Source organism: Prinia subflava, chromosome 6 (genome assembly GCF_021018805.1).
Source record: "Prinia subflava isolate CZ2003 ecotype Zambia chromosome 6, Cam_Psub_1.2, whole genome shotgun sequence".
NCBI classification, from domain to species: domain Eukaryota; kingdom Metazoa; phylum Chordata; class Aves; order Passeriformes; family Cisticolidae; genus Prinia; species Prinia subflava.
In genome coordinates this window covers 24,541,638-24,612,750 of record NC_086252.1, presented here as the reverse complement: position 1 = coordinate 24,612,750, position 71,113 = coordinate 24,541,638, and the positions used below count along the sequence as shown (strand labels likewise).

The 71,113-nt window shown below is 43.0% G+C and overlaps 1 long non-coding RNA gene across 1 annotated transcript; it reads left to right on the top strand.

The window, feature by feature from the left end:
• The first annotated feature begins 12,487 nt into the window (after positions 1-12,487).
• On the top strand, positions 12,488-66,896 carry LOC134551848 (uncharacterized). The gene is made up of 3 exons (XR_010080707.1): positions 12,488-12,551; positions 66,034-66,154; positions 66,726-66,896. It is a non-coding gene; the product is annotated as an uncharacterized LOC134551848 (long non-coding RNA).
• Positions 66,897-71,113: the final 4,217 nt, after the last annotated feature.

Below are 71,113 nucleotides of genomic sequence, written 5' to 3'. Positions count from 1 at the left end.
CACACCTTTCCCCAGCCACCCAAGTTAGGCTCGTGACTGCACACAGGGTATTTTGTGGTCTTCTCCTACATGTTTCCATAGGTGTGAAGCAAACACCTTCTGAAGGGAACTCCTTAGGTCTCCCTTGGGTCACTCTCTGAGATGCAGGTAATCTCAGAACAGTGTTTTTGGAAGGAAAGGCACAAAAGTCTGAAACTCTGCAGGCTCTCTGGTGTCTTACAATAAAGTGAATCTAATTCACCCAGCAATGGACAATGAGCGTAAGTGCTTGATTTGCAAGTATCTCCTCACATTAGTGAAGGGACAAGGGAAAGAAAAGGGAGGAAAGGGTAATCTTAAGGGTGATCTTAACCCAAGATTTGCCTGCAAATGCAGCAACCTTTTAAAATTCAGAGCCAAAGCTTTACTTTCCAATCCCTGAGCATCCTGAGGGCTCACTGAGACTGCTGACAATCTCTCCCCTCCTTGCTGTGTCTTTACAGCCAGCAGCTCTGCTTCTGCCCAAGGCATGAGGTGTATCAGCGAGCTTAATGGGCTAGATGGAAAATTCAGCAATCTGGGCAGAGGGGCAGGTGGTGTGGAGGGTCACAGTATGCTTTGAAAGCCAGGCTGCTCGCCTTTGTGGAAGGGATGGGTGCTCAGGATTTATGCTGCTGTACATGAAAAATAAACACTTGGTCTCCACATGCTTTGCTAGTCAGCGTGTGCTACCCAGCTGATTCAAACACCCATCCATCAACCCTCCCTTGACTCATCACCACAACACTGAAGTACACGGGGGAGTGAGTACTCCCACATGTGGATGAGAGAAGGCTCCGTTTGCCATGAGATGTTGAAATGCCCCTTTGAGCCAGCTCCTAATGGAGCCAGTTGGATACAGCATTGCCTTGCTGCTGTAAACCATCATTTCCAGCTCTGACTAAATGTCCGTTTTTTATCTTTGCCTGTGACACAAAGTCTATTGCTTTGGTAGGCTCAGGGCCCTATGGGCCAGTGCAGGAATTTGCTCTTGTGGGGCAGATGAGATACTCTCTGTGGCTGGATTTCAGAGCTGCTGGCCATCATGGGTGACAGAGGAGAAGCCCCTTTTGGCAAAGTAGGGGTGAGGCTGTCTCACCCATCACCCTTTGCTTGGGTTTCCACTAGAGCATTCTATTAAATAGCCTTGTTTCCAGTCAACACTGTCACTAATCATAATTTATTGGGACTTCAATGACACATTTGACAAGGACACTGACTGCTGGTGTTTGAGCACCAAACAGGAATTTTAATGAGAACAGAATTAAAATGAATAATGCGTTAAAAGAGATGGGTTTTACCAAGCTTGTGTTTAAACAAGATGATGAAGAGTGTGATGAAAGTTTATCTGCATGGTAAGATAGATGAATGAGTTTATTCTGTTGAAGGCCAGGTGGCCCAAAGTATTCATTCTTCTTTCCTGTGACTGGACAGCTCTGAACCCGTGCCTTTAGGAGAGGAGTGAAACATGAAACACAGACAGTGGGACTGAGTGCTGACTCAGCAGGTTTCCTGATGACACCAAGCTGTGTGATGGGGTTGGCACATTGGAGGGAGGGAATGCTATCCATATGGACCTTGACAGGCTTCTGAACCTTGTGGAGCTCAGCAAGGCCAAGGGCAAAGTCCTGGACCTGGGTCTGGGCAGTCCCCAGTACAAAAGCAGTCTGGACAGAGAACGGGTTGAGAGCAGTCCCAAGGAGAAGGTGTTGGGGTTGTTGGTTGACAAGTGCAACATGACCTGGCAATGTGCACTGACACTGCAGAGAGCCAGCTGTAACGTGGGCTGTAAAAAAGCAGTGTGACCAGCACGTAGAGGGAGGGGGTTCTGCTTCTCTACTCCACTGTAGTGAGACCCCACATGGAGCCCACCACTCGTATGGCTCTGGAGCCCCAGCAGTAGAAGGACATGGACCTGTTGGAGTGAGTCCAGAGGAGGCCATGGAGATGCTCTGAGGGCTGGAGCAACTCTCAACACAGGCTTAGAGAACTGGGATTGCTCAGCCTGGAGAAGAGAAGGACCTTACAGAACCTTTCAATATCTAGAGGGGGCCTGTGAGAGGGCTGGAAAGAGATGTTTTACAAGGGCATGTAGTGACAGGACAAGGGGGAATGGCTTTGAACTGAAAGGGGATAGATGTAGATTGGATGTTAAGAAGAGATTTTTACTGTCAATGTAGTGGGCACTGAAACATGTTGCCCAGAGAAGCTGTGGCTGCCTCATTCCTGAAAGTGTGCAAGGCCAGGCTGGATGGGGCTCTGAGCAACCTGGTCAAGTGAAAAATATCCCTGCCCATGGCAGGGGGGTTGGAACAAGATGAGCTTCCAGGTCCTTTCCAAACCAACCTGTCTATGATTCTGTTCTATGAAATGGGAAGGTGGTCTCCAACAAACTTCCCCTGTCTTTGGATGGGTGTTATTTCTCTGACACAGTGACAACATTTGTGCACGAGTGCACAGCCTTGTTTTCCATGAAGCTGTGTCTCTATCAGTGACAATACAGCATGAACATGCGTGGGACTAGGCTGCCTAAACAAGAGAAGCATTGTTATTTTAGGAGCAGTGGAATGTCCACCTGGCCTCTGTTGGATAAGCGGAATGAGGAGAGTGGAGTATAGGTCCTGCCCTGTATCTGGCAGGCCCATGAGGATGCTGAGGACACCCTAGAGGGTCTAAAATGGCCCAGGAAAATTGCTCCTGCCTAGGTTTCAAGTCAGTGTCTCTCTGCTGACTATCTTATTTCAGGTCCTGCTGGATAACAGAGAGAGGGCAAAAGTTAGAGAAGATATCTCTGTCCAGAAACTTAAAATACTCTTGTGACAGGAGTATTAGAGTTCAGACAAGAACTTGCCAAGTTTTATCTTCCAGTATCTTGTCTCCAGTGATAATGGATGTTTCAGGAAAGTGTGACCCTTCCTTTGCCCCTAATCTTCTGTTGGCACTATTTCCAAAAGTTTTTTCATCCCACAAAGGCTGTGCTGTATAAATACATTGAAGCAGATCCCCGAGAAATAGAGTTTAGAATTTCTCTTCCCTCGATAACTGTTTCCATCCAAACAAACATATTCAGAAAAAAAAATTAAATGGTTACCCAGACTTAACAAATAAATCAATCGAAACACATGACTCCAGAACTGATCATACAGCAACTTCTTTGCTATTTTGTGGTGCAGTTTTAGAAATAAATTTCTTCTCCCCTCAGAATGACAACATGTAGATCCCCTAAGAAGCACGGAGCATCACCTTCAAAACTGCCTCTGGTAAAATTTTTCTGGAAACATTCCAGGGGCGAAGTGCTTGCCATGTGTTTCATGTCCCATGCAGCATGCGAGATGCAGTTATTTGTTTGTTTCTGCTTTGTCTTTGTTTGTGCAAACTGACGCCGCAGGGACTTTTTTTGAGGGCATTTTTCAGCCAAGAAGATTATTCTATATAAATACAGTTAAATAAATAGATTTGTCATTAGAATAGCCTCAGTCTGTTCTATCTATCTATCTATCTATCTATCTATCTATCTATCTATCTATCTATCTATCTATCTATCTATCTATCTATCTAATACGTGTCTGCCTTTGTAGGTAACAATTAAATTCCTATCACTGACTGAAACAGACATGTTGAATTTATCTGGTTTTGTGTCTACATTGAAACTGTGAGCAAGAACTGAGGTAATTAAATCAGGCAGATTTATCAGCCTCAGGTACATCTTGGAGTTATTGCTCACAGTGGATCATTCTGTTCCTTTGCCAAAGGACATTGCTTTTTTAGCTAAGGGACAGAGGGGTATCTGGGACCCATAAGCCTTTCAGTAAGTAACCTTGATTTGAAGAGGAAAGTGGTCCAGAGTCATGAGCTGCTAGCCCAGAGAAGAAACTCCCATTAGCTCTGAGGCACTCTTGGCTACTGTCACCTTTCCCAAGGTTTTTGCAACAGTGAATTCCCTTTATTTGTATGTTTTCACCAGTTATCACAAATTATTTTGGAAGTGTGACTTAGTTTTTGAGCTGTAGGGAAGCCAGCATCAAAGTCATCAGAAAAAGGAAAGATCTTTCAGTCCTGCTGTTGGAATAACCTCTATCAGAATCTGATGTAGATGAGAGTCCTGCTGGTATGTGACCCTGAATAAGTCACTTAGAAGAATGTTTGAAAACTGATCCATTAAAAGACAGTCCCAAAAGGACTGAGAATTAAACTCAAAATAAATACCCTTCTCCCAAGTTTGCATGTGCAGTCCCCTACATGCAAGCCAACAACCAAAATAGGAGAAAAAAAGTTCTGAACATGAAATCTTGCCTGACTTCTAATGAGCTGTGATGAAAAACAAAATAGTAAAACTACACAAGCAGACCTATAAATTAGTTTTTTCTTCTGAATGATTACATGTCCCTCGCATTAAAAACATTTTTAAACTTTCATATGTCCTTAGGGAATGGAGTCATTGCCTGTCAATTGATGCACCTGAAGGTGCTTGACCTGCTCTTCACCATGAGGTCAAAAGGGTTACCTTAAACCTCAGAGGAAGAGGGAGTAACTTGCTAAGCTGCCATAATTATGTGTGGGTATCTGTGGGCCCCCAGTGTACTTAACAGCTTTGCCTTCATGGGGATCAGTGGGATTTTTACACTTGAGTAAATGTCAGGTACCTAATAAAGATCTGGACGCAGGGAAAGCCTTAATCTAGTTTCTAGCAAACAAGTGTTTTCCCAGCCATACTCGGAAAATAAATAGATGGAGAAATGTGGAACACTCAGAAAATTTGGCAATAAGTCTATATGAGAATCTCAGACGAAAGACAGTCGTTCTGTTTGGAAACAAGGGCTATAGGAAGTTTCATGAGCATTTTGGGACCAATCAAGGCTGAGGCTGTCATCTCCTAGCTTGAGAGCTAGGAGAAACACAGGACAACTCAGGTCTCTGGCTCCAAAACAATTAAATCACTTTCATGCCCTTTACTTTGCAGCAAGAATTGCAAGTGTAGAAAGAATTATAAGAATGAGTGGCTGAAATCCAGCTCATAAGAGGTGAAATGTGCAAAGGAGGGAAAGGATAGTGGCTGGTACACATCTCATGGCTTTCCCCACTACACCATGCATGCACATGGAGCTGTTTTAAGTCAGATGAATCACAGAAATTTGGAAAGTCTCAATTTTTGTTTGTACATGTGCATGAATGAAATGAAAGATTAGGTTATTACAGACATCAGTCATGCTTTAAAAACCCACGAAATTGGCTGAAAATGAGACAGAGACAATATGAATAGATACAGTGTTACTATAGTCTATTTCCCATCACTGTTATTGCACTTATCAGAGTCAAAACTGTTCCTTTGCTTTTGTTATACAAATACATGACTGTAAAAAAACTCTTTTCTTAAGGAAATTTTGAGATTTTTTTCATTTTTTCATCTATTGAATTGTCAAAATTAATATGAAATAAATAATTCCTTTAGATGGAAAAAAACCCCACCAAAAATCCCCATCAATATAGGTTTTTGAAAAGCTTTATTTACACTTTAAATGAAATTGATCTACAATTTACAGTTCACTGTGGAAATGCATCTTAAATGAAAAGAAAAAACCCTAGTGCATATACTTTCGGCAATTATGACTTTCAAAGCAAAATTTGGTAGCATTAACTTTTTATTTTCAACAGGCGAATTTGAGATGCTTTTTTCTCTTAAAAAAATGTAATACAACCCACTTTGCTATATTCTTATTGCACAAAATCTTCAGTGATCTGTATACCAACCCCTTTGAAAATTATGATGTGAGGGGAAAGGAGACCAGAAGATCCTTAGTTTCTTGAGCTGACTAGCAGGTGTGTTGCTCAGGTCAACTCCTCAGAGGGTGCCTTAGTCCTGTTTTTCTTAGACAGGACTGTGTCCTGCCCCCACCCCCTTCCAGGAGTTTCAGAAGAAGATATCTGGACACAAAGAGATGACAGCTCTTGTTATAATATCCACCCCCATGGATCCCCTGCAGGTAGAGCTGGGTTGGTGATGCCAGAGGAGATTAACTATTGCTGATGGTGCTGAAGTACAGGAGATGCACATGGCTTATCTCGGTCATTTGGTTCGTGTCTGAGATGAGGCACCAGATAAGGATGCAGAATTTGTGCAGACAAAGCTGAGCAACTGAATCATTAATAACTGAAGAGGAGGAGCTGACATTTATTTGCTCAAATATCCATAAACAAAGACTTTCAGAAAATGGTTGTTTTCAAATGAGTCATTGAACGGGCATGGTGGTTGGGTCTGCAGCAAATCCTCTGCAAGACTCCCGAGTTCTTAGTTGAGAACCTCTTTTTCAAGGGAGAAAGAGAAGTTTCAGATTCAACACAGTACTCCCCCATATTGGCAGGGATTTTATTTCTTCCTCCTGTGACCAGTGACACAGTGTGGGTTGGGGCTAGAACTGTCTCTCTTCCCAAGATTCATGGTCTCTGCAATCTTTTTCAAATTAAAAATGGAAATGTTTAAAAATTGAAATGTTGGGCAGTGCTATCTCCTGACACATTTCCTGTGGTGTTTACATGGCTGCATCAGTGGACATTTGTCATTTAGACTCTTCCAGGATTCCATGTAGACTTTGTCATCCCGCTTGCAAGATGGGCACACTCTGGTCTTTAAGCCATTTCCCCTCGATTTGTTCTTGATATAATTTCTTTCCAGCTGAACAGCAGCCTGCAGGGAGAAACAGCAGGTAGCTCTGTTAGAAGGGACTCTCTCTTGCTCTCTGCATGATCCTTCCTCACACTGCCATTGCATTTGTAGCTCAACCATCAAAACCAGCCGAACCATGAATAATGCACATGCAACCCTATGGCTTTTCATGGCTGTCCAGAGAGCACAGACACAGATACTCAAGAGCCTGGGTCAGACCCAAGAGTGCTGGCCAAAAAAAAAAAAAAAAAAAAAAAAAGAAAGAAAAAAAAGGGCTTTGATTTACTCCTACTTTCTTTGTTCCAAGTTTCCCTCTGAAAACAAAGAGAGGTATATATGGTCTCCTGGCTTTGTGCAAAATATAAAAGCATTTTCATTTCTGTAAAGCCTCTGTTGTAGAACTAAAGAAAGGAAGCATTGTGAGCAATTGGTTGGTGCATGTTCTTTAAAAAAAACTCAACAAAAACTTGGCTTCCGTGAAATATAGGAGGACCAAGAGAGCTGATCTGTTCAGCACAGGTGAGAGGGAGTGATCTAATCAGAAGGGCTTTTTTTATTCCTTTTGAGACCTCAGTCTGGCTCTGAAATGTCCTCTGGCTGGCAAGCTGCAGCAGGATATGAAGTGCCTGGGTTTTTGAGAAGAAGGCCAGCTCAGGGGCCAGCTGTGATGCCTCAAGGGCTCGTGCTGGCATCTCTGATGAAGACAATCTACCCTTTGTGGAGCAGGGCCACCATCAAAATCTGTGATTCTGCAGGGTCTGCTGGCTGGTAGAGCAAATACCTAGCCATGTTTGGCAGCTCATGACTATAACCTGCAGTGCTGGCCATCTTGCTGGCTTACTAGGTTGATCCTTCTCCTTAAGGTCCTTTCTCTGCTGCAACTCCTGCTGTCTCAGGAAGTTAGGCTCAATTCAGAAGTGAATCCCTTGGGAGTGAAGTCCATACTACAGTCAGAGGTGTGACTCACCTTGTGAAAATACACTGCCTGGGCTTTGTACAACCTTGCTGAGAGCTTGTGGCATTATCTGGAGCAACTTAAACTCAGAAGTGGCTGTAGAGCTAAAAATATTTGGGAGGAAACCTCAGGTAGTAAAAGAAATGGAATATCTTCCTTGCATGTTTATAATCTCCACAGTGCCCAGGTGAGCTACTGTGAGACTTGCTGAGTCTGCCCAAGGACTTTATTGCCTCTCCTTTGCCTGCCCTGTAACCCAGCATAAGCTCATGTTTTTAAATACAGAGGACTTGAGTAAATCAAATCACAGTTAGAGGGTGGGATGCTTTTGTAGGCATGAAATACACAATAGTTTGTTGTTCTTTTTTTGTGAACCTGTCTCTAGATTTTAGGAGACTGGTGCTCAGATGCTACCCAAACAGACAGCATCATGAATAAAAGTGTTTTGGAAATTTCCCAAGGACACATATTTTCTCTCATAAAGTAGAAATGTATGGAAAGAGATAAACTCCAGAAACACACATGGATTTTGCTCAATATCTATTTCAAGATAAGTTTTTGGTAAAGCTAACATTTTCTGGTTAGAAAAAAAAAAAATAGATGTCCAATTTTTTAAAAAGATAGCTTTTATTTTTATAATAAATAAGATGAATATTGAAAGTACAGAAAATAAGACCTAATTTTCCCTAGAAATGGAATATTTTAACTGCTCTGAAAAGATACTTGAGACTCTTGCCTCAGAATTTGATTGATAGGAAACCATCTTTTGCTGATGCTGTCCTGATCTAAAACAAGGAAAAAAATATGGGGTTTCAAGAATCCTTCTACAGAAGAAACTTTCTGATGCCGCTTCTTCCTTTAAAACACCAAAGATAAAAATGCCCTTTCTCAGTAGCCATGGAAACATCATTATTTAGTACTTAAATAACAAGCACCGATTCTCCCCTTACAGCAGGATGTTCACGGTTCTAGGACCTTATAGCTCCGTGGAACTCAAACTGGTTTATGAAATTTGTGACTCTCGTCATTTAAGAAAAGCCCCAACTGCAGGAAGAGGTGTTGGTGGTGACAACCAAGGCATCTCTGTACAGACCAGCTGTTTACAGGGTATGCAGCGTTTCTTTAAGAAAATACAGAGCGAGGCAATGGATGCAAACTCTGCAAGAGAGGAAAGAGTTACTCGATGACACAGAATTGGACTGGGTCCAAGAGGATTATCAGCAAGAAAAAGGGGCTTTGGTTTAGTTCTATCTTTGTTCCAACTTCTGCTCTGTAAAAAAAAAAAAGGAAAATACACAGGCTCACGTCTATGTGCAACATATAAAAGCATTTTCACGTCTGCAAAGTCCTCACTGCAGAATTAAATAATGAAGGCTTTGTGAGCAATTGGTTGGTACTTGTTCTTAAAAATAGCTGCATCACAGACAAATCAGCTTTTGTTCAGAAACTGGGTAGGCCACGTGAGCAATTCAGCCAGGACAGGTGATGACAAAGTCTGTGGCTCATTATTGTGTTGTGAAATGTCATGTAATATTGCCATGCCCTGCTCCAGGACCTCAGCAAGTTTCCCGCTAAGGAGAACCAGGTTTGGTCAGGTGCACTGGATATTTTTATATGCAGGACAGAAAGAGAGAGGACCAAGTCACTGCTGGATTTGGGACCCATCCTTCTACAAAAAGCTAGTTCAAGGAGTAAAGGGGTCTTCACTCCTTATGCATCAGCATTGTACCTTCCCTCTAGTTTATACCACAATATATTTCAACAACCTTTTTGTCTTGTTTATAAGACATAGTAAAAAGTATCTCATATACCCTGTTTTGCCCATGTAGTTAAAACATTAACAGTAATCTTAAATTCTACAAAACTACAATTTAGCTCAGAGAGGAAAGGAGAGTGTTAACTCATGCTCATAGGAAGCAGGATTTAGGAGGCTCCTCTTCCCATTTTAACACTACACAGGTGGGCTGGAGATTAATGAGCATCTGTCTTGTGACCACGTGAATCTGTTCACTGTTTGATGGGTGAGGTGTGTTCTGGCATCTGTCCTCATAGTTACTGAGCAGAAAAGATGATGCCTAGACAAATGACTGTTTTCCAGAAGTGTCCAGGAGTGGTTTAATAAGAATGACTACAATCAGCAGGGTGTACATGGGGTGTTTCTCTTTCAATTCCTTCTACTGAGCTTGTAGCTTCTGCTCTCACCTGATTCCTGGTGTTTGGCAGCAATGAAGTCTGTGGCCACTAACCAGCCTTCTGCACAACCCAAAGCAGGATTTATGTTTCCCCCTGATGTTTCTTCCTCCGTGGACACATGATTTATTTTGAAGAACTAACTGGATCCTGACTGGGGATAGTGCAGTAGTCCAAGGCTGAGGTTTTGATTCTTAGAGACTCCTTTTTTACACCATTTTTCCAGGCTCTAACAGTGGTTGGATTAGTAGCACGGATGGGTATAGGTGTATCCAAAAGGGTACATTAAGATTAGTGGCTATGTAGACTATCAAGACCACAAGTAATTTAAGAATGACTGACCTAACACTTTTGTTGGATTTTGCCTGTTTCTGTGAGAGTTTGTTAACAAATTTAAAATTGAATTTAGTAGAATTTAATTTATTAAAATTAGGAGATTCACCTTGTGCCTGACAGTTTCATTATTCTAGTGGAACATGACCCAGAAGCCGTTCCTAGATAAAGCATGAAGGTAGAGCATGTGAAATGTGCTTTCATTGTCCACTGAAGTTCTTCTTTCATTGCTTTGTCTTGGGTTTGTCTGGCTCTGTGAGAGGGCCAGGCAGTTCCATCAGTCCTGAATCCTGGCTCCTACTCTTGAGAAGCTCCATAAGATGACATGCCAGCCTTCACCTCCTCTGGGTGTCAGACTACGCAGGGTGTCAGGTCAGCCTGCCTGCAGAGCTCTTCTCTGGCAGCTGGGCCTTTGCTCTGGGTGCCCACTCAGCTTAAGAGGAAGGTGAATGAGAACATTGGCAAATTTTTGTCTTGTACAATGCACAATCTCGTACAACCCAGCTTACTTCCAGCCCTGATTTTGAAACTGGCATGTGACTGGCTCAGCTGAGTCTTCCCATGTCTTTCTAACACTCCTTCTCAATTTGGGCATATTGTTCTGCTTGGTGACAGTGGCTCTGATAATTGCATGAGTGAGCCATTTTGCGCAGTTTGGCAATATACTGGCCTATAGTTTTTTCAGCTCTTTGGACAATGTTCCTGTTTCTGTGGGTGTAAAAGCACTTCTAGGATTTTACAGAGTCTTTCCTGCTCTGGTCTTGTCCCCACCAAACACTGCAGGTGCATATGGTGGGCATTATCTCAGAGAACTGAAAACTTGCCTGCTTGCACTTAATTTTCTTTTGCTTTCACTATCAGCTATTTTAGTTCTACCTTGCAGGCAAAAGGGCACCCAGCTACTGACTACAGACTCTTTCATATTTCTATGAGATATGACCTTGCCCCTTCTCCTTCTCTTTCTTTCTATGACAAGGTTAGTTTCTTGTGTTTGCAAGTCCTTTTTCCTCCCTCCACCACCCTCCATGATGCAGCAGAAAAGGTGGCTGCCCACAGAGAGGTGAAAGTGTTGCTCATGAGTGTTGGTGTCCTTAATTATCACAGAAGTGCTCCCTTGAACTAAATGCTTTGTGTTTATTAATTCATGCCATTAAACTGGCTGTGAAGAAAGGGTGGCTCACTGTTATTTTGCATTTCTTTGATTGGCACCTTGTTTGAAAGTAGGTTTTATCAGGTTTTATCTTGAGCTGAGTGACACAGCTAATTATACTTGTTTTCACAAGCGCCAAGCTCCAGTCTGAAGTAGAGTGAGCGTATAAAGCGCCGGTGTCATAATTCTTACAGATAATGTTTGGTTTCACAAAATGTTTGTGCACATGGTTATGAAATGTGACTTCTGCTAGTAAAAATCACATCACAGGAAGACTCTGTGAGCAGTCAACAATTTTTTTGTGCTTTTTACCCTTAATAATCCAGGGAAGAAGTGGAAGGGGCAGATCCACTGTGTGTCCCAACACAAAGGGAAGAGCTGAGCGATCACGGAATATTTTGCAGGAGATGCCATGTTCTTTTTCTTACTCCATGACGCCTGGAGGATTTATGAGTCCAGGGTTATGTTGGCTGTAGGAAGTGAAATCTAAGGGGTCCAGATCAAACATGTCCACAGAAACTATAATAGTAATGATATAGATGACCCTATGTAGGAAGTTAAATTCTTTTTACACAGCCTGGTCAGGGGTCACTAAATAATTTGGGCTAGGAACCGCTGCTTTTGAAGATGACCTAGGTAAATATACCTGTTCCATTAGACCACATCTACTGCTAAAAATATATGTAGATCTACAGAAATAGCTCAACATCATAAAAGGCTACAATTTTCCTATGCCTGCATGCCAGGTCATCTAGTGGCAGGTGCTAACTGGTAAGAAAGATAATTTCCAGTCAATGCATGCATGACTCATCAGCACAGCAGGTCAGAGAGCTAAGGGCTGTAGATGGGCTTCAAGAAGAACTGAAATAATTTTATGACCTGTGAAAGCATTTGCCTAGCCGCTCCTGTATAATCAGTAAGAGAAGGGTAATCAAAGCTTGTTCCTTGGGGCACCAGATAATGATACTAATTAGCACATAGACAAGGCTTTGCTGAAAGCATTGCACCCAGGCATGTGATAATTAATTAGCTGATTGTTTGGGGAAAGGTGTGCCCCTTGCCTTTTCCTTCTCCTCCGAGATTGTGCAATGGGAAGAAAGGAGGATTTTATGCTTGCTCATAAAATAGATGCCACATCTAAAATAGATGTGGATTTAGTCCAGCATGGCGATTTTGGGCAGCTTCCCCAGGAATGTGAATTTGTGCTGAGGTTTAAAGAGATCCCTTGAACTACTGCTACAAAGGTAGGGAGGGCTGTTAGACTTTTTTGGTCTGTTTGTCCTCTTAAAAAAGGACTGGTGCCAAAACCAGAAGTGTCCACCCCCTGTGTACTGAGGCTGTAGCCAGCGATACTCAGGCACAGCTGTGAGCTTCTGGGGCAGGGGTTTGCATGGGAAACAGCTACTGCTAGTTTCTGTGGCACAAGAGTATTGCCACTCTTGGGGAAAGAGGTGGTGGTACAGGCTCTTGGCACCACCTCAGGAAACTTTGCAGATCAAAGATCACTCCCTCAGATGGGCTGTGGGGCTGGCTGCCTTTCCCAGGGAGAGCTCTTTGCAAGGAACCCAGATTTGACCAAATCCAATGCCCTGACATTACAGTGACCGCTTTGGCTCCATGGAGCTCAGCTCAGACAGAGGTACTGGAGTCTGGCAGTGACCAAGTGTTTTCTCTTGTTGGCTTTCTATTTCTAGGATACTGTTGGATAGGATCCCAAGTGATATATCTGGCTTCTTGTCCAGGCTGGTCTGTGTGTGTGCATGTGAATGTGACTAGGCAGAAATTACCCCTCCATTGTTATGTGGGAGAGAAGCAAAGGAACACCAGTTTAAAAGAGCAATGTGAGGCAGAGCATAATATTCTTTTAGCTCTGTACAAAACCCTACCTGGCTAGACCTTCATAGTACTCAATGTTCTGCCCAACCAAGTCACAGCCAAGTTTTGCAGCTGCATTCAGGGTTTCCCACTTCCTTCTCTCCCATTAGCTAGCAGAGAAAAGAGAACCTCTGTTTTGTCTGGAAGCGTGTGACATACAGGTTGACTGGCTCTACAGGGGGCAGAGGACAGAGAACAGAGAACAAGCTGTTCCTTGTAACTTCAGAGGTCCTGTATACAAGCTACTGTGTGGGAAGAGTTTTTGATGATCAGAATGACCTGTGGTCAGGTCTTGAGGAGCTGTTGGGTGGTCAACATTTCTGGAGAGGCTGCGCGGTGGGAAGTCCCCGTCTCTACTCCCTCAAGAAGTCACGGAAATTTTCACCTCTGGGCCAGATTTTTTCAAATTAGACAAAGCCAGTGTTTTGTGAGCTGAGTTGGAAGCAAGAAGGAAATAATCTTGTGCCATCAGTTCCTTTTAGAGGATGATTTTTCAGTCTTGTGAGATATAAACGTGCCATGAAGCCACACTTCCTTTGATATGCTTTAGACTTCTGTCCAACCCACTTCCAGTGGGGCTTGCCTGCTTTTGGGTTTGACTTGGTACCCAAACCTGCCATTTCTGCTCCTTGCAGCAAGATTTAGCCCATGGATCTCTGAGCAGAACTGTGGTCATCTGCTCCAACATTTTCTCACTAAAACAAAGCAAAGCTCCCTGATGCCCAGTACTGGTTCCACAAACGTGAACTGCTCGTGCAGTCACCTGAGTCTGTATAACCATATCCATCACAAGCAGTCATAAACAGTGTCCACAAGGATATGTGACTCAGTCAGTGCCTGTAGGGCTGACTTTTACAGAGCTCAGATTATCACACGAGAGGATAATTGTTCTCAAGGCCTGAGTAATTTGCTTAATGGGCCCTATTTTTAAATGAAGGAGGCAGAAGCGGCAGTGTTACTGGGAAAGAAGGTAACTACCATCTTTGCTGTGACACTGGGGATATTAAGCAAAGCCTCTTCTTCCTAAGGTGGTACTCCATCCTCAAGCAGAGGAGGGTCCACTTTGTTTCTGCCAGTGTAAGGACAGAGAAAAATACAAGCACAGTGGAAGACTAAATATAAACCATTGGTTTTTTGATTTGCAGAACTTGTAAAAAAGCTGGTAATATGTCAAAAGCTGGAAGCTGAAATCTTCTCAGGTGTCTTCCCAAAGTGCTGAGTAACATATTTTACAGTTGTGCATTTGGGCACGTGCACGTTATCCTATGTGGCAGAAATAAACCACCTTACTGCCTCTAATTCATGTTACATACAGACACAAATGTGTTATTCACATAAATCAGGCACAACCAGCCAAAGGGCTCAAATTTACAGAGTTCTGATAAACCAGGCACCTAAGAAATTCTGCGATGGGAAAAGGCTGCACTCTGCAAAAACACACCAGGTAATAGTAGCCTTGTGAACGATAGCCCAAAGCCTCAGCTTTTGCCCCGGTACCTGAACATCTCACTGTCCTGAGGGAAACATCTGTGGAGCAATTATTATCTTGGAAAGAGCCATGGGAAAATAAAGCAGTCGGTAACACTTGAAAAGCGTCCCAGATTCCCACTGAAAGGCTTTGTCAGAGCTGTGAACCTTCACTTTATTTAGCTGTATGCTTTTTTTTCTTTTTTTTTTTTTTTTTTTTTTTTTTTTTTTTTTTTTTCCCTGGAGTGGGTAGTAAACCAAAAAAGTATCCTGTATGTTGCTGCAGTGGGAAATCTCAGTCATAATAACAGTCAACTCAAGGTTGTTATCTAGTGGATTGTAACCTGTAGAATATGGGAATATTTCCCAAAGGAAAAGCAGGGCTTGTCACTTGGTGCTCTTTAGGAGCTTAACTGTGTCACAGCAGGCCCCAGCTGAACGAGCCATGTAACACTCAGAGGAATAATGACTGTGTCATACTGACCTGCAAAGGGGTTGGGTGTGTTCATCCCTTCTCTGCAGGACACAATCTTCTTGTCACCAGACTCTTCTTTTTACCCGAGTTTTTTATGCAAGAGAAGAGGGAATATGGGACTTTCAGCCTTCACAAACCTCTCTGCTTCTGTCTCTGCTGACGTATGTAAATTACCATGGCAGGTCATTAAATACGTGCCTATCACAGCAGGAGAAATGACAGGGCTGCCACTGAACATGGTGTTTCCTAGCAGGATAAGCCGAATGGCACAGTCCCAAGTGCTCTGGCAAGTGTCCTGCTCAGGGGTCTCGTGCAGCAGGAACAGGGTCACATCTCCGGCTGTGCTGGCCACGGCCAGTGGCAGTGGTGACACAGAGATGCCTCGTGGGGTCTGCAGAGCTGCACTGGTCTGATTTCCTGCACTGGGCAGGAAAGGCGTGGGGCACACCTGCATCACATCCCACATGGAAATGCCACATCAGTGCTTGGCTCTTGCCTTCTGAGGCTACCAAAGGGCTTTGGGCAGGAGGCAGCATCACCCCACCCATTTTCACAGATAGCAAAATCGAAAAGCAGGGCAGTGAAATAACTCAGTTAAGGTCACCCAAGGAGGCAGTGGAGGAGCTGGGAATAAAATGCAGGTCTCATGAATCACCAAACCACACAGCTTCCCCTTAGGGCTAGGGATGTATTATAATAGAGCAAGATCCAGATGTGGTTTTTAACTGTTGTTCAGTACTCTGTGTGATATTACTCTGCCTAAGAAAATATACAAATTTGGACTCCCTGGAGATCTGACTCGTTTGGGGAGCTTGATTATGCCTGTTTGGCATGACATTTTTAGGCAGAATAGCACATAAAGGGACGGGAGGCAATTCTCAAATACACTGGCAGGGCCTGTGGACTGCTGAGTTCTTTGTGTAACCTGGAGGATGCATAAGAATTTGAGAAACACAATCTCAGAAGATGAAGGAGGGAGCAAAGTCAAAGCAAAGAAGCTGGACCACATCAGGAGGTAGGAAGAAAACAGATGCTTGGCAATAAATCTGTGATCAGATGTGTTGTTCAAGTGGCAGCCAATCCCCTTAGAAAGTTATTGTTCTCCAGCTGTTCATCCTTGTTCCCTCCAATCCCTTCCCAACCCAGCAACTCAACTGCTTGTTAACTGTGCCAGGTATCAGCCTGGGCTATTCTGAGGGAGCTCTGCTTGGAGGCAACTGCAGAGCTGCCTATGCTGGCTTTTTGGCAGAGATATTCAGCAGTGGTGGTGAGGAGGAGACACGACAAACGGCCAGGGATGGTCAACTCTCCACCCAGCTCTGTCATATCTCAGCAGCTCTTCTAGCTGCAATCAGGAAAAGGGCGTTAGCTGGGTAAAAAACCATTGCTCTGCATGTAAAACTTAATGCTTTGATATTAACAGTAGGAAGTGAGTGGGCCAAAATCCCAGAGCCTGAAGCCATGATTTAAATTGATCTCTGCTCACATTTCTGTCTCCAGGTTTGGTCTGGGGGGATGGGGAGAATGGAAAAATTGCATCCTTGCATCAAATTTCTACATTAAAATTGCCACTCACCATAGCCTCACATACTGCCTGTTTTTTTCCAAAAAGGTCTGTTCTTGGAGTCAGATGATCACATATCCTCTCTGGCTTAGCTAAATTATGAGCTCCTTAACTTTTGAAATTTGCCTGTATTGTTAGAAAGTTATATTCATTATACTGAAAAACTTGAAGTCAAACACTATTACTTTCATACTTTTTCACATTAAATGATAGTTTGTGATTTAAATTTTAATTACTGATTTCTGCATCAGAACTCATGCTTTAGAACATTTGATCTTAGAAATGCAGATTTCATGCTGGCTTAAACTGGAAGCAGCACTCTTGCTTTCCTTCCTGATAGGATTATGTGATACTCCTGAGTGATGTTAAAAAAACTCCCCATTATCCAATCTTTAAAGGAGACACATTTGGGCCCAAATGAACAGAACATCTTCATGCAATCCAGACACCATGCAGAAATTGTGTCAGAAACAAGAGTTTCATCTTGCTGTGGGGTATTTTTATTGAGGTCCCAGAAGAAGTGATTCCTGTGGCTACTGCATTTTAAAAGCCTTCAAGGGCCTTTGACAATGAGGTGTGCAAGTCTCACTTTCTGATGAGACCTTGTGCAACACTCCTGGCTGTGTTGAGGGTCCAAAGCAGTGGAGAGAGGCTGATTTCGGGGGGAAGCAGGGAAGAAAATTTTCAGCTTTTAGTCTGCAAGACTGGTCCAACTCCTGTAAACAAAGCGAGAGAGCAGCTGCCATGTGTACTGATGGCAGTTCATACTCATTAGATATAGATTAACTGAACAATAGTTTGATGGGAATCATAGGTCAAGAACACTACTTTGATATTGGCATTAAACCTTCCTAACAACCCAGTCATATCAGCCTCTTGTTTTCAAAAATTAGAAGTGTTTATGCTTATTTGAAAAGCTCACCAGGAAGCTATGGGAGAAAATTCACCTTTGGCTTCTCTGAAGACAAGGGCAGGAGTCATCTCACCATGCTCTCATGACCTAAAAAGTGGGTGGTTTATATAAATTAAACTGGCTCTATAGCTGCTGGAGAGATGCTGACAACTCTGGGAGAGGATTTCTGCCAGTTTAACAAAGAAATAAAAATGAAGGGGAAGACATGCTTTCAGAGGGTCTCTTTTTCCATTAGCCATAGGAGTTTACATCATCAGTTTAGTGCAGGTGCCTACAATTTAGTTTCAGTGAGCTGAAGCCACGAGCTGATAGTCATGTCACAAAGAAGGAGTCTGCCTGACCAGGAGAAGAAAAACGAGGGCTGAAAGAGGGAGGCAGAGAGTGGCCCCAGAGAAGGTAAAAAGAGACGGGAAGTTGAAGAGTTACAGACAAAAGACAGAACCTTTAAAACAAAGCCATTTCAGAGGTTGTAAGGCAGCGTGTCCTTCAATATCAGGTTAGCTGTTCAGTGGCTGGCACTTTGCACCGTGTGAAAAGATCTCAGCCGAAGATCTTTGCTAATCTGGCCAGCTGCGGTGTACTCGGGGGCACTACTCCCACATGCCCAGCAGGCAACTGCGGGGAGAGGGAGGCAGAACTTTCCCACCGCTGACAGACACCCGTGCTGCTCCCGCTCCCACCTGCAGTGAGTCACGGCTCCAGAGACACCGCCCTGGGCGCGCGAGAAATCCACAAACCGCTACAGCGTGACAAAATGGATAGGATGGAAGTGATGCCCTTCTTCTTGAGGCTCACGGGGTTATACATCAGGAGGCACTGCGAGTGTGAGGTCAGGAGGACAGGCTGAGGGTGGGATACAGAAAAGACACACTGGATCTGGATAACAAGAGGTGGCACGCTGCAGGAGGCAGGTCTTGATGGAGAGACCAAACTTGACAGCTTTCTGCATCTACCTGCAATAGCCAGCGTTTGGCTGCACATCTCTTTACAATCAAAGCAAATTGTTACATTACAATAAATGAAATCCAGCCAGCCAGGTGTCTGCTTGCTCCTTAGCCAGTGATAACTGGGGCACCTAGTACAATATTATAATGCCTTATGCTTCTGCTCACTGCCACGTTTGTCTGCAGTGCTCTGTACAATCAGTCTGGGCCCAGCTCCTCAGCCTGTGCCAATTAGCCTGATTCCAGGAGACAGGTGGGGGGATGCCACGTGAGTGTATTTACAGAGGGACCATATATTAAACCTTCACCCTGCTTGTAAATTAAATGCATGGTTAAAGCTCTGGTCAGATGCTCACCCGACCACCCTGCCACCTCCTTTGATTTATCTCTGCAGCACATGCAGACCCACACTTCAGTGGTGAGCCCTGCAAGTAGCAAATCTATCATTCACACTCCTCTTTGCCCAGGAAAATAAAAAAGTCAAGTATATGGACTCCTTTGGAAGGGAAGAGGGAGTGACATGGTTTCATGGAGTGGTGGAAAGGCTTATTTTGCTGAGCTCATACCTGACCTGCCAACATGAGGTTGAACAGGTTGTGAGGGAAGACAGGCAGCCAGTGAGCAGCAAAGCCTCAAAAAAACCCACAGCCTGCTAAACAGGGAACCTTGTATGGCTTCAGGCCTCTTGTTCCCCTGGTGTTGCCAGGTTGTAGGCTGTAATGTGGCAAGAAATCTGTTCCTCCAACCGCCCTCCTTCATGTCTTGTCTATGTGAATATCTGTGCACCCCCCTTGCCAATGGGATGTGTCTGCACTGTGCTCATGATGATGGGTCAGACAGAGCCTTCGGGAAAGCCCTTGTTCTTTTTAAAAACTGAAAATGGGACCTCTAGCTCTGCAAATGGGCTTCAGCTTTGTCTGTTGTTCACGTCCTGGCCATGCTGTAAGATGGCATTTTATTGCCAAAGACCTTGTTCTGATCTTCAACATCCTCGCGAGGGGAAGTGGAGGGGCAGGTACTGATCTCCTCACTCGCATGACCAATGACAGGACCCAAAGGAATGGCTTGAAGACAAGTTGAGGGAGCCTTAGGCTTCATATCAGGAAAAAATTCACCCAGAGAGTGACTGAGCACTGGAACAGGCTCCCCAGGGAAGTGGTCACAGCCTGACAGCCTGACAGAGTTCAGGAGGCATTTGGACAATGCTCTTGGGTACATGGTGTGACTCATTGGGTGTCCTGTGCAGGGCAGGGAGTTGGACTTAATGATCCTCATGGGTTCCTTCCAACTCAGCGTATTCTATGATTTTATGTCACTTGCTTTACTATGTTTTTTCTCTTCTGTCTTCCTTTCTTTTGTCTGAATTCCCTATTCTTTCTGCTTTTGCTTTTTATGATGCAGAAATGAGTAAGGAAGCAGATTTGCATGGTGTGAGACATTAAGAGGAACCTTATGCCACACTAGCATGGGTACTGTGACAGGGAGAAATGTGTATTGTCTGCGTGTTTGAGACCACTTGCACAGGACAGCAACCACAGGATCGCAGGGATAGAAAAGCCTGATGTCTTGAACACTGTAGGAATATTTAAATACAGACAGCCTTGATCCTCATTCTGGGAAACAACAGCTGCTGCCAGGATAATTTTATCCTCTTGCTTACACAAGAGAGAAGATCTATTTTACAAACATCCCGTGATCTCCTGGACCCATATATGCGGTTATTTCAGGTCAGAGTTGCATCACTGGAGTGGCAGATCCATATTCTGACCTGTTTTTTTTTTTTTTCTCTTGTCCAGCAGGCTCTTCCTGCCTTGAATGCTCTGAGCCTGGGGACCGTATTTTTTCCTCTCATAGCTGAATTGGTTATCACTGCATCCTCTTCCCAGATTGTCTCTGTGACTTAGGAGGACATAGGGAAGGGTTTGCTCCATCATATGCAATGTAGTAACTCACTTAACATCAAAAACAAACAGTTTTGGAGGAGAAGAGCTGGTTTCCCTGTTTGCAGGATGCAAGGCCCTGAAGATAAGAAGGTATACTCATGCCCTTATCAGTTCTCATGTTGAAGTATTTGGCTTTTCCTGGCATTACACTTCCACTGTCTGCCTGAGTGCAAAGGAAAAGACACTAATTAATTAAGGAAAGAAATTTCCCAGCTCGCTGTCTTTCAGTTGTGACTTGTGCCCTGCTGCACCTGTAATCTTAACAGGACCTCTGATTACCTCCCAGAAACTTGCCACATGGAAATTTCTCTAATGAAAAAATAAGGAGAGAGAGAAATCTCAAATTTTGTAAAAAATAATTTTTGGGGGGGTGGCAGGAGAAGAATACCTGAAGTTTTTCCTTTTATAATCAGGCACTAAGATATTTTCTTATTTCTTTGTTTGTTTTGAAATAACTTTCTGGCTGCATATTTCATTTTGCAGACATTTAGAGGATTAAAAAATGCCCAAGCCTTTCATAGGAGCTAAAAATGCAAACTGTTGGCTTTTTCTGGAGAAGCAAATTCCCTTCGGAAGGGACAGAAAATGGCATAAAGTTGAACAAAACTTTGTATTTCAAGAAACTAGATTTCCTTGGAAATGACATTTCCTTCAGATTTGTTCAGCACCAAAGTTTCTTTTATTTTTTTATTTTAACTCTTTCTTGAAATTGCTGATGAGTCCAATCACTCATTTTTTCTCTGAACTGTAGTTACCACATTGGAAGTGTTGTGTAGCACAGCAAAATGCAAGAGCCCTCCTGCTCATCCTCTGAGGCTGCCCAGGAACATGAAGGGTGCCCTGGAGGGTGGCTCTGCAGACACATTTTTATTTGATTAGCAATGGTCACTTGGCATATGTGCAATCCAAGTATTCCCATATTTAACACCAATATGCTAATGCTGACAGGCAGTGGGTTAATCATTACGGAAATACTGACCAATTCTTGAGTCAAATATCAGGGGGTGCCAAAAACCAGAGCCCTGGGACCAAGGGCAGAGAAGTTTATCTCTGACTAATACTGCAGATAAAACGGCTGTTATGCAAAAACGTGTCTTCCAACACAACACTTGGGTCACAGCAACATCTGAACCACAAAAATTCATTCTTCTTTCCCATGAAAAGCAGCAAATGCCATGCATTGCTGATGTTTGGGATTCTGAAAGCCTTTAGTAGGGGACAACTTACAGCTCTGATAACAAACTGTCCAGGCCGCTGGAGGTTATTTATATATATAGAAAGAAAGAAAGAAAGAAAGAAAGAAAGAAAGAAAGAAAGAAAGAAAGAAAGAAAGAAAGAAAGAAAGAAAGAAAGAAAGAAAGAAAGAAAGAAAGAAAGAAAGAAAGAAAGAAAGAAAGAAAGAAAGAAAGAAAGAAAGAAAGAAAGAAAGAAAGAAAGAAAGAAAGAAAGAAAGAAAGAAAGAAAGAAAGAAAGAAAGAAAGAAAGAAAGAAAGAAAAAAGCGCCTTTAGATATGAATTATACCCCTCTTAGAAAAGGGTTTCTAAGCAGCAGAGGAGAGGAGGTCTGGAGCATGTCAACTATGGGTAGAGCACTTGTCAAAACTGGTATCAAGTTTTAAGATGATCTGCATTGGTCAATGAACGACACAAATGGCTGTAAAGGCAGGCCAGGCCTCTTGATTTAGCTCTGCCTTTCTATAGTCCTGTTTATTGAGGGCTGAAGAACCAAAAATAGAGGCAATAGTCATAGCAGTCAATGCTTTCAGTCCCTCCCCAAAGTATTTAAAATAACAACTTCCATCTTCAACAATCACTCAGGATTTGGAAGGTTTCCAGTTTTGACAACCCAATGTAACAGAGAATAAAAAGTGTGTGATTTCACATAAGATGGTCCTCTCTCAGCAGCACTGAGCTGGGTACATCAGCAGGCCCTTTAGAAAATCTTGGTTCTCCCATCAGCTTATGCCCACAGACATTTGCCCTCCTTCAGCCCTTTCTGGCTCACAGCAGCAGCAGAGGGTGGAACGCAGCAACGCTTCTTGGAGAATGGCAATTTACTGGGCAAAAAAGTTCCAAATCTTTCTCTAAGCTTAATGTTGGTTGCAGATATATGAATGTTACAGGCTAGGGAGAACAATATGTGACATGTATTGTGGGCTGTGCTTCTGAGCCCCTGAGTCTGTGCGTATCTATTGTTCACCAGTGTTAACAATGGGATTCATGTCATCTAATTTTGACTCTGCTTCTGGAGAAACTCAAGTTATTTGCTCAAATCCCTGCCGGTGGCAGGAGACAGTGGCTGTTGTTTAAGGGACGATGTGTGAGGCACAGCTGGGATGGAGCATGGATGGGCTGCTACAGCATGTGGAAAGAAGCTGTCAGCTCTGCATGGCAACGCATCCTCTCTGTCACAGAGAGTGTTCTTGGAGAGAGACAGATCTTCTGCCTTCAGCTGAGGGGGATCCTGAATAGCCAGCTAGGAGTAGATGCTGAATTTTTAAGCAGAGAAAGGACAGTGTGATGAATCCCATCTGAATAGAATATAGTCATTAACACATCATTAAAAATGCCTTGTGTCTTACAAATGCAAACAATAAAATCCTTCCGGGAGTGTCAGACTCCCCTTTCTCTTAAAAAGCAGCTGTACTTTTTTAGTACATGGTGACCTTTCAAGACCTGCTACCTTACTCTTCTTCACAGCTCTGCTGTTCCCCAGATGGGTAGGAGCAAGGTGTTTGCTTTCTGTGCCCTACAAGCAGTGTTGCACTTTTACCTCGCCTTCCACAAGGCTTTACTACTCTGGACCCAGTGCAAAGCAAATCCTTCTTCGTGTTCTGACTCCCCTCTGGCATCTCAGAGAGGATTACATCTTGTGGCCTCACAAGGGATAATGCCATCTGAGAGAAAGGTGGGTGCCTCACCAGATAGTGCCACAAGCCAGGAGACACCTAAAGAGGAAGATGGAAACTGTGGCCAAACTATGATTTGGCCTTGGAACAGATCTCTGGAGAGCCCCAGGGTAGCAGGGTCATACTGTCTGCAGTGTGTGTAGAGCAGTTGGTAGAGTGCATGATGGTAGATGGTAGATGGTAGATGGTAGAGTGCAAAGTGGATGACAGCATCCTTTGTCATCCACTTTGAAGTCAGGAGTCCAGGCCAACTATGGTGAGAAGTACCAGCCCAGGAATAAAGAAATGAATTGGTTTGTAACCTTGATTATCTATCTAAATTATTGAATCACAATGCAAAATTAAGAAGGATATCAATAATATCCCTTTTATATATGGCCAGTTCTTCTACTAGAAAATACTGTTAAAGTGATGTTCTACTTCCCACCAATTCTCACATCCCCTTGCATCCAAATTCAACTGGATAACATTCCCTTAGACAGTAATTTCTGGACAGCTAATTCTGGTATAATAACTCCAATGTTAAAGAAAGAGGAGTGTAGAGGAAGGGTCCTGCAACAGCCCACAGAACAGCACATTCATATTGCAGATGACAGGAGGACCCCAGCTTGAGCTTGTTGAGTTTAATGAAACAAAAGCTGAAAAGGGTAGGATTGGCTGCCACAGATACATCGGGGGCCTAAATACTGGGGAGGAAATAGAGCTGTTTAACTCAAGTACAATGTTGGCACAAGAACAGCTGGGTACAGGCTGCCCGTGAATGCATTTAGACAATGGGAATGAACAAAATAGAGCAATACAAAAGTGAAAAAAAGAAAAATAAAAAGCAAGTCATTTTCAGATTATAGAGTAATAGAAATGGCACTGAGGAAGGCCTCTGGAGAGCTGCTAAATTTGGGGGTTTTAACCTTTGGTAATATGACAATCATTCCTAAAAGAGAAAAGCCAAAGATCATTTTATCAGTGTGGCCACAACACTTTTAATTCACAGGTTACTGAAGCAAAGTCTGCCCCTAGCATGTTCCTCTTAATATTTTCCCAATTTTGGCTGTATATTTGCAAATGAGAACATGAAATATTACAATTAATAATTTGCAGTCATTTCACAGCCCTTCAATCTGACAGTGCTTAATTGGGTGAGAAATATTGCTCTGATGCAAACCTCTTCCCCAAAGCCCTGTCATAAGCAGCTAAAGCATCCCTCACTCTTGGTACACTAATGAGAGGTTGTGGAGGTCTGGTTGTTGCTGACAGTAGGACTCAGACTTTGTGATTTCTTCTAACACCAGGCAAGGAGGGAGGCTTGAAGAAAGGTGGGAGAAATGCAGCCTCCACCTCCTCTCAACCCCAGGCAACACAAGGAGTGCTAAGCTTGCCCCTGGCTCCCAGTCCCAGCTCTGCTGCTCTGTATCCCCGTGCTGCTGCCTCAGGACTGTGGCAACAACAGCCAATTTTCCCATGCTGCTGAGAAGCCTTGAGCCCTTGCTGGAAACTATGTGACCTTCCTTATGCCACTGTCCTCCTTCCATCTGCTTGTCTTATTATCTGTTTAGCAGTCATCCTCTTCCCAAGCTGGGAAAAAGCAGTGGGTAAAAAAGAGTGCCCAATAACAACCAAGTCCTTCATCCGCTTGGAGACTAGAGGTGCTACTTTCTACAAATAAATATCAGTAGGAGCTTATTTTGGCTTCGTCTGTGCCTCTGCATAGGAACCTGTGTCACCAGTGGCTCTCCAGACTGGGGTGAGATAAAGTGTCAAATCCTGCTATTTCAAATACCCATGTATGCATTCTTTCCACAGGCTGTGAAAATACCCCCAAAAAGCTCTTCTGGGGTTTAGAGCATTACTGTTCCAGTCTACACTGTCATTTACTTCCCTGGGTATTAGAGAAATCAGGAGGGGAGAATGCCAGATCTGGCTTTATTTTGGCCATGCAAATGTATTACTGAGTAGTGAAAAGTCAGGGAAAAGCATAAATCTCATTGCTGCACTCCAGTGCTCTGGGAGTTTTTCAAGTCCCTCTGGAATCCAGAGGCAGTTTTCAGTTTGTAAGTCTAAATGCACTTTACTGACAGGGCCAAATCCAGCCTTAACACAAGGCCATGGAAGTCAGGGGAGTTTCATCAGGAATGTGTCAGGAATTGCACCGCTGCTTTAGGGACTATATTTTAGGGGAGTTGCTGAGCCAGTCTGCCTTTACAAAATGTCAGGAGTAATAAAGCACAAGCCTTGTACCAGTGTATTTTCACTCCTCACCCTGAGATTATCAGATCACCACAGGCACCAAATCACTCTTGCAAGACAACAGTAAAAGTGCTTTGCTCTGCTCTACTACATTGTGCCTTAAAACTCCTGCAGATGTTCCTGTAACTTTATCACTTTCACCTCCCAATTAACAAAGTGATATTCTCTCCATTTCAGTAGACAGGGAACAGGGCAAATAACTGAACTATGTGCAGTCCCAATGGTGCACCCCTAGAATCTTCTCACTTGTGCAGAGTGTGAGGGTACAAATACCCCGCAGAGAACAGAGCTGCATTGCTGGCGAGCAGGGAGCAGCTGTCCTCACTGCAGTCCTCTTCCTTGTGCCAGTTGTGGCAAGATGCTGCCCCTGCAGAGGTTGGGACCCTGGAGAACTGCAGCAGAGACATCAAATACTATTCAAGGCTCCTGCAAAGTTGTTGCATCTCAGACATCCCAACTATTTTAAATTTTAAACACAGCTTTGGAAGGCATGTCTCTCCTGCAACATTCTTCCCATTGCACTCATGTGCACAGGCTTGGCTTTCCAAACAACGGCTCTACTGAGGAGCTTGCTTTGTTATTAATAAGATGGCTGTGTTTATGTAGTTTAAGTGATGTTAAAATTAAAGTGAAGTTATGATTCAGCTGACTTCAAGTTTTCTCAGCGCCCTTCCTTTGCACACACAGTTTGCCCTGCACTTGTTTGCCTTGGCAGGGCCTGGACTTTATAGTAACAATTTCATCTTCCATTTATAGGCATCTGCACGCCATGTTATTCTTGTAAAGCAGAGTTCTTCTCAGAGCTGAGCAAGGGGGACATGTAAAGCCATGCATGTGAAGGCAAAAAACTTCTTGGGATCTCAGCTTCTTCATGTAAGGAGTAGCTTTGTCCCTGCCCTTTGGGAAAAATTAGTATGAAGGGAAAAAAGTTCTGACTCTTACTCTGGATCTTGAAAAAGAAAGAAAAACAGTCACAAACCTGCAGTGTATAAAATTCAGTGTACACTGCTGGGCAAACTTCCAGGGCAAATGCAGGAAAGCTGTAAACTGGTGGAGTTAGATATATCAGGTGAGATGTTTTCTGCATGGAGAGAAGAATTAATTTCTTTTTTCCTCAGATATTTAGACTTCATGTGACTACTGTACCTGCAACTATCTCCTCTAAAAGACCGGGCTTGGGTTCCCATCCAGGCTCGGCTTGGGTTCCCATTCAGACTTCCTAGTACCTGAGCAGTGTGCAGCCATGGAGGATTGTCTTGCTCCTGTTCCTCATTAGCCAGAGCTTCTTGCAACACTATCCTTTAAATCAGTGCTCATGCTGGAGCTTCTGGATGATTTATTTTTAATGTAATTAATTTTTAAAAAAACATTAACATTAAAGTGGTCTTTTAAGCAGTGATTTGACATTTTGAAAACCAAGACTCCAGGGGGATCTTTCAGTTTTGCCTTACATATCCACAGTAAAGGAAAGAAACATGAAGGAGACCCTGGCTGCAACAAGGGCAAGGGGAATGGCAGGTATGTCATGACCTGATTGAGACCAACCTGACACTCATGAAAATGAGATTTGTCCTCCCTCAGTGCTACCGCATTCCTTCTGAGGGAAATACTTTTGCTTCAGCTAAAACCTGATTGCCTTTGCACTGTAAGCATCCATCATTTTTGGCAGGCAGCCTTCCTCACCAGCCTGTCCCCTACCTGCAGGGCCCAAAACACTGCCAGCTCCTTGGCTTAGTGTTGGTTGAGATGGGGCTCCTGACTCCCCAGCATGGCTTTGCTGAGAGTCCTGTGTCTTCAGGAGCCCCTAAGCAAGGCCTGCTGAGGCAGGACCTCTCTTGCCTGCACTGGGGTCATGGGTGATGCTCTGCAAGGATCAGCACAGGCAGTTTTCACCATGAGGGTCAATCAGGGCAGCCATCACCTGACTGATGCAGCAGGACCTCCAATTCTGGACCCCAAGCTCATCCTACAGCCTGTCTGACTAGCTGAGACTGCAGATGTTCAGCAAAATGAGTGTGAGTTTATTATTTCTCTTTTCGTTGAAGAACATGGGCCAGTGCTGCTTCTCTCAGCTCCTGTGGTAGACACTGATGCCACAAATTTCCAGCAAACTGGGAGAAATTACCAGATTTTGTAACCATGGGGAGGAGAGAGAAAGTGAAATACTTTGGGTGTAACTGGATGTGGTCCAGATGTGCAGGCAGAGCTCATGGCAGAGAGCTTCCTCCTTTCACTATCCTCTCTCGGTTGTGTGTCCTGCCTTGGTGTGTCTTTCTGGATGTGCCATTTGACTCCTGTGCCTGTATGTGCATCTGTAGGGTGACTCCTTGTATGTGTCACATCCCTGTCCCAAATCTGCTTCCCGTTTGCCTGGAATCAGATTCCCTGCTGTTTCTGGGGGACTTTCTCTGAGCTGCTCAGCCGTGACCAGAGCCTGAGGCGCATTGGATGGCAGCTCGTGAGCCTCACACTGCAACAGCTGACCACAAACTGCAAACTTCCCAGTGGAAGACTGCTCTTTGGGAGTGTGTAATGCTCCTTTCCCCAAATTACTGGTTACTCAGTCACTTGTGCATAAACAGGAACTTTGTCCCCTGCTCCTTTCCAAGTTCTGGAAGGCCAGCAGCTGGCATGCAATCCTATCATCTTTGAAACAGCATCATCCCCCAAAACATCAGAAATGTATGGATGGTGTCCTGGCTTTCCAGTAACCAAATTCACTTGCACTTACTTTCACTGATGTTAGAGTCCATGGAGTCAAACCATCTACATTTTGCACAAAATTGGCAAGCTGGGGCTGCAGCTCTCCTTTTCTCACCCCCAGCAGATGATCTGTCTGGCTCCAACTATAATCTCTGTGGGGCAGAGGCAATAAGAATTTTGCAGTGATGAAGTCACATAGGGCCTGTTTTAATTAAAAATATTTATTTTCCTTACAGATCTTGCCTCCTTACTGCTGATGGACTGGCTGGGGAACAGTTTGTGTCACTGTTTCAGGGACCTGTTTCTAGGGTCTAGAGCAGAAGTACTCCCAGTGTCCTATTCATTTAGTCTGAGGCAGGGGCATGGGGGAAGTAGGTAGACGAGTTTATAATTCCTAATCCAGGTGCAGCTAGTGGGAAGTAATCCTTTTACCCTCCTGTGCCCTCTCTGCCTTCTTTCCTTCTCTTCAGCCAGTGCTTTCCACCTCGACATTTCCCCTGCTTCCATCATCTCTCACCTCGTCTGCCCTCACCCTCTCTTTTAAATATCCTGCTTCTCTCTTCTTCCACCCCCCATGCCTTTCTGCCTTCTAGCTTTGCCTCTGGTGAGCTCTCTGGGTGTGCCAAGCCACTGTCTCCTTGTTCAGCAGCAGCCTCTGCAGCTGCTCTGGCTTTCTTGGCTCTCTTGGCTTTCATTTCTTTTGGCGTCCCCCCGAATACCCGGAGGTGGCAAACCTCAGAAAGACCCTCCAGCAGAGAGGTTTCTGACCCAGTGTTCCCTCAAAGGGAGAATTTCAGTTTCTCTTAGGGAAGTCTGGGGATGCTTTGTCAGCAGAGGGGATGGGGAGACCCACGGCACTGCCCTGGGAAATCATTAACTCCCCGTCTGAAAGGAGCAAGGTGCTGTGAATAAAGTGTGTGGACACAATGCTTTTCATGAAACACCTTGCAGGGGATCACAGAACCTGTAGGGAGAAGAGAAACGGACTAAAAAGGAGAGACAAACTCTGGAAGAGCTGAATATTTAGGAGAGGAATAAATAAACTCAAGCAAAGAGGGGCAGAATCCTGATGAGACCTGTCATGGAAAGGTTTGGGAGTCAAAATGAACAGCAAAGAAGCTCTGCTCCTCTGGTTACAATAGGTCTGTGGTGAGTGGTAGTGAAGAACTTGAGGGGGCAGAAGAACAGGTGGACAGGACCTCTTCATCTCCAAATTGTGACAGGCTGCTCTATTTAGAAAGTATTAATAGAATGCAAACAAAAGGATGGCTTTTTTGGTTGTTTGGTTGGTGTTTTTGGTTTGTTTTGAATTTTTTTGTGTGGAGCTCAGTTTGGTGTGAATTAAATATTTTATCTGCCCTACTAATTAGAAAAAAGGAGTGCTCTTGTCCTTTGACAGTTGGACCCAAGGCATCAGAGATGGATTTTGATTTTAAAAGCCAGACAGTGAATCTGTTGGAGAGCAGGTAACCAAACAATATGGAACTCAGAAATCCTCAACAGCCTCACAGGCCTCTGTGACTGGGAGAGGCCTCTTTCAGCTGTTTTGTTGTGAAAAAGTGCTAAGAAGTCAGCTTGGTTTCAGGTCACTGCCAGGAAAAGGGACACAAAGTGAAGGCAGTTCAGAGTAAGAATGACCCAAATGATGAGAAGTGGCTGAGCTAGCTTGGTTTCTGAACTGCAGTTGAGAAAGGGAAGCCTGCCTGGCTTGGCCAAGGGACAGTGAAGAGCCCAGAGTGACAATCAAGTTGCCACAGCTTCATGAATAGCTGGTAAGTTGGTTGAGGCAGTGGCAAAGTCTTGATAAACCTCCAGATTGTTGAAGGGCGTAAATACCAAGGCTGCAGAGAAAATAGTTTTGGCCCTGGATCAGGTGCTGGCTCAGGCTATGGTTCTCTTTTGACTTTACCACTGCAGATGACCATCCTGAAAATGAGTCCACTGCATGCCTGTAGCTGTAGCACAGGCTGAGCTCCACCATTGGAGCCACAGGAAATATGAGAGCTCTTGTTTGGTGTCATTTCCTCTTCTTCGGATTCTGAGCTGTAATCAATATGTGCTGGCATTGCCTGTGAACTAGAAGCTTGAATGCAAAGCCTTGAAGGGAACAGCAAAAGGCTCTTTTTTCAGAATGCTATAGCAGCACTGGGATTGAATGTTGAGCAGTGAATGGATGATCTTGGTACCCCACAGGACAGAGGAACAAGCTTACTCAGTGGAATTGTTTTTTTTCCTGATGTACCCTAGTGGATCAGCTGAGGGGATAGGCTAAATCATTCTGAATAAAAGCATCCAGTCCTGTGCAAGCTCTCTGTGAGTGATGCTGGCGTAGCCTCGTGAGTGAGCCTTGGAGTTAAGTTGTCTTGATAAACTTGGAACAGATCGCTCTACATTAAACTTTTGTTTCCGGATGTGTGGAGTCTCAGGCAGATGTCACACTGTTCATTATGCTTAAAACACACTTTCAAAATCCCGTTCCAAATCACAAGGGCAAGAGATGTCAAAAGCAATCAAACCAAACTTCCAACATAATCACCTGACTCCAGGAGATGGGGCTCTAAACCTCAGCTGATAACAAAAGGATTTTTAAATAGAAAATTGTTCGTTTTACAGCTGACCTAAATAACAGGGAAGATAATTGTTTCTGTTCTACAGAGACTATTTTATTCCTCCAACCTGAAATGAAACAAGCCATTTTGATTTGGGATTTATTTGTTTTGATTTTTTTTGTAAAAATGCTAATTAACAAAAAGACAGGGGAATTTGAAAATGAAAGAAATTGTTTGGGAATACAAAGCCAAAGTTATATGGGAGCACATTTTGTGCACATTTTGTACACATTTTGTTTCCAAAATGTAAAAACAGAACTTTAGATGGGGCTGGCTAGGTGGAGGGGTGCAGAGCTGGTGAGGCATATTTTTTCCTCTGCTTCTCAAGTTGGACTTAATTACTTCAGTGATTTCTGCTCTTGAATCTCCAGCAAATTCCTTTCTGCAGGCTCATTGTATGATATTCCCGAAGGGAAGTCTAGATCCTTTTTGCTAAAATGTGCCTGAGCTGGGAGAGATGATGCACATTATCTGTCACTACCTCGTCTCCCACTCAGAAACTTACAGGGCTGTCTTTTCTCCCACCGGAAGATCTGTCCTTCCTCCTGGAATCTGGCCCTGCTGTCTCATCCCAGCTGCCTTTCATCCAAGCAGGAGTGTGGGGCAGAACAAGCCTTGTAAACAAGGTGGTGATGCACTACTGGAGGACAAGGCTGACCTTAAAATATTTGGATTTCCAAAGTGTCTGGTGTAATGAGCCAAGCTGGCTGAAGCCATGGGACAGAGAGCAGTGTCACCATATTCAGCTGTCTTGCAAACAGCCTGCAGCCAGCAAACCTCCTCAGGGGGGAGAGAAATCAGAAAACAGCCCCCACCACCACCACAAAGAGAAAAAACTAAATGTCCTGTCTTGTGTGAGTGAAATTTATGGGAATAATAGAATGATGCTGCTCCGCAGATGGTAGGTCAATAAAGTGGGCTTTACCCAGCCTCAAATCTTTGGTATTTTAATGTATTTCCTGATTCTGTGAGTTACAGCTGCCCTGTTGCATTTACATGCATACAGCCCTTAATGCTGTAGAGGAGAGCTGGAGCAGTATTTATCTCCTCATTCCCAGTGTCCCCTTTATCTTTGTTTTAAAGGTTTGATTCAGCTTTGAGAAATCTGCCTTCCTGCAAGTCAGTGTAAAAGCATGCCCTGAAAGAGGAAGGCATTAGTATTTATTTTAGTTAATTGCTTGTTTGCATAATTACTCCTTCCAAAATCTAACTTACAATAAAATCTTCCCTCCCATCAATACAGCCATTGTTAAAGCTTCCAGCATGTCTGCTGCAGCAGTCATTTGCTGGAGCTGGGAAGGCTGCTTTGTAAAGGTGAGCTTTACAGTCTACCTCCGAGGGTCACTACGTCTGACCCACGGAAACCAGGTCAGAGAGCTTCCCAACCAGCTCCAGACCCACTTGTCTTCCAAGTCCCTCACCATAATTCACTGTAATAAAGAAAGAGTAAGGGGATGAGGAGGAGGATTTGAGGTTGGCGAGTGTAAAACAAGGATGGCTTTTAGAGTTAAGCATCTGTTTTTTGAGTTTGCCATCTCTAGGTGTGTGGGAACGTGTCTCCCTACATGTTAGAAACTAACCAAATCAGAACACTGCTTGAATGGAGAAGAATAGTGACTTGAAAGATATTCTTTATATTCTTTCTTTTTGTTTGTGTGTGTGGCTTTTTTGGTTGTTTGTGAGTTTGTTGTTCTTGTTTGGGCTTTTTAGTGTGGTTTTTTTTTTTTGTTTTTTTTTTTTTTTTGGTGTGTGTGTTTTTTTTGGTTTTTTTTTTTGTTTTTGTTTTTTTTTTTAACTATGCCTAAACAGAGGAAGAATATTATAAAAATCTGCTTGGACCTGTGGGACTTTGGGAGCCTTTGGCAGCACGTACAGTGCACTACAGTGCTTCAAGACAGGTTTTTCCCTACTGAAGAAACACATAGCCTCTGTTTTGAATGTCCAGTCCAAGTCAATGATGAAATGGTGTGTCCTGTCAGGCTAAGATGACAGCAGAGGGCAGAGAGTGCAGCCTACAAAATTAAAATGAAAGCAAACAAAAGTTTTCTAAGCTTCTTTGAACATCATGTTAGCCTTTCACCCATTCCCAGCTATGAGGTGTGACCCTGCCTGAACTGGCAGGGTCTGCCAAGGGATCAGGTTCTGACCGTGTTTATTTTGGCCGTGGCTATCGTAAACCCAGGGACAGAGCTGCAAGTCTTCCTTCAGCCCAAGCACCCTTTGGGACACACCCTTCCTGGGCCAAGCTGGCAGGAGGCAGCATTTATGGATGTACATCTGAGACCCAGGGACAGCCCAAGTTCTGCTTGTTTTCTAAACATGGCCAGAGGGTGTCTTAGAAAGCCAGCAAGGTTCCCAGACTTGATGAGATGAAGGCTGTGGCAAAAAAGACAGTCAGGTCACTGGATCTGGCCTTCAGATGAGGAGATGGATCATACTGAGGGATCTGAGATATTACATTGGTGATGGCTGTAGCTGCTCTCATTGTGTGATCTATTCTTTTTTGCCCTGGGGCCCGTACCTTTTCTTGCTGGCAGTATGGAACACCCTCATGGCCTCCAATTTCACTTCTGCCAAAGGTACCTGTCTGAGAGGAAAGCTGGATGAGATGACAGAATAGTTTGTTTTGTGATGAGTTCCAATGTGCCTGGATTGAGAACTGGATATGGCAAATGCATTGTCCAAGCAGAAAAGGCAAGGACACTGTCTAGGTGTCTGGTTGGATGTCTCTCAGGATGTGCCTGGAGTTTTACAGGATAAGCCCAGTGGTTGTCCCCCAGCTGGCAGAAGTGGCTGGTATCTCCTAGAGAGTTTCTGCCCCCATATTTCCCAACAGCTCTTCCAAATGTGTGGGTATCCCAAGGAGGAGCCAGCGCCTGCAGCAGTGTGGGAGGGGGAGGAGGGAGAGGAAAAGGAGCCCTGTGTCCTTGTAAGCGTAACAGTTTAGTCTTTGCTCTCAGGGACACAAGCTGGCAGTTGGCTTTGTAGTAACCCACATGACAACAGGAATAACATCAGGCGTAATTAGACAAAATGATGGTATAAGTTCAACTCTTTCCCCCCAGAGTACCCAGCCCCCTCAACCCATTTTGAAACAATGCACCTTTTGTGGACTCCAAGTAGCTTTTAAAAACACAATTGATTTCTTTCTTTCCCATCACAGAAAAGAGTTTGCTGCTAGGAGAATGAAAATTGAAATGTCTCAAGCAGGATGGAGACTGAAGAAGGGAGGGGATGGGATACCTCATTCCTCCCAGTTTCTTCTGATGTCCTCTTCCAGACCCCCTTTACCTACCACCACCCACGAGATAATCATTGTTCTTTGTTACTACTGCTTTAAATGCTCTCCTTTTCCACCCCTGCAACCCAAAACAGTATCCCCTATTGTTTTGGTGTTAGAAGTATACATGACGTAGTCATGATTCTGCCTTTTCTGAGGCCTTGTCAGGTTATGGATGATTGATCATGCTTCATCCACCCAATGAAGTCCATCAAAGAATAGTACAACATTTTCCTCTCTGTCTCCTTCCCCTAAGTGTGACTTGGCTGAGAGGACTACTGTGCTGGATTTGAATGGAAATTGTCTAAGTGTGTGGCTCCAGCTCCCCCTGCTAGCTCCCCTCTCTTTAAAAAATGAGACTGAAATGTAATCAGATTTACTTTAATGAGGGAGGACTGAGAAAATGCAGCCCATGAAAAAGAACTTTGTGGGCAATCCAGGTCCCACACCATAAACAAAATCAAGTCACTCTATATTAGTGTAGAGAGAGCCTCAACACAGGAGATCCCCTGTTTATACCCCCTCCTTATCACAGCTTTCTAGCTAGCCCATTAAACTGCTTTATACCCACTCCTGAGCCACCTCCCCATGTAGATGCACGTGTACCTGACTTCTGGGTAACAGAGCTGGACGTGTAAAGGCAGCACCAGGGCTAAAATTGACTCAAGAGTGCTTTGATTTCAGTTTTAGATGGCTTTGAGTCCTTTGCTGAAATATGAGTCATTTGAAAACTACTAAGCTAGGAACTGTGGGGGTTTTATTGGTTTGGCTGTCTGGTTTTTGAGCATCTTTAAGGCATTTAGACATGAAGTGTGATGCCAACCACTGCAGCATTATTAACATTTTAATGTTTGAAGACTGCATGTGACTGTGTAGTGCCATATCTATATATGTGGGTGCATGTAACGTTGATAGCTGAAATTGGTTTATAGCTCTATCTCTGCTATATCTATATTCTATATCCATATATTCTTTTTAAGGTCCCAGTGAGATACCCAGGCAATCAATTTTGAAGACTTGCAGTGCAGCCATGCAAATAAAACTTGGGAATAGTGGAATCTGACAAAGCAGTCCTGAGAATTATGGACATAAAATTTCTTCCAGAAGTGATGCAACAGTTGTACATGTACAAAAAAGAGAATCAAAAATTATATCCTCAAAATGGATCTTTTTTTCAGTGCTCCTAAGTTTGGTATATCCATCCATGCTCTTTCCTCAAGCAGGACAGTTATTACTTGTGCAAAAAATACTGCTCTGGCAAACTTTAATTCCAAACTTATGCATATGAATTTTAGTACTGACTCAAAAATATTGAAGCAGAATTTTTGGAAAGCTGTATTCTTCCTTTTGCTCATGTAGGATTTGATTTTGCCACCCTAAAATTTCTGGCAAGTTTCAGGCTAACAAGTGATTGTTCCAGAAGTTTAAATGTTGTGGCAACAGGGGATTGTTCATAAACTCTTTTCCAAACATAACTGCTAGGTTAACTGTTGACCAAATAGTACCCAGAAAGTATATTTTATTGACTGTGAATTCATTAATAGTTAACTGGTGTGCAGACATTGAAACAATGTGCTGATTCTTCATATTGAATCCTATCTCAGACAAATACAATAAGATGCCATGGTCTGTTGCTTTCTCAGCTCAGCATTGCTGAGGGTTGATGTCAGAGAAAAGTCTTACTCAGTTAACAGCATTCCTAGAGCACTCTGTGGAACTGAGGGAGCTACAGAAAGCTCAGAGGCTTCATTGAGATACACAAGCTGAATCTGCAAATCATCAATACAGAAAAACCTCAACCAAACAAACTCCCCAAAACAAACAAAAATCCCAAACAAAAACCCCCAAACAAACAAACAAACAAAAAGAAAAAGAAAAAAGAAAGAAACCAAAAGGAAAAAGGTGATTGGGCCCCAGAGCTAAAAAATGCCAGAGGGGTTCCCAGGGCAGTAACATGCACCTTGAAGAAAGACATGCAGACAAAAGATCAAACCTTCCTGCTCCAGTGCAAAGCAAGGGTTTCCTGCTACAAAATGTTACCTTTGCCAGAAAGATTCCTTGGGTGCCTTTTAGGTGGGTCCCTGTTTATATGTTTGGTTATCTATTTATATGATCAGTTTTTGCTCCTGCAACCCATAGCTCTTAGTTTTTTACCTTTCTTTCCCAGAAGTGTGGAGAGTAATTTTTAAGCTTTGTTGCTTTGCAAAGCAGAGAGAGAATGAATTCGGGTCTCTGAAAATTCAGGTCTCTGAAGAGATTTGGAAATGCTTGGTGTTGGATGTGACTGGTACTCATAAAGGAGTTTGGCTTCTAAATGCTGGCATATCCAGAAACACAGGCAAACATGATTGGTTTTGAGTCCTATTGAATTTCAGGAGGACAAACACTCTGTATCTGTTGAAGGCCATGATCATTGCCATAAGATTAACTAGAAAGGAAAACCACATGGCAGCCAGCCAGGAAATACAACTATCAGAAAGTAAACAGGCATAATCAACCAGGGACTCGAGAAAGCTGCATTATTAGAAGAATAAAATATGTGACCCCATCTGATGGCCCTCTTTCCTAGAAGGTTGTATCTGAACAGAAAACAATTATTTAGGGCTAAGAAGTAGTGTTAAGGCCATGGATAAAGCCAAGAAATAGGGCCAGCCCTGCTTGTGGTGGTACACTGAGAAGGGTGCTTTTGAAGGACCAGAGAGTGCATTTCTGCTCATGCCAGCCCCTAAGGAGAGACATCCTGACCATCCCTGTCCTTTTCTGGAAGAACTAATTGCTGGGCTTTTTGTTTTGTTTGTTTGTTTGTTTTGTTTTGGGGTTGTGGTTTTTTTGTTGTTGTGTTGGTTTGTTTTTTCTTCTGGCAAGGAATATATGATAGTGAGGACAGTAGGATTTTCCATCACTGTTCCTGAGATTGTCCATGTTGGTCTTGCTCTGTTTCTTTGCCAGTCATACCCCACTGGTCAGACCCCTTCGGCAGAAATGTTTGTATTTGTTTTTGATAGATTTTTGTCCTACTGTTTATCAAATTGATTTATATATGTATGTACCTGTTGGCACCCCCAATGTCTGCAACTGAAAACACTGTACTCCATTTTCTTGCTCTGTGTGTAATTATCTCTTATCCATTTTAAGCCTGTGTCACGAGCCAAAGGATGGTCGTGATGGTTCGTTTTGATTTCAGAGTGCAAAAAGAGGCAGTGATAACTTAATTCAAGTGAAATCAATTGTATCTTTATTGATACACACAGTTATGCGATAGAAAAGAAGGGGAAAGAAGAGAGGGAGAGAGAGAGGGAGAGAAAGGGGGGTAAAGAAAGGGTATAGCTACCAACTGACAGACGGGGGTCCTCGTGACGCCGTTGCCAACAGACCACCTTCGCAGTCTCCGTGGCACGTAGGTCAATAGAGCCGTCGTCCGCTGGGGAGGCCTCAAAATGTGAGTCGCAGGGGGAAGCTTTTATAGTCATTGCAGAAGCAGGGGGCACCCGGCCAATGCACAATGCAGGCAGAAGTGGGGGGCACCTGGCCAACGTGGGGGCAGCACCCAAGAGTCATTGTGAGGAGCCCCGTTGCTCTGGGAATCAGGTGCAACCATTCAGATCAGGCAGGTTTGGGGCAAGCAGGTCTGGGCTCTGCAGCAGGTACAGCACAGTCAGTCAAAGCAAACACGGCCTCTGCAAACACGGCCCAGGAACCGTGACAGTGTCCATTGTTCCTGCACGGGTCCCTGAGGAGGGCGTCTTGGTCCAGTGGGTGCAGCTGCAGGGAGAAGCTTGGATCTCTCCTGTGCTGTGGCCCAGGGTCCAGGGGGGGTCTCAGCCTCTGACAGTCGTGAGGCAGAAATGAGGGATTTTCGGACGGACTCTTACACCACCCCGTGACTCACGACTGGTCGGCAGGAGAGCTCCATCAGTTGAGTTCGTTGCGTTGTTCTGAAGTCTTCAGGACTCATTGTCAGTGTCAGTGGTATACCCCGGAAAATAGAGTCGAGAGAAAGAGAGAGGGGAAAAAGGAAATATAGAAGGAAAAAGGAAAAACAAGAGACATCATAATGATTAATATTGATTGTTAATATCTCAAAACAAATCATTATGACAAAACAAATCCAATGACATTAAAATTTCAAAACAAATAATTGTTGTTGATTAATAAAACTCTTAAACAAATCATGATGATAAATGATTCATAAAATCAAATAATCAAGACAAAATCTTAACAATATTAAGTAAAATATTAGTTAAAACAATTTTCAATCAAGGCAAAAAATTATTGTAAAACAATTTTCAAGTAGCATGAACAAATTTAAAAATGATTAACACAAATCACAAAAATCAAAATACATAATTTTCTTAAAATATATGTATTACTTAGGCAAAATCCATTTCACAGTCCGCGGCTATGGCCTACTTGTAAAGTTTGTCTTGTGTCAACATCTCTAAGTATATCTATTGTTTCTAAGTAAAGAATGAGATTGCTGCAAAACAAAAGCCAATCAAAATAAAGTTAAAAGAACAACGATGGGATGACATAATTTGTTATCAAGGTCTTGGTTTTATCTAAAATTTCACTTAGATCCTGATGGAGCAACAATTACTTTACCAAAGTGAGGTTCATCCCAATCAGAGTAGGCCGTAGCTTGTGGATCAGTGTGTAATTAGATTGTAAAAGCTGGTAAGAAGTAACTGGAGCTGAAAAAGAAAAATCAAAAGCTGTAATTTTAGTAAAGTTACAAGCACAAAAGTTCGAATGATTTTTGGTTTCTAGTATAACATTTTCTACAGTTACAACATCACAAGCAGTCCTAAAGCATACACATCCATTGCCTACATATAAAAGCACTGTTTCAGGAGTCTCGTTAGGATAAACTTTAAAATGACAAATATTTTGTTCTATGTCTAAACAAATGTAATTTTATTACTTTCACAAATAAAGCCTTGTTGTTCTCAGACTATGCAGGATTCTAAGTTAACAGTTTGCCATTTTTTATCGACTTGACGGGCCCACTCCCTATACTGGCAAAGATAGAGAATAGCTCCATCATGTTTTAATCTTAACACAATAATAGGGAATATCAAATGTATCAAAGCATTACATATGGTCAATACAAAAGCTGTGGCTGTGTTTATAAAAGAGTCATAAATAAAATTCACTAAGTTCAACTAGAATTGAAAATCTCTTTTGAAATCATTGGCATTGTTCCAAATTACTTTCCAAATTTCAGTAGAAAAAGCTGCCATCTTTTATAATTGAGGCAGCCACTAACTGCATCCACTACTGAGACTGGAGGCAGCTAAGAGCTAAAAGATTTAGTTTTGCGATCAATTATCAATTTATAATCATTCACATTTACCAGTTCTCAGTTTGATAATATGTTTGATAATAGCCACTGAGTCGTTCCCAAAGCCAATAAGGACGACTGTAAAAGGTGTTGTCAAATTCTTAATTGTAACAACCAATTTATTAACGAATATTTCTAAATCAATACTGTTTAAAATTCTTAATTTTGTTCCTATAACACAAATAATGTTTAAGATATCACCAGTTTTATCATGGTTTTATGTGGTCTTTATGTCCATCGGAGTTCTCCTGTGAAAAGTAAACACAACAGAATCTGCCTTCAAAGGCAGAAAAGTTAGTATGAAGGAATTATCCAGGGTGTGTTTATGCTTGGAACTGCCAGGCAAAAAGCAGTGATTTTGGAACATTTGTTAGCCTCCCATCCATAACAGGTATGAGAAGCCCATTTGATCTTTTCACGTTTTGCCCAATCTGGGACAATTTCTGCAGAAAAGTGAGACTGCTTGGGGCAAAAGGGAGGGGCTGTTCCAGTGACTGAGGCAGGTTTGTCTGGGTTACCATCCAAGTTCATTGTCAGATTTTTTACAGCTCCAAATGAGGCTCCTTCGGCCACCCCGTCAGGTGGGGGGGTTGAATATGGAGAAGGGCCTCTCAGGACAACAGGTTGTTGTACTGACAATCCTGAAAAAGCAAAACACCATTCCATGTGGAAAGGATCTGTAGGATAAGTAAGACCAAGTGTTTGGTGGGCGGTTGCCTCAAAAATTAACAATTTTAAAGCCTCATGATGAGAATCACCCCATTCCCAAATTTTTCCTTTTCTCAGCAGGCTGTAAAGGGTTCTGGCAATTATAGAAAAATCAGGGATGTGTTTTCTGCAAAGCACTAGTAATTCTGAAACTTGTTGCAGTTCCTTCGTAGATTCTGGCATTTTAATTTGATTGAAGGAGGTTATCAAATGCGTATCATGCTTCTTTTCCATCAAATTCCCAGAAATTTTACTTTCAGGGGAAATTTGTAGATCAAAGCTTTCAAAGTTGGAGATTATTTTCTGTTGAGGATCTTCCACTTCTTCTATTTCATCCCTACCCACAAAAATATCATCGATGCATTGGTAAACAGCTACATTGTCAGCTATGGGTATTTTTTCTAACTCTTGGGCCAAAGCAGGGTGGGCACGGGTGGGTGAATGTCGGTTCCCTTGAGAAGGAAGGCTTTGCTTTGGCTCGTTGCCTGGGTGCTGAGAGGGGGAGGGTGGGGGGGTTGGACTGTTAGACTGTTTCTGGGCTCACTGCCCAGATTCTCAGAAGAAAGGTGTGTAATTTGCTGTGACTTTTTAGGGAGGGGTTGCCCTGGCAAATTTGGGTTTTGTTTGGGGACCCCTTTTTTAATATCTAATAGCAACAAGTGTTGGCGGCTAGTGATTTGTTTACTTTTCTCTGGTTTTTCACTACTAGGAGTTTTAACATAGTTGGTCACTTCTACTGCAATTTCACTTAATACATAGACATTACGATCATCAGCACGTGAAATAGATTGAGGGGCTGGGGGCTGGGAGGGGGTAGGATAAGGACTGAAACCACGATCTGTAGATCCGGTTGGTTCACTTGGGTTTCCGAGGGATCTGTCTAGCTTTTCTACAGAACTTAAAACAATTGCTATAGGTTTAAGTAATTCCAAAGGCTTTTGAATTAAAGGAATCATAATTTCAGGCTTTACAGGCAATTGCATTGGAGAGTCATCATGTATCATTTGCAGGCAGGCAGCTTTGTGAATGTTTTCCATGGGCTGTTCGGGAGTACCAAATAAAGTTAAATGGTTTCCCTTTTCCAAGGGGTTATACCCCTCTGCCCAATGAGCTGAGCATTGAATCAGGGACCACGAGTTATGTTTGTCTCTTATTGTTAAGAAAACTCCACGTCCCCAGTACCCACTAGCTTCTTGTTCTGTCAATTTAATTTGATCTCCACCACCGAGAGAAACTCGGGAAACATGTCCTGTCTCTGATTCATGAGGGAACCGCGAGTACTCTCCTTTTAGATTAGATAATTCAGTGGTGGTGTCTGGGATTTCTTTAGTGATTATTTGTGGGTCTGAATTTTCATCAATATAGTTGCATTCTGTTTTAACTAGAGGTGTTGTGTTAGGGCAGCAGTGTTCCTCACAATTTTTTACTAACACTAATTCTTTCTGGGGGTAAATCTGATAAATGTGAGGAGTTTCTTTTTCTTCTGCCTTTTTTGGGAAGTCAGCATTCTCTAAATTTTTAGAATATTCATCTCCCAAGGCAGTCCGTAGCAAATTATTTTCATCTCGCAGCAAATGATTTTCATTTTGCAAAATTTCAACTAAATTTTGAAGGGAGTCTATTATTGCATTTTCTTCACTTCTTCGCTTAAAGCGAGTTTCTACAGCTGCGGTAAGGCAGGCTCCCAGAACTGAGCACAGTATGGTTTTATTTTTGCCCAGTTTAAATTTTGTTTCATGTTGTAAAGAACATACTTTATCAACCACACTTTCCAAATTAGACCAGTTATTATTAGCCCAAAATTCCACCTCTGGAGAGGGTCTGGCATTGTGTTTAGCTAGTAGAGCATAAAATTCAGTTTTATGTATAAAATCATTAGTCATTTTGTAAAGGGGATCAGAAAACCACTACAGGGAGGTAATGCTTGGTTGTACACACACACAGCTACTCTGCGTCTCCCCTCTTTCCCTGGGGTGGGTGAAGGGACAAAATCTGTCTGCTGAGGCACTGTTTAGTTACGTCAAGGTGTCCCTTCTCTCAACAAGACAGTTCACACACAAAAAACAGTTTCTCTTTTTGCACTAGGAGATCTTTTGTGAAATCCTGAAGACAGATACACCTCAATAGAGTATAGGGATGCTTTCACCTAGGTGTCTACAGTGTGCGAAGAATCAGAAAAGCCCCCCTTGCTTTCTAGCTTCGTTCACCGAAGTGACGGGCTAGGTGCGGCTGAGGCAAATCTTCCTCTTCCTAGTACAGACTATAGACAACCTGCAACCCCTCTGTCAATCAGGACCCTGTCACGGTGACGCCAATTTAATGTCACGAGCCAAAGGATGGTCGTGATGGTTCGTTTTGATTTCAGAGTGCAAAAAGAGGCAGTGATAACTTAATTCAAGTGAAATCAATTGTATCTTTATTGATACACACAGTTATGCGATAGAAAAGAAGGGGAAAGAAGAGAGGGAGAGAGAGAGGGAGAGAAAGGGGGGTAAAGAAAGGGTATAGCTACCAACTGACAGACGGGGGTCCTCGTGACGCCGTTGCCAACAGACCACCTTCGCAGTCTCCGTGGCACGTAGGTCAATAGAGCCGTCGTCCGCTGGGGAGGCCTCAAAGTGTGAGTCGCAGGGGGAAGCTTTTATAGTCATTGCAGAAGCAGGGGGCACCCGGCCAATGCACAATGCAGGCAGAAGTGGGGGGCACCTGGCCAACGTGGGGGCAGCACCCAAGAGTCATTGTGAGGAGCCCCGTTGCTCTGGGAATCAGGTGCAACCATTCAGATCAGGCAGGTTTGGGGCAAGCAGGTCTGGGCTCTGCAGCAGGTACAGCACAGTCAGTCAAAGCAAACACGGCCTCTGCAAACACGGCCCAGGAACCGTGACAGTGTCCATTGTTCCTGCACGGGTCCCTGAGGAGGGCGTCTTGGTCCAGTGGGTGCAGCTGCAGGGAGAAGCTTGGATCTCTCCTGTGCTGTGGCCCAGGGTCCAGGGGGGGTCTCAGCCTCTGACAGTCGTGAGGCAGAAATGAGGGATTTTCGGACGGACTCTTACAGCCTGCCATCTGCAAACAGCCAGGAAGTGTTTCCAATTCATGAAGTTCTGTTTTACCTCCCCAGTCATGCTCATGGAATTGCATTTAATAATGCATGGGGTTTTTTTTGTGTAGCCTTTAAAATGAAGCAATGAAGCACTGATTTTTGTAGCACTGTCTACAAAAGACAGTGACAAACCAATTTTTTCCTACCAAAAAGTAAATTTCTGTCCTTGTTTTAATGTAGTGGCTCTTTCTATAAAAGATCAAGTGTACTTGAGAGACTGACAGTCTCTCAAATTTTCACTAGCAAATGAAGAATTTGTAAAGATTCTGTAGCTTGATGAAGCTGCTTTGCTCCTCCAAACAAGTCTGTCTCTGGCTTATTTGCAGAGACAACCTTTAACCTTTCCTCTTCTGTGATAGATAGACTGATCCAATGTATCAGTAGAGCTTCTTCAGCTGTGTTGTACTGAAAGGCTGTGGTCTAATTCTGTGCATGTTCATATGCTGTGGGACTGGCTATTACATTTACAATCCAACACTGTGGATGTAATTACAAACAATTGCACCTCATCTTGGCTGCATTATTGAAAACAATCTGCATCAATCACACCATATATCTGACATGAAATTATTAAAAAGGCATATTAATTAAGTCCCTGTGCTTTTCAGATTTTTTGGTTATGAGAGAAAAGCAAAGCATTTTTCTTTATCTACAGTTATAAAATCATCATTATGGTATCCATACCCTGGTGTAATACTGTGGGTTGAAACAAACTATGCCTTCTACATCTTTGACTTTAAATACCAGATGCTTTGGGGTGTTTGAAATGTTGGGGGGTTTTTTTAGTACTTACTTTGATATTTCCTGGCCATATTGAGACCTAATTGCAATATGGATGATGCTTTATGTTGCAAAACCATGTGACTGCATTATATTTGCATCCTATGTATAAAGGCCAACCAATGTGACTAACATATTGGAGTCTGTGAGGCTCAAGGTTTTGCACATCTAGTTCTGGAAATCAGACTGGTGGCACAGGCCTGGGAACAGCTGCAGCTTTTTAATGCATTGTTCTGCCTACCTAGCTCCACATCAGTAGTCTGAATTTCTTTTTGCTGTGGAGTCTGCCCAAACATCCTTTTGAAAGTGACACATCCTGATGCTGGAAGACCTTCCCAGGGAAGTTTCAGCAGGGAGGAAATGGGAGAATATAACATCTCATAAACTCCCTATGACTCCAGAACAAGGCCCAAAGGCTATCATTACTGAGATGCGAACTGCTAGCGTCAGTTCCAAAAGAGGATCTCAATTTATTGTGTGTTGGGAGTTTCTAGGGTCAGCTCCATCCTGCTATGTAGTATAACAATATGTCAGTTGCACAATAGGAGCAACCTCACAGTATTCATATGTCACTTCAACAAGACAGAAAAAAAATACTCTTGTAGTTACAGGGTGGTTTGGTTTTTCTGACATTTAATTCTTACATGGCAGGCATCAGTGCTTTAATGGGTGAGATTTTTGGACTGAAAACAAAATCATTAATAGAAAACAGTTATGAGTCTGTACTTCCTATCCTTGACAAACCTCCCTATTTCTTTTTTTCCCGTTTTTATTGTCATGTCATGTCAGAGCTGATTATGAGAGACAGGCTTTATAGCATTACATGGGTGGGCTTTGGACTATTGAGCTTCTGTTCTGGAGATCACAGACCTCAGTTTTGCTATCTTTGCTCTCTTTCTAACAGTGAAAACATTTGCGTGGCATCCCACAGGTAAATATTTTAGCCTTGAGTCTAAGTTCATGGATTCTGAGACAGAAGGAAAAAGGTGTGTTTCACAGTCACAGACCAATCACAAAACAGTTTCTATTGTGGAAAACTAAATAGCAAACGTGACCCTTGCCTCTCAGTTACCCAGTATGTCATAGTGGCTGATCTCTAAAGGCAGGCCAGGTTGTGTCCAGGCACCATCTGATACAACAAGAACAAGACCCCCCAGCAGAGAGGACACCCCGTAGGAGGGTCTGCCAGGCTGCTTCTGTCCTGGTACAGAAATACTGAAAGCAGAAATGGTGACAAACAAGCAGTGCCATTAGCAGCACAACAGAAAATGCTCAGAGATGAAGAGAGAGGCTGGAAGGAGATGAAGGTTTACATAATCATATTTAGGCATGAGCAGACAGGACAGGTAAGTCATACTACTAACACCCTGAGCAGCTTTCAGACTAAGACAACATTTCTCACCCTTGCTCCGCTGCCTTCTACATGGAGCAAGAAGTACCATCACAGGAGGTGAGTGTTGTATTTGGACCCTGACTGCCTTGTCTGCCATGTATGGTGGCATAGAATCAGGCTTGAAACAACTGCATGACAGACAGCTCTGCTTTCTGGGAAGAGCCTGACATAAAAACCGATTCACAATGAAGAGAGCTGGGTGCATTTTGTTCCTTGCTTTTTGTTGTATTCTTGAAATATGATGTCAGAGACCTTCTTGGTGAGCATAGATATGTTCTGGGTTGTCCAGGACTGGGAGGATTTATTAGAACAAGGAAAGTAAATGGTTAAGATTTGTCTCAAAGTAGCAGTTAAACCTTAGTCTGTAAAACTGCCTCATAAATCTCTGGAAATCGTCAGCTGTTAATCCATTGCTCAGCTGATTATTGTGAGTAGTATACATGGCTTTAATTGCCATTATCCAGGAAAGGCCATCTTTTGCTGCTGAGAGAGTGGCTCTCAAGTTCATCTAACAACCTTTGATTGGAGCAGGGTGGTGATAGATTGGATCAGACTAGAAAGATTGGAGCAAGCTAGTGATTTACCTTCTCCATAAATTGAAACCACTGCTGGGGATGCAGGATGCCAGAAGGGGATGGTGGAACTGATTACTCAAAATTAAGTAAAAATCTAAATTTCCTCCTCTATTTAGGCCTTCCCCACATGGAATAGGGGATACATGAGCAGATCTCATCCTCTCTGCTTCACAGGAACTGCCAATAGAAATTCCTTAGCTCTGTGAGGAATACAGTCTGGGGCTTTGAGAATCATGAGGTCACTGGAATAGAACAGTCACACCAAGCATTTCCAAATCCTCCTGGTCACAAGGAGTGAACTAAATAAAACACTTGTTTAACTAACAGCAACTGAGGAGCCATGAGCAAGTGAATTCCCCATCACTTCCTCTTGTCACCTGTGATCTATCAACCTCAGGAGGTTCAGAAGTTCATTCATAACCTGCAGAAGAGCAGGACTGTGGGCCCAGGCACATGTGGTGGCTCATCAGCTCTGAGCCCTTTCTTTTCATCCTTGGCCTGTTTGGCTTCATATTCAGACAAAGGTCTCCAAGGAGTGACAAGGCAAGGATGTGGCCCGGGTTACTGCCACACTGAGCTGCCTGCCGTGGCACGGATCTGAAAGCTGTTGCTCTGGGTTACCCGTGGGTCTTCTCTGATGAGGCAGCAGAGGGGTGTGCTGGGTGTGTGAGAGAAGGCATTGTGCCCACTGCAACTCATTCAAGCTACATTTTATTCAGAGGTCACATTATGGCCCATGCTCTTCCACACAATTGCTACAGGAAAGCCCTGCCCACCATCTCTCACTCTATTTCTCCTTCCTTCCCTCTCCCCAGATTGGGCACCACTGCCCAAGAGCAGTGGGAACAAGCTCATGAGGATATCCTGTCAGGACAGCTCATGTTGTGCCCCACCAAGGTCACAGGGAAGACGTCAGCCACTCCACAAACCTTTTGCACCACTGGTGGAGTCCCTGAGGGTCAGGCAGGGTCAGAGCACAGATGGGGCTCCTATCCTATTCCTGTTCAAACACCCAGCAGGTGACTCTTAGTTTTCAGTTTTGGTCTTTTGGCTGCTCCATCCCTGTGTATTTAAGTATGTGTTATGTGTGTTGGGAGGGAGTAATGCTGATGTTTTTTGGAACCACTCATTTTCTTGCCTTATTTTTTTTTCACTTTTCATAGCATTATTTCTTCATTAATATTCCTGAAAGCCAAGCTCTACTCCAATGGGTTCTCATGATTAAAGACTAAATGCTGCAGAGGAGATGACAGTCCTCACATGTGCCAATGAGTCAGTGAATTCCTTTGTGAAGCCTCAGTCCATCCAGATGTTGACCTCAGCTCTGATGCTATGTTCTTTCCTTATTTTCCTCTAGCATTGCTGGGTCTATTTAAGATGGGTATGACGTGACCATCAATGAGGAAAGACAGGCTCTCTAAGAGGGTAAAATGCTTTCTTTCTTTCTACAATAGGATTGTGAAGCTCTTTCCACTGCCGTAATCCTTGGCTGTTGCCTTAAAAATGCTTGTGTTACAAATATTATTGCTCGTTTGGTGCTAGTTGCATTACGCAGGCCTAAATGCCTCAAGGCAATCTATGTATCTTTCTGTGGGTTTGGATTTTCAGGATTTTTTTTTTTTACAAATAGCTACATGGAACTACACTGGTAAGCAGAGAGTACAGAAAAGCAAAGACCTATCTGCATGTGGCTGCTAGAAATGTTCTGCTTTCACAGTCTAAACCCAATATTTTTATTAAATACAAAGGGAGAAAATAGTAGTCTGCCTACCTAGACTTCCCCAGCAATTCTGCTATTTCTTTACTTTTATTTGTTATCCATTTCTTAGAAACTGGACTCTGAATTGCACTTTTGAGCAGTTGCTGGTCCTGGTATTTCCTTACTGAAGATCAGGACAGTTCCATCACCTTCCCTGCAGGCTGCAGTGCAGCAGGCCAGGAAGTTCACTGCTCCTGAGGGTCAATTTTGATAGGACCAGAGGCAAGCATAGAGCACTGCCTGCTGCAGGTTTTAGTGGGGCTCCAACAGAGCAAACAAGGATAGTGCCAAATGAATCATGTTCTAGGCTTTTCCTTTGCCTTCCCCACCCCTCTGGGTGACACAAACCATTTTTTATGATGCACATCAGCAGAACTGGATATTTTTTCTAGGACTTTAAACAGATTTCTGGAATCTGATCTTCAGAAACGTTTACTCTGCCAAGTCCCCTCCCAGATCTGGTACATTTTCTTAAGTGGTACTTTGCTTTCCTGTTGTGGGATTCAGCCTGGAGATGCAGGGACTGTAAATGGGGATTTCCTAATCTCAGCCTGTCCAGTTACATCCAGCAGAATGGAGCTTTCAGGAAGTTCCTCTCCAGCTGTTATAACATACCTACACCATACTGACCTGCCACACTGTTGTTTCCTGTTGAGATATAACTGGCCAGCTGATGAGGGGGGCTTTAGAATGGGAGCAGTGAGCAGAGTAGTGCACCTCTGACACTGTTTAGTCTGGATTCCTTTGGTATTGGGGTTTGCCTGTTTTTGGTTAGGCACCAGGCCCTTAGTTACAGAAGCTTCACATCTGATTGCCCACGCACACAGGAATCCTAGGCCTGCTGCTCAGCTCCTGACCCCTTTTCCAGGTCCCAGTGACTTCCATTCCCTGTTCCAAGACTTTGCAATTCTGTGCTTGTACGAGGCATTGCTTCCCTGAGCTGCAGCATCAGAGGCACAGCCTCTGCATGTGCAGCTTTCTGGTCTTGGAGGTAGCTTTGGCCCCTTCCCCTAATTGCCCCAAATACTGCTCTTTAAGTAGTGGTAAGCTGGGAAAAGTGCCAAGGGCGGGGACAGCTGCAAAATGGCAATTCTGACCAGATGCAAACCCAAGATTCAAGTCTCTAGAGCCTCTGTGCCAAGCTCCTTCCACCTGATTGTGCTGAATATGCCTGAAGGGAGCTGTCAATAGGCTGGAGTGCATTTAGTGCTTGATGTGTATGATACAGTTAACACAAACGAGCATCTCCCTGTTTAGTTTCCTCTATACAACTCTTATTTCTTCTCTCTGCTTTTCTCTCCCTCTTGCTCTTTTTGTTTGTTTGTTTCATGATCTCTGCCAAAAATACATTGATTTACTTGTAACAAATCATGCCAGGATCAGAACAGATATATCTGAATTTATGGTCCAATTTTCAAACAGAGTAATTTCCTGCTATTTTCCTGCCTCCTGAGTCAGAACAGTATATTTCTACATAACACCAGGCTTGGACAATTCCTATTTAGAGATGAAGCCATTCCAAACCAGAGCCAGAATGCCTTTCAAAGGCCAAGTCTTTCAGCTCTTATTCAGGATTTTAATTGTAATGGTCCAGACACGTGTTTTCTCACGGCCTGTACATTACAGCTCTGATGGTGCTCTTGATTGCATTTCAGAGATGCAGAAAGAGTGACGGAGGTTACTTTGCAGTGCTTTTCAGAGGTGGTGTTGGGATGAGTTTGAATTATTTGTTTATGAGATTAGTTTATACAGCGCTGCTGCAGAGCTGGTAACAATTTTCATTATGTGCTAGCTGGCTGTAGAGCATCTTCAAAAGGGATCTGCTCTATCTCAGGGCAGAAAGCAGCACAGGTATGAAAGGAACTCTAAATACTTTAAAAGGCGGCACACAAACAGACTTTGTCCTCCTTCTCAACAACCCACCTTGGCAGCAGCACTGGTTTGATAATCAGCAGCTTCTGTGCCTTGAGCCAGCCCCATATGGCTCAGTGACCCAGGGATGTAAGGCAGGAGGGAGGGCTTCTTCCAGTCAACACTTTGACTGCTTATTTTCAGTCTCAGAGGCCTGTATCATATCTGGAGTTTTCCCAGTCATGGGTTTTGGTTTTGGATTCACAGGGTGAGAGCATTATTTCTGGAGGGTTATTTTACCATCCAGAATTTCCAGTAGTGGACTGTGACATTCAAAATAAAAATAAAAATAAAACAAACAAAATTGTCATCCTTCCTGCAAAGCATCATATGTCCTTAGGGATACAAGAAAAAGAACCACAAAAACAGTCACCAACAAAAACCTATCATCATTAACTTCACAAAATTCCACAGGAACAGGCAATACCGCAGCCTGACGTTCTAGGTGAGCATGAAGTAAATGTAGTCTTGAAGACATATATGTTAAGATGCTGAGTTCCTCATTCAATGAAAGCCCTGAAATCCTCCCAAACAGTAAGCCCCAATTTCCTCATTGGAAGAAAACACATTAAGGGACACTCACAATCTAATATGTTCAGTGCTGACCCAGATCAAACTGTGGCATTGTGTGTAATCCCTGATGAAAGGCAAAGTAAAGAGCTACCTGGAGGACCTGCAAGGCACTAGATATGAGACATCCTCCCAAAGAAAGTTCAGCTAAGGGAAGGCCCCAGATCCATGCCACATGATAAGATAGGAAAGAAGGAATTAACTTGTTCAAAAGGAGGGGATGGTATAGGATGGGGAGGAAACTCAGCCTGTCTATACTCTTTCCTCAATTAGAGCAAGAGGTGGCTCTCCCACAATCTTTTATTTTACTTAGGGTCTTTTATGAAGTCTTCCAGATGTTTCTGTATCTCTTTCCTTGCTGTTTCCTTTCCAGGAGTGGTGATCTGCAGCTTTCAGGGAAGCACCCTCTTGGTCATCAGCTCTTGACAGCAGGCTGGCTGAGGACTTTTGGATTTTCCCACTGACCTCATTTCTCAAGGTTGCATTTTCCTGATGGCTTCAGGCTTGCTCTTAAAATAACTTTACCTTGCAGTGATTCACCCACATCTAAGGGTTGGGTTTCCTGCCCTCTTCTGAGCCTGGGTGTGTTTTGGTTGCTCCTCACTGATCACTACTCTGTTTGCCCCCAGGAGGGTCTTGACCATGTGCTGATCTTTTTTTTTTGTGCTCTACTCATATTGAAATGTATTTCCCACCCAATATCTGTCAACAAGGGGAAAGAGCTGAGGATATCATGACAAGCTTTGACTTGAAAGGCTTAGTATTAGGTGCTTATGTATTTTCCAAAAACAGGTACAGCTCTGCATTGCCATGGTGACATAGCCCTTCTTAATTCTCCTAAGCAAAGGAAATTAGGGGACCTATTGGCCAGAGAAGGAAAGCATGGACCCAGGGGCCTGGGAGATGACACATACTTCTTCATGAGTTTGGAAACCTACTTAGTCCAGGGAGAGAAAGCATCATTCAAAAATTGCTAGCTACAGACATCCAAGAGCAGGATTTAAATTTGCTGAGGAAAAGAAAGAAAAAAAAAGTTTTAATCAATCCAACAAACACCAGTCTTCTGTGGCTGGTTGAGTTTTGTTCTGTGTGGTTATTTCCCACCTATATTCGGGTTTCTAAGCAAAAAAGAAAGACCTGCCTCTTTTTTACCAACCATGTAGGTACAGAACAAGGCTAAAATTCAGTAATCAGTGGATTTTAAACCAGACTCCCACCCCCTTCAGAAAAAAAAAAAAAAAAATCCACCTCCCTTGCAGGCAGATTAGAGGATGAGCCTATTTTATTTTTCTTACACCCTGACATTGGCTGGCTTCAAACACCTTGTCCAGTATTGTAAAGTTACAAGATGTAATGTCACCACATATCCTGAATTTAAGCTTTGGTGGGAAACAAAGGATCTATGTCATTCTATTGGGGAATTCACCAGTATTCCTGCCAGCTCATCATCTTCCTAATGTTGCCAAGTAGTAAGTGATTAATTGCCATGAGACAGACAAGAAAAAAAAATCATAAGATACAACAGAAAAAGAAACACTTTGGAAATGAGCTTATAAAATATATGTTTGCTCACACTTTGATATTTGAATCTTTTTGTTCACCTCATCAGACTTTTGACAAATGTTCTGATGTTTGTGTGCATACCTAGTTTATAAGGAAAAGAAAACAGAGACTATCTGGTAACAGTGAGGAATTCAGGGGCTGAAGATTTAAGGAAAGCAGCAGCTATCACAGGAATTGACAACCATAATTTCCTTCAAAACAGAAATACCTAAACTGTGGGTCATGGCTGGTGTCTAAAGCCAATTCACCAGGTTCATGTTTCCAGCTGAGGTTGACTTAAGAAAGTATGAAAAATCACAGGAACTGATATCAGCTGGTGGTCCCAAATCACTTGTTGATACCGAGCTGGGAGCTGCATATGGCACTAGAGGGATCATTACCATGACTTTAGCATCATCCCTCCTTCCCTCCAATGACACAGCCTGAGTGCACTGCCAGACTAAAGCTGGGAAAAGCTAGAGAGAACATGCATGGGCAGGAGGGTTTGCTTGGCCCTGCATAATTCTGTGTTAGCTCCTTCTTAAAAATATTCCTCAGAAGCAATTTTATCTGCCAAGTTTTAGCATGGCATGAAATATGTCCAGCCACATAACCCTCCACCTCATTCCAAAAATGGAGAGGGACTAAGAAAAGACCAACTCAGGTTTAGCTATTGCAACACAGAGGTCCTAAATGTCAGTCAGCCAGGAGCAGACTGTGATTTTACCATAAAGTTTCAGCTGCAGAGATCCCTCCTGTGCTGAGAAATGGGAAGGATGTATGTGGGAAGGGAAAAGAAAGGAGAACAGCTAATGTGGAGGGCAAAGGGGGTGACAGCATGGGAAAAGAAGGATGCTGGAGGAGGATGGAGAGAAGTGAAGCCTTTCAACTCCTCACCAGCAGTGGCACCTGTCCCAATCTTGGACTCACTTGTGTTTCAGTGGCTTGTCTTACTGCCATGGCTTTGGGAAAAAGAGCCTGTTTACAGGAAACAAGCTGGCTGTGCTTCCCACAGCCTTGCTGGGCTGGGGTGGAGGCAGAAGCTGACTCTTTTTGCTGCTGAGAAAGCTCCAGCTTCTAGGGGTGTGTGAATGCTGCAACTCACTTCTTCCCAACCCTACCTCCTTCCCTCAGTGCTGACACTTCCCCACCCCAGCCTCAGCCACATGGGTGTTTGCAGGGTCTGTGGTTCCTGAAAGGGCTGAAGGATCCCTGGAAGCTGCTGGGCCAATGTTGTGGCTCAATCCGTGGGGACATATCCCTGCCTGGTTTTACCATCCCTTGCATCCTTAGGCTTCACTGAAGATGTTTAATAAACAGATTTCCTGTAATAGATGGCAGCAATGACAAGAAAAATAAGATGTTGCACCACATCTTGGCAGGAGTGGCTGAGAAGGACAATTCAGGCAGCTGTCTGTCCTGTCCCAGATCTCTCCCTCTGTTCCCATGCACACTTGCTTAAGGGTCATGCTGAGGGCTGAAGGAAAAGCTGTGCACTGTCTTCTTTAGCAGCAGGCACAGAGGTTATCATTCCAGTCCTGAAAACCAAGGCTGCAAATGGGGAGAAGTCTCCCCTTCTTTGACATATTTTGGTAGAAATGGGTATTTAAAATACATCATATTTGTTCTGTTGGCCTCTTCCCTACCTCCCTCGCAGCTTGTAAAACTCCCGCTGTCTCCCTTCCTTTTCAGGCAAATGCTTGGCTTGTTTCTCCCAGCACTCTGCATTCCCGTCACCCTGTCCCTGCGGCTACTAACCCACCTCCTAAAGCTTAAAGAGGAGCTTGTGGGCCAGCTCCTGTCCCGGTCCTGGCTGTGGCTGTTGCTTGACTTGTATACAGCAGTATGTGTTGGACGGAGCTCCTGCTCCTGATGAACAGAGGGTGCCAAACCGCATGAATCTGGGGTTTGGCAAAGCCCGGCTGCTTTCAGCCGGAGAGGCAGGGAACGCCGGGGGCAGCAGCCCCAGCACAGTGGGTTTGTCACTAGCAAGGAGGGGCTGGTCCTGGAAAAAGGGAGATGTCCCAGTTAGTCATCACCCACCCGCTGGTAGCTGGGAGGCACTCTCGTAGCATCTGCTGCTCAGCAAGGCACAGACAGGGTCAGCAGTGGTGAGGGCTGATCCCTGAAGAGCAAAGGGCCACTGCTCCAACCCAGCCACGCATTCTCCTCTCCCCACAAGCCATGGGGCTGCTGCCAAGAGTCAGCAGTCAATAAGCCTAATGCTGTCATGATGTTTATTCAGTGCATGTTTAAAGACATGGGGAATGGCGGTAGCATGCGCACTGCAGTATGTGGCTGTGCAAAAGGTGTGGGACACTGGCAGGAGCAAAAGGGTGTCTGGGATGACAATCCGTACCTGCTTTTTGCATGGTGTGCCATAGCTCCACACTCCAGGTATTTCCAAGAGTTTCAGGTTTATTATCAAACAAAAGACATTGAAAGCAGATTGGATTTACTTAAAAATACACAAAATGTATGTATGTATATGCAAAAAGAGCTTTCCCCTTTCCAAAAGTGAAGGATGACAAAAAGGGATCAAAAAGCTTCTAAGGTAGTAGACAAGTATATTCAACAGGCAAGAGGTACATGAATAGGATGTTGTTTTTCACAAGCTGCTGTTGTGTTTCTCACTTGTATCTCCCAAATACACTCTGGAAACATCTTTCTGAGGAAATGTAGTATTGAGAAAGCTTTGGGTAAGAGTTCATAGAGACAAAGCAAATGGACTCTTTCGGAATTTACCTTCAGTGAGGATTAACAGAAACTGACTTAGGAAACCAGCTGCCTGTCTTGGATTTCTGGCCCACTTCTACTTCAGCTGTCCATAGATAAGGTCTCCAGAACAGAGATATCTCTGTGATAACTGCAACAATACTAATAACAGCCAAAAATTATCTAATTGGAAGTTCAAATGACAGCCTGGAGAATAGCTATACAAGTTTTGACCTCATGTCATGTATTTACCCTGATGGGAAAAAAGTGGAAAACAAAAGTCATGAGACAAAAGGAGTGTGGACCTCATCACTAGAGCCCAACACTTGCAGCTTGCCTGGGGATTACACTTGTGCATTGAACTGTACAGGTTGCAGATGCCTGCCAATGTCTGTCTCTGCTTCCCCTTCACCTCCATTTCACAAAAGAAGGTCTACAGTACTTTCTTTTATTTGAAGACCTTTAAAAATCACACAGAATATTCCACGGCTGCAGACCTAAGCCATCCTTCCCTTGGGAAACTACTAGGTAGTTTGTATGTAACCCTGGCAAGACACATTTTCCTACAGTCTCCTAACTTTGACCCTTTCATATATCCTTTTATTGCCCACAAGAAAAACAGACTCATAAAATGCAACTCATTAAATGCCCACGCATTGTGAGACACTACTACTAAGCCTCTGCTGTTAAGGCTTTCAAATTTCACATGGTATTAAAAAGTTTACAGGACACTTGGTCCTCTTTAATATTTCAAAACAACCTTTTGGGTCATTTGTGCTATAAACTAGCAGTGAAAGTGAACCAAAGAAACCCAGATTTTATTGTAATCCATGTTACTAGGAGTTGTACTTTAACACTTCAAGACTTGGCCCGAAGGTAAAGAAGCAGTAGCTTTTACAGACTTTTTTTCCAGCAGAGAGAGAGGTTGGCAAGGTACAGAATGAAATAATCCAAAGAATGCCACCCCAAACACACTGAATCCCATGGAGAATTTGATGCAGATTGCTTAGAAATCTCATGTCATTTTTTCTGCCAAAGTGCAGATCAGGCAAAGTGAGGGAAAAGTCCTTCTAATTTAGTCCTAAGGATCCCATTTTGAGGCAGTTTAGCAGTATCAAAAGAGACAACATTTTCCTTTTCTGTTCTAAAAAAGTGGAGGCAGGCACTACAAATCTCCTCTCCACACAACAACATGCATCTGGGGGATCACAGATTTATCTGAATCTCATGTAGTCCAGGGCTTTTCTGCAAAGACTCTTCAAAAGCTTTATTTGTATGATCAAGGACATGTAATGTTATCATAGCTGAGAAAAGAACTTCCAAACAGATACAATCTAGCAGTGTAATCCGAAAACCTGTGGGTTTTTTCACTTCATCAGCTGATTTCAGTGCCTTCCCAACTCAATTTTGTGTGGGCAAGAAAATGGTGAAAACAGTTCTAAGACATTTGTGAGGGACTTGCCTCATGTAAGTGTGAGATTTGAAAAATCTCTTGAAAGCCACCGTTAGAGACCTTCAGGGAAGAAGATAATTCCTACCCACTAGCTCTTCGATATGGAGTTTTGTGATCATAGGAAGGCTTAGTCAAGAAAGGTAAGCAGAAAAATTGATTGACGTGAGGAAGAAAGGGGTAGTGCAAGAAGAGTTTTTGCATCACCACTAGGTGCTGGAGATCTGAAACCTGCGCAAAGTGACCACATGTGGATCCTTTCTTCATTCAGTGTCATTACTTGAAAAGCAGGGCTTTACTTGGTGGCTGTGTCAAAACAGGTGTTAAGCAGCTTGATGCCTCAAATGCTGTGATATCTCAGGTCATCAAAGGCTGCTGAGAAATCCCTGCCCAAGGCTCTGGGGGCGTGTCAGCTCACAGCCATCGGCTCCTGTCCACGACAGAGGATGTACAGCTGAAGGTGCACATAACATCCACATTCCTGGGTGTGGTCCTGGATCGATTTGGGACCACACATCCAAGCAGGTGGGAGACAGGCTGTGGTGTAAATGGTGGTGTGCATGCCTCCAATTGTCCAAGCTTGTGACATAAGACCAGTAGTGAAAATACTACACTGTTTATAAACATGAGGAACTTGGTGACCCAAGTCAATGATCTGTCTGAATGTACCAACCATTCATATTCTGTCCAGCACATACCTAATGAAACTGTATAACTCTGAAACAAACAAGGCCTTAAATCCTCCTGCTTCATAATTAAAAAAAAAATCTTGATAGAGTGTTAATAATATTTGTTGCATTATATTGCTGAACAAAACAGAAAATGGGATCTTCTACTGCCCTCATGTCCATAGAGTTCAGGGTTGCTAAATTAACTAGGTTTCTGCATTTTATTAGTATTAGTTAAGCATGTGTAATATGATCCAAAAGACACAATGCAGTTCCCGACCTCAGATTCCATTTTAAAAATTGGACAGCAAATGACAACGAGCTCAGAGAAGATCAGAAGAAGTAAAGTCTGCTTTAGGAGTGGAAGGATTTATGCTGTAGCCTGGCATTTTATTGTCTGTGTTCAGCTCTGCTGGGAGTTTGTCATTGTTTTGTGCCAATGCCACAGAGCCTGTGCTAGTCCCAGAAGAATTTTGATAGGGAAATATATGGGAACTTGACACTCTGAGACAAGGAGGTTGATACTTGGCTGTAGAGAAGGAAAAGATCAAGGAACTGGAAAGAAAAAAAGGAAAGTGGCAAGTGGGAAATCTTTGCTTAGGGTTGCAGCAATTCCCAAACTTGAAACAAATGATGGCAGTTTTCCCCTAATTTCCACTGGCAGCACCTCAGAAGGGTTTTGCCTTTTTGGCATGAGGGATAGGTCTCAAGTAGAGTCTTTATTTCATAGCCCACTTCATTTGCTCACTGCTACCACAGAGCACCAGAAAAACTTTTAGGTTGTGTTTTCTTCCTAGAGCGCCCAGTGGTTATAACATCTGGGAACAGCTGGCCTAATCAAAACATTTGGACTATTTTTAAGAAATTCTTGTGATGTAAAGGAGACCGATGATCAGGGTTAAATCAGTGTACCTGTAGCTATTGCCATTTTTTAATAGAAGAAGGAAAAGTGTAGTGTGATAGTTCAAAGGCTGGAAGTCAGGTGTAAGCCAAAAATTGGTACCTTAAAATCTTTACTCCTGGTGCTGCATTTTAAGCACAAAACTGTCCTTCAGAAAAGGTACTAAAGATCAATGCCTTTGTTATCCTTTTGAAACACTCACATGTTGGGACCCTCTCTTTGTGGTCAGGTATGATGAATAACTTCAGGGGTGGCAAATACCCCTATGCTGTATCACAGTCTGGACCTATGTGCCAAGCACCCCTGCCCCACAGGAGGTGATGGCTCACATTCACACATTTAGTGTCTTTCTCTTTGTGCTATAAAAAAAACAACACAAAAGCACACTGAACAAAGGCATTAAAAATCAGAGACTCAGGGTTCAATGGAATAATTCAGCAACAGCATAGAGAAAAGATAGTTTCAGGTGACACCCATGCAGGACAGGTTCTCAAACTTGAAAGTACAAGGCTTACTCAGGGATGAGCCCAAAAATATACATGGGGAATACGATATGGAAGCAGCTATTCTACAAGAAAGTGTGAGAACCTTTCCCTGAGGAACCCTTACCCCAGATCCACATGAGCACAAAGGAGAAAATTTAGGCCTGGAGGTGTTGCCAGAAGAGTAACATACCTTATGTAAAGCACATTACAAAAGCAAATGCTGAGTGAGCAAGAATCTCTCTCTAGTAGCAGTGGGAACCCCCTCCTGATTTATTTTGTGAAGTATCTTTCATATCTTCTGCCAAAGACTTTAGGCGACATCAAGTTTTGCAAGGAGGCGAGTAATAATAGAGCCAAAACTTGGTTCAGACTGCCAATAAGGAGTCACTGTAGCCTGGAACAGTGAAAGGTCATCCACAAAGACATGAACACACATTTTTTTGCCCCAGATTCTGGACCAAGTGTTCTAAGGAAGAAGCAAACAGCTGGTCTGGGTCCAAAGCATGGGGAGATCTTGTAATTAATCTTTTTGTAATTCTTTTCCCACCCTAAATCTTCCACATTTCCTGCCTCACTTAACTCTTTCCAAAGTATCCTCCTGCAATGTCACGGTTACTGAGGCTTGATGCAGAGCAGATACAGGCCAGATGGCCCCCTGAATGCCACCCTTAGGCACCTCTTATGGGTGACTGCTTTTTGGTGTCACAACTGCCACTTTCCAAGAGTGCTTTAAAGCTTGGTCTGAAAAATTAATCTTCCCCTTGAGCTTCAATAATTGTCTGACAGTAATTTTTTTTTTCACCTTTGCTGGGCAGTTGAATACCAACTTCTTACACAGCTGCACATTTTTAGGAACAGGTTCAACAAGATGGTACAATAAAGTTCACCAGCGAGCAGCCGTACGCAAAAACCTGTCTCCAGGGGTACCCAGCAGGCATTCTGTGAATCACAGAGTGTTTTGAATTAAAAGAAGTGTAAACACTTTTCCAAGTTTAGAATTTAATCTCATTTGCTTTCCTTTGTAGCAATGAAGTTGGAGTTTCAGTTAATTTTCTCACCTTCTCTGTGCCTCTGTCTTTTCCCAGCTGTAGCTGGGACATTTGCAAAGAAGATACAACACAGCATCCCCCACACCACAGCATGGATGGCTGCCTCATGCTTCTCAGGTTAGGAGCTCTGCTAGTACTGTAGAAGGAAAAGAAGGAAGGAAAGGAAAGAAGGAAAGAAGGAAAGAAGGAAAGAAAGAAAGAAGGAAAGAAGGAAAGAAGGAAAGAAGGAAAGAAGGAAAGAAGGAAGGAAGGAAAGAAGGAAAGAAGGAAAGAAGGAAGGAATGAATGAATGAATGAATGAAGGAAGGAAGGAAGGAAGGAAGGAAGGAAGGAAGGAAGGAAGTTAGGAAGGAAGTTAGGAAGTTAGGAAGTTAGGAAGTTAGGAAGGAAAGAAGAAAGAAAGAAAGAAAGAAAGAAAGAAAGAAAGAAAGAAAGAAAGAAAGAAAGAAAGAAAGAAAGAAAGAAAGAAAGAAAGAAAGAAAGAAAGAAAGAAAGAAAGAAAGAAAGAAAGAAAGAAAGAAAGAAAGAAAGAAAGAAAGAAAGAAAGAAAGAAAGAAAGAAAGAAAGAAAGAAAGAAAGAAAGAAAGAAAGAAAGAAAGAAAGAAAGAAAGAAAGAAAGAAAGAAAGAAAGAAAGAAAGAAAGAAAGAAAAAACAAGCCTGTTTTGGTTTGAACTGTAACCACACCTGTGCCTCCCCAAAGGCAGCGAGCCACACAGCCAGAGGTGCTGCAGGCTCCTCTCTTCAAAGTTTGTCCCTTTCTGTGGTTTTGGGCAATTTAAACCTTTTCCAAATCCAGAAGTACTTGCAGTGCTGGAACTGGAAAACTCAGAAGATGTGAACTGAAGCACACCATGGCTGTGCTTAGCAAGCTCAAGACCAGCTGCTTTTATATCTCCACAGAGCTGAGCTCTTTACAGCTAGGAATTGGGAGAAGTGACCAGTTCCTGCTGTCCAGGAGTGACCATCACCTGGTGCCTCCACATCAGTGGTGTAAAGAGGGAGAGTACTACTCCAACTTTCCCTTCTTCCTATCCCATGGCTCTTTGAGAGCAAACTATTTATAAGCAGTCAACTTCACATTTTTTGATGTATATGTGTCAGTTTCTAAAGCATTTGTCTCTACCTTGTGTCCATTGAGATTAACATCTGGACTAAATCAGACTGAACCTAGATGCAAGAGGTCAAGAATTTCTCAAATAATCCTTTTATTGCGCAAGGTGAAGCTGTTTGTTTAGAGCAAGTACTGTCTCTTCTCTGAAGGAGATACAATTGGCCTTGTTGCAGTTGGATTGTTTCTGGGACGCACTTCAGATGTTCTTTGGCAAGGCAGATGCATGCTTTAAGCATGCTGGAGGAAGGATTGAGGACCCCCAGGCAACTGCAGGAGTGCATTCCACTGGAACAGAAGAGGAATAGAGGCAAAACCCCTCTGGGTTTTCCAGTCCTTGAAAAGAAGTGTTCTTCTCTGCAGTAAAAATGGAAACAGCAAAAAGTAAAAATTTTATCCTGGTAAATAAAACAGAGAGAAGGTGGAATCAGTGAAATGATGTTGTTGGAAGCACCTTGTAAAGCCATCTGTAGTATCCACCTTGTAAAGCCATCTGTAGTATCCAGCCTTTACAGGGAAGGTCAAAGGCTTGATCTTTTTTACTACCTGTGTTTCTACTTGCCAAATCTCATCTTAGTGACAGGTTTTTTAAGGTGAGAGAAGGATCTGAAGTGATGGATGATATTCCCACCACCTCCAAAAAGCCAGGGGAAAAGTTCCAGGAAGGAAAGTATGGCAGTTTCTCCCAGAAGAGTGCAAAAAATTCTGTTTCCAAATTTCTATCTGCTCCTTCAGAGCAATTTTTTGGGTTTTTTTTCTTTTGTTGTTGCCTGCTGTTGATTTTTGTTATTTATTTGGTTTGGGTTTTTTCTGTTTGCCTCCAGTAAAGTATTTTCAGTGAACTTGATGCACAGGTAAAGTTGTGTAGTCAAGTGATGAGTGTCTTTCCTGAAGACACCAGCAGAAAAGAATCTTTTCTCTGCTTCTCATCTATCCTGTGCCAGCTTTGTAAGGAACAGCTCAGGCTCATATGTGCGTTCATTGTGGATTTGGTATCCTGCTTCACACGCCTACAACCAGAACCTGCTATCCTGGATCTCACACTGCTCCTCTGCTGTAGTGAAATAGTATTTGTAGTGTCCCATAAAACAAGCTTAAAATTGTTCTAGGAACTGAAATGGAGACTAGAATAAGTTAGGCCTCTCTTCATAACAAATCCAAAACAATCCAAGGCCTGCTTATCTTTGAGAAACTTCAGGTTCAAGTCAAAGACTGATAAAAATTCTTCCATTACCCTGTTGGACAAATCCAGGTAGCTTAGAGATGCTCAAGAAATGAGGTAACTTGGTTTTGGAAGCTAAATAAAGGTATGGTCTCTCAATAGTCAAGAGGTATGCGCTCTAGAGGTGATGCTGCAGAATTCTCTTCCTCATAATTTGGCAAATAGGTTTGTATAGCACTGAACAGTTAGACTAGCCTGTTGCCAAGCCCAGTAAATTCCTTTCTTGTAAGGATGGCACATTCCATAATGAATAGCTCAGATGCTCTGTTCAATGAGCCATTTGCAAAGTGCAGACTCTCTTTAAAGTAAAAGCTGCTACAGGAGTTGTTTCTGTCATAACTCTTCTGAGCTATAAATACACAGCAAATTATCAGTCAGGTGTTTTCTACATGGCTGCACAGTATTCCTAACTTTGCACACAGGCATGTCGTTTAACCCTTTCTTTTCTGCTCTCTGGCAATTCATAAAGCAGAAGGGAGGACCCACCGTGTTACTCAAATTCTTCAGTCAGCAGTGCTGGAATACGGAGGAGTGGCCCAGGATAGGACGTGGAAAAGGCTTCACTAAAAGAACCTTCTTCTGTCTGTTGATGGACGTTCTTGACATGTATCACCATGATGTAGAAGCTTGTGATGGTGAGTTTTAGGATTTCTCTTCACCATTTTGACATCTCCAAAAGTAGCAGAGGCCCCAAATGTAATATCTGATCTGATTCTGCTCTTTCTCTATGAGAAATCATGGAGTGCTCTCTGCACAGAACCTGTCTCTGTGATGGGTCTGAACAAATCTGCACCAAGGAAAGCAGAAGCACAACCATTGACAAGGGAAAATAAAAATCACCAGAATTGCAAATTCGTTTCTGAGGCTGGGGGGTCTTCATGTGATTCTGGAAGATAATTTTTAACTGAAAAAGAAAGGAGGAATCATTCTTCTTTTTAAAAACTATTAATAAAAATACAGCTTACAGTTGCACCATCTCACATTAAATTTAATTCTGAAGAAACAGAATGAAGATTTACTGGGTTGTACCTTGGTCTCCAAAGACAAACAATTTTGCTATATAAGATGGTGCATCTGATTGCAAAAAATTTGGTTTTGTTACCTTAAATTTTAATTTCTGGAGCCTTCAGATATTCAGCAAGGAAGATGGTCTGAAAATTTCAAAAGGTGTGTTTCAAGGACTGGTCACCAAAATCCAGACCTTAACACTGAAATAAAATTTTCTGACTCTTTCTAGCAATATTTATTAGAAAGATTGTCACTTTCCAAACAAAACCTGATGCTCCCAGGTGCATGTGGAAGGACTTGGTGTCCTTCTCCCATCTTCACTGGTCACTGCCAATAACCAGAAAGTAGGTATCGTTCTGGGAGGTGCTGCATTAGCCTTCCACCTTAAGAAAACCCTTCTGCACTGAAAACCCCTTTCATTGCTTTGTTAAGGTGATTTGCACTGGAGTGTTAAGAAGATCCATTCAGAGGGTCATGAATTTCACTCAAAGATCCTACACATGGCACAGATCTGACAGAAAGCTGACACAATGCACAGACTTGTACAAGAGCTGTGCAAATCCAGACTACAAAATCTCCAACAACTCTAAGAACCTCCAATAACATTTCACTTCAAGGACCCCATATGCCCCTCAAAGCATGGCACCCTAATCTCAGTTTGGCTATCAAATTCACCTGGTTGTGGTCCAGAGTTGGAAATTCAAAGCCCCAGGATGAGTGTATGTGGAAAAAGGCTTTCAGCCAACAAGTCTGGAAATCTGAAGTTATGTATTTTGAACCAGAAGTAGCCTGAGAGTTGAGGTATTTAATAACAATGACAAGACTCTGTGAATTTCTGGTTTGGATAAAAAACACGAATAATTTCAAACCCATATTCAGGTGTGAAATTTACTGTAGCAGGTTGTTGCCTCAGGTTGAGATTCCAGGTTTAGAGACAAACAATAGCCATTTTACTGTCAGAATCATTTTGAGCAAGGAGAACAAAACAACTAGGTCAGAAGGATTTTATTTCTCAACTTCAGATTAAATTAGAGCTGCTCCAAACCACATCGCCTTAGAAGCGACAGATACATTTGCTCCTGCGAGAAGCCCAGTGTGAGTCTTGGCAGAGAGAAAGGGCTTTTGCTGTGTCCATGCAAACATCTGCACGGGTTCCCTGGACCCTGAATGTGCAAGCAGTGGGGACCCAGCTGGTACTGAGAGCAGAGGGGGGGAGGGAAAATTAACATCCTCCTGGGCTGGAAGGCAAATTGGGTTGTGTGGCTCACAGCAGCTTCACATTGACAAGCAGCACTAGCTGGAGTCCCAGAGCCACCAGAGAGCTTGTTTTTCACAAGGTCATGCAAGGTTCACTCACATCCTTCTTGCCTGTTGATCCTGAAACTACCTTAGCCCTGTGCCTCTGTCGCTGTGTCTGTGCACATTTTCAATTGTTTAATAAGCAACTGTCATACTGTCATACAATAAGTACTGAGGTGGAGATGTTTTCACAGCTAGAAATGTATTTTCTGCTTAGGTTGTTCTCTTTTGGGTATGTCTAGTGTTGCTTATGTGATTTTTCTAGATGGAAGTTATCCACAACAGCTTCTTCAGGCTCAATCACAAATTTTGTCTCAGAAGGCTTCTTCACATCTGAAGTAAAATTCACACTTTGTAAATGACAGTATTAGTTTCCAGTATGCACCTCTAACAGTGTGCTCAGCTCCAAAAAGTCTTCCTTTTAGGTTAAGAAAGGAGATTTGTTTCCTGTAATCACAAAAGTTACCTGGAACCTGACCTTCTGTTTTGCTTTGGCTGGACTATTGAGGGAACTTGTCAAGTTTTTGCAAGGTATGGTAATGTCTATCAGCTGATGGGGTGCTGCTGGAGTCAGTAAATCTAATTACTGAGATCCTAAGGTGCTGATGACCATTCTCACTGCTGTCTTTTCTTGGCCGTAGTTGTGGGGGTTTATACAAATAGGGAAACTTTATTAAGAAGCCAGAGGAAGGAACAGGGATACCTTGTGGACCAGAACTAGACACATTCTGGATGAGGTGTTGTTTGATGTTCCTTTTGGTGCCAAAAAATATTGACTTGAACAATGCAAATGGGATGTTGTGAGACTGTATTAAAACCTGTCACTCACTGATCCTAAATAACCACAGCACATCTTCATCATCAGTGTTACTTGGAATTGTATCAAGGAGATTTTTTTTTCTCCCTCTTTTACTTTCTTTCGTTCCATTTTTTTGAAAACCCCAAGGTCAAACAAAACATCTGCTTAAAAATAAAGCTTTATCAAGAGAGATGGAGGACTAAAGGGCTTCCTATTTTTAGTAAGGGCAATCTAATCTAGGCAGAAGTTGTTCTGGGCCTCTCTCTGTTTTCCATGAAAGGTAGGGGCTCCTGGGATGGTTCCCAGGGTTTTCTGTGGCTTCTGTTTTCAGATGCAACCCAAGCCACTGAGTTTTATTGAGCAAGTATCCTGGAAAGTCCTGAGCAAAATGAGACACAGCTGATAGTCCTAGAATACCAGTACTTTTAGTAAGGTCCTGCAGCTGTATCTCTGGGTTGTGAATTCTCATAGGCTTTGAGCCAAGCTCTTTTCCCCAGTCCTCCCCCAGCTACTGATATGGTCCTTGACAGGGGAGAGCATCTGTCCAACTGAAAGCACAGAAAGTGATTAAGTGCTTGCTTAATCAGGGCCTTGTAACTCTTATATTTGACTCTTGGCTTAGTCAAAGCCAGCTATTTCAGTAAAGTTAATGTGGAATTGGATGGAAATGGTAATGAGACAGAACTTTTCACTTCTAGGTCATCACTTAACAATTTTTCAGGAAGGAAAACCCTATAAAATTATTGCTTGAAGGCAGTCAAGAGTGCATTTGAAATGTTGAAGCACAAATATCTTGGCTGGTCTGACTGCTTTGTATTGCCAGCGTTATGGGAATTTGCTTGTGAGTTTACTATGCTCAGACAAGAAAACTACTTTTGAAACACCCAACAGACAGCAGATATAAAGCCCTAAGATGGAAAAAAAAACCCCAACACAGTTCTTCTTTTGTAACCAGGAGAAAAAAGAATTCCTATCCCATTAGCCTGAGACTTTAAACTATATCCTGTACAGAATGAAAAATTCTAGAAGAGGTCACTAAGAAATCTATCTAGTTGGTTATGACCTGTAATGCCTGGAACTCTGGGATCTGTGCATTGCCTCTTTTAGGATGCTGAAGAAAGAAGGTAAATCATCTGATTGCTGGGAGGATTGAAAGTACTTTACATTAAAAAAAGAAGCTTTAGTGAGCAACTAAATTATCATCAGTGTGTTTGAACTTATTAAAAAACCCCAACAACAACAACAACAACAACAAACCCCAAATAAAGCCAGATTTCTGTGTAACCTGATGGTTTTATGCTTGGAAAGAAACACTCATTGAGCAGAATGAGATGTCTGGGAGTGGGGAAATAACTGAGAGCCAAGGCTGCAAACCATCCTTTTTATATTTTAATGCAAGAGTTAATCTCATCTAAGTTTGCAGGAAAATTTGCCATGCCTGGGTCATGTGGAAATCTGAAGCAGGCTTACCATCTCTTCAGTGCTCAGCAATGATCTGCATCCCCTGAAGTTTGGAGAGGAAATATACATAAAGCCTGTAAGTATTTATGAGAGCTATAAAAAAGAGCTTTGCGGTAGTTGACATGGGAAGTGATTAAAGTACCTTACAGGCAAGGATTGCAGAAAAGAGGCAGAAGTGATGCCAGAAGAGAATCTGGCAACAATCCCGAGGTAACGATAAGTGACTTTAAGAAGGAGGAGTTGTGGGAGGAAAAGCAAAAAAAAAAAAAAAGAAATTGAAGTAGATTGCAAGACTTTTGGCCTTGGGGACTGAGCTACAGAGACTGTTGATTGCTGGACTTGCAGTCACAGAAGGAAGGTGATGTCTCACCCTGCTTGTGACTCAGAAATTACTGGTCAAAGCCCACAAAACAGCAGTTCATCAAGATTAACTTGAATTTGAAAAGACTCCATTTCCCAGGCATCTCAGCTTTCTCCATCTGTGTTTACACAAATGGGTCTTGGGTCTCTCCAGGGCTTAGCAAAAAGCTGCTCTGCATAGAAACACACACATGGGCCATGTTGCCAAGGAAGATCTCTCTGAGTGACTTGTTTTCCCAGGCTGATTTTCTTTTTTCCTGTTTTTTCCTTGTTTTCCTATTTAACAGGTGCAGCATGTGTTCAGACCTGTCCTTAGCCATGACATGAGCATTTGCAGATGAAACGACAGATCAGAAAACCACGCAGTTATCATGATCAGTAATAAGTATAAAAGTCTACCTTGGGATGTCTGGGGTTTGGACTCTTCACGTCCCAAACTGTACAGAAATGGCTTCTGATCAGATGCCCTGCAAATGGGGAGGAGGAAATGTACAGGCAAGGAGAATGGTGTGCAGAAAGGGAGAGCAATAGAAACACATAGACAAAATTCAAAACTATTCAGGAAATAGTTGTGAGTAAAGGGTACATTTACTGAAATTGGACCATCTACAGGAGAGGAAAACAAGGGCTGAATTTATCAGACATACTGAACAAGTGCTTTAGACACTAAACTGGCCTAAGTCCTGCCCTAAATTCAATGGTCAGCTACTTTGCTTTCATCAGGGTTTGCTTATGGTATTTTAGTTTTGGTATTTCAACTGTGCAGTGTGCAGTGTGTCTTCTGCAGCATTGCTGTGTTACAAAGATGAAGTACCATGACATGGAGTAAACTCATTGATCTGTGAGAATAGAGCACACATGTCTTGATAAGCAATTATATTTCTTGATCTTTGGCACTTTTCAGTTTTCTTCAGGTCACACAAATGTCAGGAAGAACTTCAGGTGCTGAAGTATGCTGAGAATCAATGTGTAGCTGTAAGTTCATGTTTGAATTCAAATATCAACCAGCTGGGTTCAGATCATCATCATATTGCAGGAACACTTTTGGTAAACTTCTGCAGGGATAGTCTTTGAACCTGTTATTATTCATGATTTTTATTATTTACCTAAATTGGATGAAAAGAAAAAATGCTATTAAAAGTAGCAGGTAACATAAATTTGAAAAGATAACAAAAAAGGACAGTCTTGTATTTCAGAATTATCAAATGTAAGTGGAAAAATAATCCAGGGGTTTGTGAAGGGATAAGATGAAATTCAATAAAGAGAAATGCAAGATACACAGTTCTATACTTGGGCAAGAACAATCACATGTACAAGTAAGGGATGTGAAGTAACTAGTAGAGAAAGATCTGGAGCAATTTTGAATTGCAAGCTGAAGAGAAGTCAGAATTAAGATTGCCATGAGAAAAGAAAACACTATACTGGGATATATAAACCAGACTACCATCTGCTTGACATGAGATGTGACTTTTCTGCTGTACTCTCACCTCCAATTTTGGTCACTGTTGTTCAAGAAGGGTGGAACTGGTTGAACAATGTCCAGAAGAGACCAACAAAAATGATTATAAGTCCAGAGAACATGACTAAAGAGGAGAGATTGAAATATGGGGGTTATTTAGTCTAGAGAGGATCAGCCTGGGAAGGGATATGATAGCAGTCTTTAAATACATGGAGAGGAATTTGTTCTTTACATCCAGAGAAAGGTTAAAGTATAACAAAGGACATGTAGGTTAGATTTCATGAAAAACTTTCCTAATAGGAAAGATAAATGAAGCCCTGAAATAGCCTCAGATTTGGACTTAATGGGAGATTTTTAGAAACAGGTTGGTCATAGCTTGTCTCAGGAATGACAGAGGGAGGACAGGTTTTGTCTGTGGGCAGGCAGACAGAGTTGATGGCACTGAAGAAAGCCTCTTGCAGTCCTATTTTGTGCACTGTCTACAAACAACTGTGACAAGTTCTTGTTGAGATATGATAATCACAGTAATATGGAATTTCATAGGAGTAATGGGTAATTCGGGCTGGTGTTTTTTGCCCTTCTGTACCATCAAATGTCATAGTCACAACAACAAACTTAGTCATCTCCTCAGGTCTCCAAACTTAGTGCACACACAAATTCATATACAAGTTGCCAAAATGCTGCCTTTTATCCTTGGATAAATGAGACATTCAGCAAAGCAGTAAGTATCTGGACCATAATCCAAATGCCTCAACACAACCTGGATTTCTATTGATATTTGAAAATCATTTACTACATTTCCATGATACTATGTTCTAGTAAGAATAAGAGTACAAACTTAAATAGTGCAAGACACTCATCTGTTTGTGGGCAGAACACTGTATTTCCTGAGTCTTGGGAGAGATCAGAGACCATCTTCATAGGTTCCTGTCATCTTATATTTGCCAGCATTGGAAGGGTCACCAGGCTATGGATAGGATCCTGGAAGGTGCAAGGGTTGTCAGCATTGCCCATGCTTGTGGTAGCTTGCATTCACATTTGGGGTAAAAAAAATATGAGTTGGAGAAAAATTATTCAAATCTTCATCTAGGCTCCGTGTCTGGGCATTTATTTGATTTATTCTAAGAAAGCAATCTCTGTTGCTATATTGCTACATTGCTATATTTAATGATATATCCTGTATTAGAACCATTTGAATGCATGCTGGAGACCTTTCGGGGTTGCTGGGACTTGGAGGCCAGTCCTTGCTGAGAGGTGTGGGTTTTGTTACTGCATTGTTTCCTAACTGGTGGGAAGCTCTAAGTCTGCAAGCATGTTCTTCAACCCCATTTGAGTCTGGAGCTTGCTCTCATTGATACCAAATAACTCGGGGAACTGGGGGAACAGCTTATTCCTGTGATTTACAGAGACTTTTTGTTTCCCTGGCAGTCACAGAAGATGCAGGCATGTCCTACCTTTGGCCACAGGAACGTGCCACCCCCACAGCCTGTGTGCTACATGCTGCAGTGACCAGCTGTCACCCCATCCCTGCCACAGACAGAGGAGGAGGGCAGACCTCCTGCCATCCCAGCATGACTCGGGGAGGAGAAATCTCTCACTGCCACTCCAAATAGAAATAAGCTAAATTATGCTTCAGGTGAAGCGAGGAAGAAGGATGATTCAAGGCCTCTGAAGGTAGGCAGAAGTGAGCTAGTCCATGGGATAAGTTCAGTCTTAATCTGCTCTGCTCTGTGGGCAGGGGGCAGCTGTGATACACCGCTTTGTCACATGAGCCCAGGAAAGTGGTTTTGTCACTGTCAGTAATGAATGTCAGTTCTGTTATTACAGCCTCAGAAGGAGAAAAAGACAGAATTGCTGTGCACAGAGGGCCAAAAATTTCCATAATTTTTCCTTTCCCCCCTTCTCTGTGCACCATCCTCCCTTGTGCTGCCAAAGAAAAGGGCCCCCCAGAGGTTACCCTCCGCCTTTCGTGAATTCACATGACTTTGCCGCTGCGGATCCTTCACCCCCTGTGTTTAACCGAGGTTATGAAAACCAAGCTGATTGCTCTCTGTTTGTTTTCAGTGATCTTCTCTGTGTGCTGCCAGTAGACAGAGCCATGGCCTTTCCCAATACAGGGCATCACAGTGAGCTCTGAGTGCACCCAGGGTTGACAGGAGAGGTGCAGAACACAGCAGCCGAGCTGAGCTTATGTAAAAGAAATAAGGTCAAGGCCTCACCAAGATTTACAGTGCCTTGTGTTCAAGGTACTGGTGGTTGAGCTTAGGTCATGTTTTTCTGGCTGCTCTGAGGCGGAGACCAGCTGCAGGGGACAATGCAGGGACACAGTGGCTTTGAAAGAGCGTGACCAGTCAGCTCTGCAGCTGCACTAGTCTGAACCCCGGACGCAAGAGCCAGCAGCAGCTGGGATTTGCACTGAGGCAATTCCCATAATCCTTTGGCATGCTGCAGGTATGAAACTGTGGAAGAATCCTGGTGGGCCAGCAATTGAGAAATGAATTGGGCAATTGCCTACAATGATGGCAAATCCTCACTGCATTGGAAAGTAGCATCTCCAAATTGTATTTAGGTGACTTAGAAACCTACGCTCCGTCTTCCTTGGCGGGCTCATGTCAATGAAGCATTTCTTTTGGGAAATAGGATTCTAAAACTTTTGACACTCAGCACTAAGTTAACTTAAATCCCACTGATTTTGGCATTATTGGAACATAATTCCTTCTACAGTGGCTTTAAAAGGAGTCCTAGTGAGAAGGAACAGAGGGTGAAAAAGTCAGAACAAAAATTAGAAGGGCAATAGTTTATAGATGCATTGCAGGGTAAGATTAGAAATGTATCTATTTATCTCTGCTATTTCACTGGCTTCTCTTTTGGTTTTGACTTTTGTGGAATATATTTAATCACTCTCAAATGTCAGAGCATGAATGTGGGTGATGCTGTCCCAGATGGCTAGCACAGAGCATGGGCTTCTCACACAAAGCAGGGGGACATGTGTGAACGCCCAGAGGACTTTCTGTGCTGATCCTATTTCGTGACTTCCTTTGAGACCACAAAGCAGTGCATGAGTCCTCCTTTGTACTTCCTTGCTCAGCTGTGTCTTGAAAGCTGGCTGGCACACATCCTAGGGAAGATCCCCGAGGTTGGCTCTGTGCTGCAAGACACTTGTCTCCCATGGAAGCAGGGCACCTCCACCAGGGAACATCTGGGGCTGGAGATGAA